The sequence below is a fragment of the Coloeus monedula genome, assembly GCF_965178545.1.
Source record: "Coloeus monedula genome assembly, chromosome: 4".
In the NCBI taxonomy this organism is placed as follows: Eukaryota; Metazoa; Chordata; class Aves; order Passeriformes; family Corvidae; genus Coloeus; species Coloeus monedula.
The window spans coordinates 18,731,828-18,803,916 of NC_138784.1; the positions used below are offsets into that span (position 1 = coordinate 18,731,828).

The 72,089-nt window shown below is 40.0% G+C and overlaps 1 protein-coding gene across 1 annotated transcript; it reads right to left on the reverse strand.

Moving 5' to 3' along the window:
* Positions 1 to 5,004: 5,004 nt before the first annotated feature.
* Positions 5,005 to 39,930, reverse strand: FGD4 (FYVE, RhoGEF and PH domain containing 4; the record flags this gene model as incomplete). The annotated part of the gene is made up of 16 exons (XM_082280036.1): positions 39,786 to 39,930; positions 30,851 to 31,022; positions 27,393 to 27,879; positions 21,798 to 21,887; positions 19,699 to 19,844; positions 16,286 to 16,442; positions 15,041 to 15,179; positions 14,053 to 14,111; positions 13,283 to 13,429; positions 11,855 to 12,027; positions 9,661 to 9,691; positions 9,395 to 9,490; positions 8,864 to 8,989; positions 6,735 to 6,875; positions 5,441 to 5,581; positions 5,005 to 5,262 (listed from the first exon to the last, which is right to left on the reverse strand). Exons 2-16 carry the CDS (start codon positions 30,940 to 30,942, stop codon positions 5,005 to 5,007), a joined length of 2,283 nt encoding a protein of 760 aa, XP_082136162.1. The 5' UTR covers positions 30,943 to 31,022; positions 39,786 to 39,930.
* Between the last annotated feature and the right edge of the window lie 32,159 nt (positions 39,931 to 72,089).

Below are 72,089 nucleotides of genomic sequence, written 5' to 3' on the forward strand. Positions count from 1 at the left end.
CAGCTATATGGAGAAAGACCTTTTTTTATTGCTTAGGATTATTTCTACATGGAATATTTATTTCTTTCCTGAAAGTCTTTCCTTCAGTATAAGAAATAACTACCCTCTGTGAATTTTATTTAGTCTTTCCTTGACATTAAAAGCTGATGATTTTTTAATACTAGCTATGTGGTGATGAACCCAAACAACCTGTCAAGTGTTTCCACATCTTTCCCACTTGTTGTCTTTTTAAAATATATGTATTTTTTTTTCCCTATGACTCCACTTGGAAGTCTCTAGAGCATACTTCTATAATCTCACCTAAATTTTACTTAGGTGGTAGTGTATTTACTCTATATTTAATCAGTGCCTTGTCTTCATCCATAATTTGAAAACATGAAGAATAAAAATCCTCTTTTCTATGAAAGGAAGTTAGAATCTTTGAGATTTGTAAAGCACTTTGAGATGGTTTTGCATAAAAAGGTGCTACTATATATACATGCAATTAAAGTGGTTTAATATTCTACTCCAAATAGAAGAGAATGTTTTGTACTCTCAATATATATTTTGCACATATAAGTTAAATACATTTTGGAATAAACAAAACTACTCAGCATAAAGCGATTTGAAAATACTACATGATACAGGTTTTATAGCAGCTCTTCAACCAAGCAGGAGTACCTGATACCAAAAGAGAATTTTTAGAGGGTCTGGAGGAATGGTGCAGACATGCAGATATTATGATATACTATTTTCCCATGTTAGGGGGAAAAATAAGTAATTTCAAAAAATATATTACTATGATCCAAAAATATTAATGATAAAATTAAGTCTTGTTCTGGTTGAACACAGATAAAACCACTAAAATAACTTTTGATCTGCTTTAAATCGCACAGAAGACTGATCACTTTTAAAGTGAGAAACAAGTGTTTCTTGAACACAAGAGTTGCAAAATTTAAATAATTCAGCAGAGCCATTCACATGCATTCATGCATTATGAATGAATGCTTAGTTACAGTTTATTCCTTACACACAGAGCTTTATGCTCACAAATTTAATGCCTTTTTTCTTTTCCTTGAAGAATTTAAGAATTTAGTTCAAATAGGAACAGCTTCTACCTTGTTAGAATGACGGTTTTAATTTCACTGCTTTGGTCATAGTTCTTAAGCCACAGCAGCTATGACTTTGCATTTGTTCCTCTGCAGTCCTAATTTAAAATTTAAAGTTTGGGATGCTGTAGGAGGGTTTGTCTGTGAAGAATGAAGACAACGGGGTGGTTAAATTTAGAAGCAATTTCTCCATATTCTGATGTGCTTGAATATTGGTAATACATACTTTTCCCACAAAATACACACAGAACCATATATTTGAGTGCCAACACATTCTGACTCAGAGGGAACAATCCTAACCAAGCAATTGATTATGAGAACATAAAAGGGGTTTCACTAGGGTAAATAAAATATCCTGTACTATATAAAATTTAGTGGCTGAAAGCAAACATGAGGCTAACATCCAAACAAACAACTCCCAGTGCTAACTTCATTTCAAGTTGCTTATGCCCAAATGCAGGGCTTCATCTGAGAGATGCTGCAACCATTCAAGTAGCTTCAACTACTCAATACCATTATAACAATAAAGCAGCACAGAAATTCCTACTTCTAATCACTAAACTGGAATGGGGCTTCCTACCTGGCTTAGAATTAAGTTTGCAGGAGCTTAGAAGACAGACTGTACTACACAGCACCAAGTTGGATAGGATGTTGACCCGCTGGAGGGCAGGAAGGCTCTGCAGTGAGATCCATGGGTTAAGCCAGCTCCACGAGGTTCAACAAGGCCAGTTGCTGGGTCCTGCATCTGGGTCACAACAACCCCCTGCAGCGCTACAGGCTTGGGGAAGAAAGGCTGAAAAGCTGCCTGGTGGAAAAGGACCTGGGATTGCTGGTTGACAGCAGCTGAGAATGAGCCAGTGTGTGCCCAGATGGGCAAGACACACTATTATATCAGCAATAATGTGGCCAGCAGGACCAGGGCAATGACCATTGCCCTGTACTTGGCATGGGCAAAGCTGCACCTCAAGTGCCGTGTCCAGTTCTGGGACGTGAAAGACATGGTAAGAAGGACATGGAAGTGCTGCAGTGGGCCCAGAGAAGGGCAACAGAGCTGGTGAAGGGTCTGGAGCACAAGTCCTGTGAGAAGTGGCTGAGGGAGCTGGGGGTGTTCAGCCTGGAGAAAGGAAGGCTCAGGAGGGACCTTATCGCTCTCTACAACTCCCTGAAAGGAGATGATGGCGAGGAGGGGATCAGTCTCTGCTCCCGAGAAACAAGCAATAGGACAAGAGGAAGTGGCCTCAAGTTGTGCCAGGGGAGTTTTAGACTGGATTTTAGAAAATATTTTGTCACCAAAGGGGAGGTCAAGCATTGGACCAGGCTGCCTAGGGAAAGGGTTGAGTCACCATCCCTGAAGGTATTTAAAAGATGTGGCACTTAGGGACACGGTTTAGTGGTGGACTTGGCAGTGCTGGGCAGTGGTTGGACCCAGTGATCTAAGAGGCCTTTTCCAATCTAATTAATTCTCTTACTACAGTCATACCATCATATGTTCAGTACAGCTCAGTCCTTCCTATCTGAGAACTCCTTTAAAGCAACTTCTTCCTTTACGCTCAACAACTCGACCATGGGAAACTGTTTTGATATGCTGGGATGTGGCAAGACAACTCTCCATATCCCACAATTGCACTTGAGGCTCTTGTAGAAGATAGCCACTTTTGGGAGATGGCCATGAAGGAAAGATTGCCACCAAGAGTTCTGCTAGCTTACCTGAATGTTCCCCCACCCCTTGCCAAGGTATATGCAAGATGTATTAGATAAGGAGAGCTTGGCAAAGACCTGATGGTACTCACCAACATGAACCAAAACAGGCTTGAGCTGCCCCTTGCTAAAGGTAAACACAGCTGCCAGTAGAAGTAACTTAAAATCTCTAAGAGAATTACAGAAGAGCTTGCACATCAGATAAAATTAATACTAGGGTTATATCCAGAATTATCTGGACACAGGGAGCACCCAAGGAAGAGAATTCAGAACTGACATGCACCAAGTCAGCTGGAGAGTTAGTACTCTACCATACCATGTCCTGATTGCTATTAACACCAGTGTAAAGCTGTGGAATCTAAAGGCTATTGTAGATCTTGGACCTCTGCAGGTGAGAGCAAAATCCATCCCACTGACATTAACTTACACAACATTCTTATGAAGGAATGATGGACACTGCATGCTCACGTATGCTTGACACTACAAACATATTAATCTCTTGCTAAATGCAAAATGTGTTGGGTTTTGTTCCCTGTAGTGTTGCAGAAAGAGTAAAGCAGGTATAGGAGTTCAGTGAATAGTTTGTTTGACAAACTCATTATAAAACCCCAACAATTTAAATCTGTTGTCATGCTAGTAACAAAATTGAACCTGAGCTCTTCAGCTTGACATGATTTAAAACACAGATTGCAGATTTATTAAGTGAGACTCCTGAATGTTCTTATGACAAGTTGATTGTAGAAGTTACATATTTTCCTTCCTTTAAGGGTTTAAAAAAGGAAAGACAGCAATGATTTTAGCTGATAGTCAATCACTACCTCTGAGTTTGCCATATTTCATTCAAGGATATTACAGTAAAAATTTTAGGGAGGTCATTTGCCTCTATGTATAAAAACCCTAATAGGAATGGAAGTTCATAAGGAACTTAATATTGTAAAGCCAGTGAGTCCTTATACCCAGAAGCAGAAAACAAATAGTTAATAAAATTTCAAATTTGCAAGCTCAGACTTCATACTGAATTTTTATAAAGCAGGCTCCACTTTAAGACAATAATCCTTGAAGACTGTTGTCATAAATAAGCATTACCATACCTAATCTTCTACAAAAATTAAAAAACTTAAGTTCAAAATGTTTTGTTCCAATAACCATAATAGCAAAAATACACGTTCCCAGAAGGTTGCTAGAATCGGTTGCTTTTCTCAAACCACATACTGCATTTGAGCAACAAACTACTGCACTCTTAAAAGCTAACAGTGATAGGACACTGAAGAAAAGCCACTACTTGTTTAAACACAACTGGAACTCATTTGTTCATTGCATGCCACTTACATTACTGCTAATTTTTTAATGCATAAAAGTATCAAGATCATTAAGTGTCAGCTATTAAAACAAATCACTGAACAGTATTTTCCAATTTAGGACTGTGTTTAATTTCAAATAGAAAACATGCTTTTTTTAAAAAATAAATTATTCACTAATAAGAACCCAGTATCATGAAATCAAAGCAATAATCAAGTATTGTACATTTTTAATACTGTACATATATTATATATAGTTTTCTCATATTTTAGGTATTTATTCCTAGATTGGAAATCATTAGATTGATTCCTTGATAAATTGAAACCTTAAAAGCCAATATACCTGTGAAAGCAATTTGCATTACTTTAATTAAAAAGATACAAGTGAATACAACATATGTACAGAACTGTGGAAATCAACCTATATACTACATACATTAAACCAAACTGTCCCTGCATATTTAAGTACAGATCTATTTTGGCAATGTGGAGGTATATCTTTTATCCTGTTGCAAGTCCTAACATGTAAGTAGGAAGCTTCAAATATTTGCATTCTTAATGAAGGTAGCAAATGTTAACTGAAGAGCAACTGGATTAAAAAAAAAAAAATTGCATTACAACAAACAAGTAGTACAGTAAAGTTAGTAAGTATTTTTAATAGCATTCACATTTTTTAAAAAAGTCTCTGAAATGGACCTGTACACCACTTTTATTGACAGAACATAAATATAAGAAAAAGATCCCTAAAAAGACCAGAATTTTTTCCCAAACATAAAGTGCCAAGATGTGTATGGTAGGAAGAAGCTTCTTTTTATTTTTTTTTTCCTTTTTTTTTCCTTGATTGAGCAGAGAAAGGTTAACACAAAGGTTAACCACAATTTCAATTGAAATCTTTTCAAAATGCCATGTGTTCTTGAGCTTCAGCATTCAGATTTTTTAGAAGATTCAGGCTGCTCTTCTAAATTCACTTGCAGTTCATTTTGACATTCTGGTGTCTCACCTTTGACAGCTAAATGAATAACTTTTAGCCACTTCTGTTTCAGTTCCTCATTGTCTGCAGCAAAGCTGTGCACAGACTTGGACTGGGTCAGTTTGAAGCTGTGGGGGAGGTCAGCACTTTTTGGAGTGTCATCCACTGTATAGCCCAGAAGAGGAATTGTAGCCAGAGCTTTAACATCCTGAGAAGAAGAAGTTCTTTATTAAGAACAGCCAACTAATTGCCCATTACCTCTCATTTGCTATACAGGCTGGTGAAAACACTTGGATCTTTCCTCCATTCCCAAGCTATTTGACATCTCTTCCTCAAGTATCAGTGGCAATAATTGCTAAAATCGTTTCCATTTCCCCTCTACATACCTGTGGAGCACCGTACATGTAGAGCACAAGGGCCTCCTGTTTGGGTATGACACACCATGCTTTCTGCCAGGGCTTGGACTTCTCCATGTACTGAAGAAAGCTACATATGACACTATTTCCAGAGACTTCTGCAGATTCAATCTAGGAGATAGTAAAAAGCATAAAAAGGAAAATAAACTTTCCTTCAATAAAGAGCAAAAACAGAACAGAAAAGCAATAAGTTTATCACCATTCCTATCAAATCTTGGATAGTATCTGCAAAAGAGCTTCAGGAAATATCCAAGAAAGATCATGAAGGAGTGGATTCAGGGAGAAAATATGTATATATATAAAAATATATATAAAAAACACATACAATCACAAAACATATTCCCTTAGCATGTGTAATCTGTTCCTTTTTTCATCAGTTAATTTTGGATTATAGACTTCTATATCACTCCAATTTTCATTTTGCCACCACAGCCAGCCTTTCTCTGTATCTGAGCACCTACAACAACGTCTGATTTCCAAAATAACACCGTATTAGGCACTGAAGTGCCACTAACTATTCAACATGACAATTTATCTATTTTGGCAGTCAAAATATTATGATGGAATCAAATTCAAACACATCTCTAAGAATCATATAATCACACAAGCACTAATCCTAGAGAAAAGATTAGATTAATTACTTAAAATCTGTAGATGGAGTAACACACTGCTCAAGTTAAATAGCGAACCTGAGACGATAAGAAAGAACACAAAATGATTATGTGTTAAAATTTCCATCGATCTTGACTTTTCAGATGCCAAAAGCTGAGGGCAACCTGACAACTTAAAGATCCATTTGATTCATGGATCAAAAACAGTATCTTACTACTCAGGCTCTGAAGAGCAAATTTCTTCCCCATTCTCCTTGTTTCTATCCCCAGTTCTTTCAGTCTGGGTGTGTATTTTCAAGAATCACTGCGGTAGCAGTGGGGTTTGTTGCTATTAAAGCTTAAGTGCAGAAGAAGAAAACTGAAATTTTACAAGGAAAGGTTAAATTTTGTCACAGGAGCTGATGTAATTGAAAGAAGCAAACAAGTTCTAAGGTTCATAATTCTCTTAAAAAAATATGAAAAGTTGCAAGAAACAAACCAGTTTTGCAAAGGTGAGTGCTGAAACCCAAATCTATGGAATGGGATGAAATTGAGCCAAACACTTTCTATTTCTCAAAGAGGAAATAAACCCTGCAAGAATGCTACCATTTTTCACCTACTGATGAGCCAAAATGATTGCAGCTATGCATATACAGCATTCTTGAATGGCATACCTCCAAGATGCCCTTCCTCTTCTTTTCTTCACTGTCTGTACAACCAATTATAACATGATAGCAGTCCTTACAGACTTTGTTCAATTTATTGCCATCATATTCCAGATGTGCTTTGTAATCAGAACATTTCCAGCAAACCACCTTAGAAAAAAAAATAAAATTTAAGTACTTATAGAAGTTTATTAAACTATAAATAAAAATTAGTAGTATTCTATTTTGTAGTATATTTTTAAATTATATACAAGGTAATATCTTTATAACATGTCAACAATAACTTACTTGAAAATAATGCTTTTCCAAATTTGTGCCACTACTTCTTAACTAGAAGTGCTTCTTCCTATTTACCTGGTGGAAATTTTGTACTTTGCATGAAATCACATTAGGCTTTTAATGATATCTATAGTTTAAAGTTAGGTATAGAATCAGAATATAGCACAAGCCATGCTGGTAGTTTCTTCACATGCCAATCTGAAAAGGTACATTTACCAACTGGCTTTCTATATAACCTCAGAAATGAGGTCAAGTGAATGAATGAAGCCTACAATTGAGATGACCTTTTAATGATATAAGTATGATAAAATCAGAAATTGCTGGGTTTTAAACTTGCTAATAAATATCAGCATGTTTAAATGTATATATACCTACATATAAAATTCACAATTTCAAAATCCAATCATAAATACACAGAATAAATAAGCCAATATCACACTGATTTTTCCTGACTTCTCTTTTCAGCATATATGTAACTGAAATGCAAGAGAGATCTGAGAGTTGTTTCATTAGAAACGTTTCTCCACAGAATTCTCATTTCACATGAAAAAAGATGCCCTGAATAAAAAATGTCAGTGTAGTTTTTTATAAGAAAGAAAGGTAAATAACTGGACTTGAACCACTAACAAAGCTTTATTGTAGACCAAGGCTTTGCAGTACTAATCTAGATCACCACCTTCAGCTTGGAGCTCTAGACAATGCTAGTTAAGTATTCCCAATTAGTCACTGCTAGGAAGCCACCACTGCTGGCCCAAATTAACTCCCACGAAAAAGTGTTTTAAATTTAAAGTGCAAGGAGAAGGTGTGGCTTTAACATTAACAGAATTTTAAGACAGAAAGATCTGGGGGGAAAACCCTCATATGAAAACGGTACAGTCAGTAATTCACAGCTTCTGAAAAAGTCTCTAGTGTCCTGGGAAGCACAAAAGCAGCGTGATGAATGCAGCAAGCCCTCCTACCACATAAAAACATTCGAAAGAAATCACACAACACACCCTGTACCACAAATGGTAAAACCTGAGCTTGTACCACCATCTGGTGGAGAAAGGCAGAGCTGCTGGGTGGCAAGAGAACGCACAGTCGGTATGTTTGCTCTTCTTCTGTTAACTTCTCACCACTCCCAAGTCATACTACCGCTGTTTGGTGGTTGCTCCCAAGTTGGATATGTTACTGCAGCATCCCACACGGAAAGCAAGCAGCAATACTCTCTCCCCACCCTCACACTCCCTCCTTCCCTGATGCTTTGCACATGTTCACACAGTTACACACTGAACCCAGCTGGGAACAGCTCCAAGTTAACCTAATGAAAAACTGCAGGGTTTCATGGCCTTCTGGTGAAGAGGAGACAGCCAACACTGCCCGAAATAATGCTGGATTATGCCATCTTAACATGGTCTTGAAACTCTTCGTATTAGTAGAGGTGTCTCAAAACTAACAGTATACTATGTGCAGGGCCCTGGGACATTTTACACAAATGTACACTGCTCCTAATGGCTTCCAAATTCACCAGGCCAACTGAAGCAGGCAGAGGGTTCTTGGTGGTATGCAGAGCTGCTTCTTTCAGCTACAAGTGCAGCAACAGACTTCACAGCACTGGAACAGGCTGCCCAGAGAAGCTGTGGATGCCCCATCCCTGAAGGTGTTCAAGGCCAGGGTGGATGTGACACTGAGCAACCTGGTCTAGGGGAAGGTGTCCCTGCCCACAGCAGCAGGGCTGGGACTAGATGATGTTCAAGGTCCCTTCCAACCCAAGCCATTCTATGATTCTGTGATGACAAGGAGCCATGAGAAGTCAAGCAGGTGCTTGGACACATTCCTGGGCCTGCTGAGCAGCTACAGGCGCTGGGGTTTGCACCTACATGTCCACATGCTCGGCAGTGGTGCCTCCTCCTTGTCAGTGCATTGAAGGGTTCCTTGCATTTCATGCACATGGTTACTTCGTTGTCCCGGATCCACCTCGGCGCTCTCTTCCCAAGCTCAGCATTCTGAAGGGTGGTGGGAGGGGGGGGGGCAGGAGGAAGATCAAAGAATAAAAAAAGCTAGTAAAAAGTTGCACAGTACTTGAAATAGGGAAAATAATTATTCTCTTCCTCTGGAAAGGAAATTACAAAACATAGCTCAAAATGCATTTTGAAATCTATAAAAGAAATAACAAAGAACCCATGGTGCGTCACTGAAAGAGTGCTCTGTTACATGTCTCAAGAAAGAAAGAGACTGGTTTACAAGATTTGGCATTATGAAGAAAAACAATTACCAACAAGATGACTGCTTTGTAATTATTCTGCTATAAGAATGGTGAGCTTGAAAGCAAAGTTCCTGCCAAACTTCTTCCACTCATTGAAGAACACAGTGGGTATTAAGAGGGTTACAAAGAAATAACAGCAGCTTACAGAGACTTCAACAGGCATGTCTTCATATTCTTTAGCAATAGCATTTCTGAAGGTTTCATTCCTCTGCTGAAAAGCTTCAATAGTACTCTGAAGTGCCTAAGGAAACAGTGGAGAAATTCCTCAGACATGGTAAAATTTAAAACAGATTCTGCATTCTGACCACTTATTGATCAGCAGAGAAGGTACAGACAGAAAACATGAATATTACTTTTCTGATTGCTTCAGTGAAAAAGTGTTTAGAAAATAAAGAATGTAGATGAATTTACCTTTATCCATTCTTCTTTATCCTGTTCAGAACTAAAAGAAATATTTGACACATTAGTTTGAGACTAGTTCAGGAAACATTATCCCACTATCAACAGCTTCTTGCAAAAGCCAAGTAATTCTGCACTCATTCTCAAAAATTTAAACAATACTAATTGTTAACTGTCCAACTTGAAAAAAAAAAACCAAAAAACTAAACAAACCAAACCAGAAGACAAAAGTTAGAAACATGAGAATTAACAGTTTGGTGTATCTGGCTCTCCAAAAGTGGCCTCCTCCTTGGATAACGTGTTGGGAAAAAAACCCTGCTGCACCATGTAATACCTGTCATACAAAATTTAATTTTTCTGTGGGTTGCTCTGAAGGATGCAAAAGAGAACCTTTGCAACATGTCGATTAAAACAGCTCCCCACGTGTTGTTTTGCAGCATCAGCAAAACTTTTAAGCAAGCAGAATCCTAAAGAACTGTTTGCCCTTCCCACACACCATCTGCATGAGGAAGAAGAAACCTGTCCAAGCAGTCAAAATCATTCTTCCTACCTGCTTACAGTAAAACCCAAAAGCTGAGCTGTTAAGCATAGTACCTGACCAGCAACCTTCCAAAGAAATCATCTACCAGCTGTTTAAAACCAGTAATTGAAAATGTAGTCCAACAGTAGTTTGAAAACATAAATATAAGCCTACTAGTAAAGAATACCCCGAGAGTAAGTGAAAAATTATTACAGTGTTATACAAGCTCATGAATTAAGGATGTTAAGGCATAGGGTACATACACTACTCAGACATTAATGCAGATTTTTCTAATATAATTCAATAAGAGCTTGTTGGTACTTATTCCTTCATAATTTTGTACAGACTTTAATGCATTCTAACAATGATCACAAAACAAAACAAAGGATGAAAATCTGTGCTTCTCACACCTAAAATAAGCTAATGCAATAAACTTTCTCCTACTGGTAATGTAGGAAAGTTAACAAAATAAACTTAGTTTGTTGTATCAATTTTCTCCCAATTAAAACATGCCTCAGAAATGGTATAGCCAGATACCACCTTTCACCATTGAAATGGGTATATGGCATAACAATTTTCATAATACTTAGCAAGATATCATAGAGTAATTTACAGTAGATGTGACTGATAGCCAAAAATACATCCCAGAAGTCTTGCAGATCTTAGTGGAAAGCTTTCCTTGTGTCATTTTTGAAGTAGATATTTGATTTCAAATTGAATGAAAGTGTAGGTAAACAGCTGTTATCTTTGCACATTCACTGCTGTAACTCTGATTCAATATTACAGGTTTTCCATAAAGGAAAGTAGCTTGCAAATTCATTGGCTAGCAAGCTATGGTTTGTCCCCAAATATAATGTGCCAGCACTGAACTGGACCCACCATGGATGTTTTCCTGCTTATTTAGTCCTCTCCTCTCTGCAATGAAATCCTGACTGCTAAGAATGGGACTTTTAAGCAGGCCTAAAAGAAGAGGAGGAGCATCTCTCTTTATTTGAGTCTAGACAGGGAAGATTTAGTCTAGGCAATGCAAAAAGGTAAGGGGAAGGTTACTCAGCAAAAGGAGGATACAAGGACTGATAAGGAAAGCAGAAAAAGTGCCAGTCAGAAGAGTGCAGCTGGAGGAAAAGGACCCAAGAACTAAAAACAGAGCTTGCCTTCCAGGAGCAGGTTGATACTTGGGACTGGAAGAAAACAAGTAGATGGGAAATGGGCCTGAGGAACAGAGGAAAGCAGATGCCCACCTGCTGCTTCAGAAAACTCTGTTCTGTGGAGATAAACCCACCAGGGGGGAGAGCTTTGTTGAGCTCTGTGCCCTGAGGTGAACAGACTCATTGGTACCAAGGCAGCTCAGATCCCAGAGGCACCTCTGTGTCCTAAACACACTCAGTGTCCTAAAACACTTCAGTCAGACAGGCTGCCTTGGCACTGCTCTTGATTTCCCAGCCAGCCCATTCACAGCTATCTTGGGCATTTCTGCAAAGTTAGGCAATGTGCTATGAATCCTAGAGGCATCTTCTACTCAGAGAGGTTCTTGGACTGACAATGCAAGTTTTTTTGGCAGCCTAGGCTATTTTTCAAAACACCAATATTACGATGAGATCCACTGCATCTTTCTTCAAATCTGTTAATCCACTCTTCTGTGTGTATATGTTTGATCTCAAGAAACTGGCTAAAAAGTCTGCTTACCTGGCCTGCAACTCCAGTGTCCTCTCCTTTCCAGACACTTGGAAAGTGTGTGGATATTCTTCATTATGAGTTTCTATAATCTTCATGCCATCTATGCCAACTCTGGTTCGAACAGAGAACTTTGATCCTACCAGGCTGAATTTGGGGACGCAGTAGAGCAACATATTGTTAAACTGGGGAAAAAAATAAACACATGGTTTTTGCACTAAGAAAAACACAGATAAAGCCAGTTTGTCCACTGAGAGCTGGACAATATCACAAAGCTAGACTTGGTGGGTGAGAAAGCAGGTCCTTTCCTGATCAGTTCATACATAACAAGACCAAAGCTCTAATGCAAGACAAGTTTTGTTTCTTATTTCTTTAGAAACGGGATTCAGGGACAGCTTCAGTGAATGTAAGAATAATTGTTCTGTATATGCAGCACTCTTCATAGCATTTATTATCAAACTGTACTCAAACTAGATATTCTCTACCAGTGTAAAGCTTTTTAACAAGACACCCATTCTTGTGCCCCAGTTCTGCAAAACCTGCTGTAAATTGCAGAATAAGGATTCTTTCCTTCAGTGTATACTTTTATATTTCTCCTGTACCAAAGTAATTTGGTTTTGTACTTGTTGCAACCAATGTTATTTGAAGACATTTTTTGTCTTTTCTCCAAGACAAAACAACATTTCGTAAAGTTTTTATTCCCTGAAACCCTCCATATCACAGGGGGAAAAAATAGTACATGAGCAGGACAAAGATACATTCCTTTATTAAAGTTAGAACTTTAAATAATGTTTAAATGTCTAAAGCCCCAGCCTAGAAGCTCAGTTATTAAATCAGATATAAAGTGTTTAATTTTTTCACATTTTTCCCCTCTCATTTTTCTCAAAATTAAATATTAAAAAGAAAAACTCATTTCGGTTAAATCCTATTTCATAGAAACCCCAACTAGACTATTGCCTAGTCTGTATCACAGGCACATTTGAGCTTGTCACCTCTCATATAAGGGAACATCACTTAAAGCAGCTGTCTAGCTCCAACTGAGGTCTTACTATTCAATGATTTCTCCTTTTGTTTGAACCACAGATAAGCAGGAGCTGTGCCTCAACATCCCTTCACTACCCTTTATTAATCAGAGGGCGGGCCGTGCCAGAGGCCCATGAGCAAAAATGTATCAGCAATTTTCAATGCATGGGAAGCAACAACCTACACCAAACCTTTTCCTAGGGAGTTGTAAGGGACCATGGCTGTACTTTTTGAATTCCTGCTGAGAGGATGACCTGCCGCGATAAAAAGCTCCCACAGAACCACGAGAATTACTGGGACCTCAACACACAGTGTATCAGGACAAAGACCCTAAGCTTTTACGTTTCCATTTAATGAGAATTTCAAAATTCTCGTGCTCTAGGGTGTGCATCTGTTATCAGCAGCCACCCTACTCACCAGGAAAAGATACCGCTCTTGAGCAGACGTGTTGCGAGCAGCGAGTTTAAGGATCTGTCCTTCTTTTATCAGCTCATTTGAAGGGTTCACGATGTCCTCCTCTTCTCCCAGCATCTCATATATCTCTAACAACTTCTTTAGATTCTCCTTTACAGTGAAAATATAGTTACAAAACTTATTAATTGAAAGCACAGATCTTTATGCGTGTTTAAATGAAATAATGGGAGCATGCATAAATCTGGGGACTCTTAGCTTTTAAAAACATATTTATACCCAGTATGTGTGGTCTGACTGATTAACTTTGTTGATAAAGAAAGAAGTACTTTTAGAAATGCTATATCCTTGGTAATTTTTAAAACATGATTATATGTACAGTCTGCATAATTTCTTGCCCAAAATATCTCACATTTCAATGAAGTTCTTTCCATCCCAGCCCAATCTGGCAGAGAAACAGTCACTGCTCTTTACAAACATTATCCTGCACTGACAGATACAGATGAACCAAGGTTAAGAGTTCAGTGCAGTGTCAGTGATTTGAGCCAGGAGAAGAACTAAATCTGTCCCATTTCCCACTTGAGAGAATTAGCTGCGATGACAGATTTTGTCTATCATCTCCAGGAGCTGTATAAATACATTAAGTAGGAACAATCTGACCCAATTGAAACCAGTTCTTGCCATTTTAAGGAAGATTTGCAATTCACTCTCCTAGCTTCACCAAATATTGAAATATAATATACTGAAAAGTGATCAGGAAAATAAGGATCATTTACCATCTTTCTTATTGCACTATTCGAGTGACTTGCTGCAGTGGATATAATTTCCAGGGATTCTAGACAGAGGAAAAAGAAAATAAGTAAAACCAGTAAGTTGCATTTTCACATTAAAAAAAAAAGGGGGGGTGGGGGGGGGAGTAATTCTATAAACATGTTTGGTTTTTTATGTAAATTACAAAGTACAATAAATTTCTTCCGTTACCAATAAAAAGAAAGTGGAAAGCATAAAAAAGTCAGCTACCAAATAGAAATTATAATATGGAAAGATCAGAAGAGAATTATTGCAGATTACTGTAGCACTTCAGCACTTAGAATCACATTTTTCTGTGACAAGAACAGTCATGGTTCTCTCCCTCCTTTTCTCAAAGTAATTCAGAAAGTCAAACTATATTTTCCAGTTGAAACAGCTCATCTTACAAGTGTTTACTGTATTGGTACTAAAAATGAAATATTTAAAAGAATTATCTGGCAAGTGATTTTGAAAACTCCAGGCAAATATCTTGAACTGTTCTTGTGTCAATGCAGAGAGGAAGAAATTTAAAAGTGGGCTGTGCTTTTTCCCTGCAGAAGCTTATAAATACAAGGAGTCTAACTTCACTGTTCTACAAATAACAGTCACACATTCCAAATGTGCACAAAGCAAACCAAAATGCCAACAACACACACAAAAAACAAAAACAACAAAAAAAAAAGCCACCACAAGCCCTGATCACCTGCAAAGCAAACAAATCAAAACCTGTGTGCTATTTCAAAACTAAAGCAAAACTTATGTGCTCCAAGAGAATACTAAAGGCGTTATGGTTTTTAAATTAACTTCAATTCAAACAGATTTTTTTTCAAAGAATCTTATGTTTCCACTGAAGAAATCCTATCATTCTTTTCATGGGTAATTCTTCACTTGATCTTTCCTGAAAATGTCTCTAATTTACAGTATGCTCTTACTAATATCTTATTACAGCTCCTTTAATGGCCTGAAGATATTTACTTTCAGCATCTTTCCAGTCTAGGGAATCCTGAGGCAATTTCCTTAGGTAGTCCTTTAGAAGCATCTCGTAGCGTGGAATGCGTTGGACTGGTTCTAGCATGTGATGTTGCAATGTCAAATTTCCACACACTTTTTCCTTCTAAAAAATTGTAAACATATTTCAATGAAGCAGGCAAGAATGTCATTACTCTATCGTAAAATAAAAGTCATGATTGATGAAACGTAAACAATGTATTTTGAAATGTGCATGATAGACCTTCTGAAAGAAAACAGAACTATTTTACCAAACCAGATAATTAGAAAATCTTCCCAAAAAATAACTGTAAAAAAAAGCTTTTCTAAGTATTTGACAGTCTTAGCAAAAAGTCTTACGAAAAAAAATCTTTTAAACTCCAGTGCATTTTAAATGAGGTTTGTGATAACAGACAAGAGAAATACTTCTGAATTAATAAGAACAGTTCATGACCACATATTATAAACAATGACCTAAATGGGCTACAAAGGTATATTTTACCTATCCGAGGAGGGAATGCTTTCTTTGAGTTTCATTTATAATGTCAACTCCCTCAGCAGTGTCCCTCCCTCAAATGTTAAGACGTATATTCATTTCCATAATCTTAGATGCAATTAGATTAGAAAAACAAGAATTACATTAAATTGTTTTCTTCCCTGGCTTACAACCACAAGACCCCACAGAGCAGTAAAATTTAAGTAGAAATACTTTTTCCTATTTGTAAGTGCTCAGACTGCAGTAGGGGATACACCTGCCGATTCCCAGAGACACCCACAGGGAGCACCAGAGGGTGTGAAATGAGCCTTTGGAAAGGACTGGCATCCCGGGGCTCTGAAGCTTTCTGTGCTCAGCATTACTGTGAGCAGACACAGTGTTTAAGGAGGCAGTGCAGGGATCTAGAGATGCACTGCTATGTCACTTTATCCTACAGTGGTGTTTACTTCTGGTATTTACAAAAAAATGAACTATTTTTTTCAGTTTTCAGATGTTTCAGCCTTTACAATTTGCTCCTCCATTTTGCAGGAGAAAAATCTGGATTTTTGTGGGTGGGTTGCACACATATTGCAGGAAGGAGAAGGGAAAAATGCAGTGTGAGGTGGATAAAAACAACAACTTTCATTCTGAGGGATTTGTTATTTAATCTTCTCTTTAATAATTTCTTTATCCACAAACCTTTGTATTGTTATATATTGCTTGTATTACTTGAGGATCTATGTTATTCTCACCATTACCTGAATGTCTTGAATAATGAATTTGAACTGAGGTGACCGTTCAGTCCACGTTTTCACCAATTCCATTGCATTGTCAAAATTCTTCACGTATTCTCCGTACATCTTAAGGAAAGGAGCCAACTTTTGCAGAATATCTCCAATCCTAGGGGTGGTAGTCCTGCAAAGTAAGAGGGTGGAATCTCAGAGCAAACAGGAAGAAAAATAGTCACACAAGGTTATAAAAGGTTTCAAGCGTTTAATAGAAAATCCTTCTGCTTGGGATCACCTCACGTGGAGTTCCACCGTAACCAGTAAATCTGAATTCACGTGGAAAGAGTGTTTGCATCCCCTTTGATGATGTATAAGCACTATAGGTCATGTAGAGGACTAAAATAAGAAAAGCTAGAAATTGAAGACTTGAAAGGTTTTATTTACAAAACATAGCCTAATTTATTTTATCTGCAATTCCTTAAAACTGTATTATCTTCTTTTGACCATAATTTAACCTTTGAAATATCTAACCTGTGGTTTGGTTTGAGGGCTAAACCCATACTGTACATCTTCCCCTCTGTGCCTTCTATAAATATATGTATTAACTTTTTTTTTTTTTTTAATTACTATTTATCTAAAGAAGCATATGAAGGAAAGATAATCCCTTGGATTCCAGTCTTTCGTGAGAACTTTCTGCATTTTTCCCAATTCCTAAAGGTATCTTCAGATAAAACAGAATAGTAAAGTAACAGATGGAGAGGCTGAGAGAAGCTGCACTCCCAAAGCACACAGGCATCTCCAAGAACTACCATAGGAAGCACATTTCATGTCTCATTTTCAAGGCCAGGCTCTCTGAATTTCTCAAAGTCTGAAATCAATGTTCTCATAGCGGTCTAAAGTGAAGAAATCTACTGCAATTACTTCTACAGCCCACTCCAACACACCACTTCTATGAGAGAAAAGCTGTGCAGAAGGGAAAAGTTATACTTGGATACTGAATATTGCAGGAGTGTCAAAAACTGGTCCAGCCCCCAGCTGCCTCTGCGAGCGCAGAGAGTTGCTGTGTAACATCTGGCAGAGGACTGGGGTTGGCAATGAGGGGACAAGGCAGGGTGGGAAGCTGGTCTCTGCAATCATGCTGTGCTCTTATATTACTCCCAAGTATCTGCTACTGGTTGTCCTTGGGTACAGAAGACTCAGGGTACTGTATCCTGTTAATTTGTTTGATAGTCCAGTGGAAGGTATCCCTGCCCATGGAAGGGCAGTTGCAACCAGATGATCTTTAAGGTCTGTTCCAAGCCAAACTGTTCTATGATTCTGTGGCATGGGATCACTGTTATGCTCTGTTACGCTCTGTTACACATTTTCCATGGGAAATACATTGCAACAAGGCTGTTTCCAGTGTTTTCAAGCCATGTGTTGTAAGAGATACTCAGCTCCAGCTGTTGCTCAACTCATTCAAACTGCAGCTAGCAGACAATTTCATTTTCACTTGGTAAGTTTAGATTCACACTGCTTTTTCTTCCAAAAGAGAGGGATTTGCTTTTGATCTGCTTTCCCAGTCACACAATTACGTATTTTTACTCTAAGTTTTCAATTCAAACCACAACTCAAGGAGAGAGTCAGAAATTTTTATCCAGCTTTTTTGTTGGAAGATAAAGAATAATAGAAGCACATAAACCCACCACCAGAACATACTCAATTTGTGTCTAATGAGAGGAGCTGCTGAGAAAAGACTGTATCTGGCAGAAGCTATTGTGCCAGACAATTTCAGAGACCAGTGATGGGGAGAGAAAATTACCCCAGATTTTTCTTTCAGCAATGATCAAAAAGAGCTGTCTTCAACTGCACCCTTTTTTTTTAACTCCTCCCAAAAGAACAATGTTTCAAGGACATTTTTAATAGGCTGTCTCAGGTACAGCACAAAGGTTGTTTTCAAGCAATGTGGAAAAGATAATATCCTTGTGATGCAATTTATTAGCTCTGCACCAAGAGTCACAGCTTATCTACAAAAGCACTTTTCAACCTTTGAAAAAATATAGTTATACACACAGTAGTAGTGAGCAGTTTAGCATTTTGCAAATATGTAAAGTAAGGCAACCCATCTTCTGTGCTCCATAACGTGTCTAGAGCAGAATTTTAAGATTACGTCGTGAATTTAATTTCAAATGATACAGCACTGACAAAATGTAGTGTGAGCTGTTTTTTTAACATCTAAACTCCACTTCTCCTGAACATGCACTCTATTGTAACCCAGGCATTCATATTTCCTATCAGATTTTTTCAACTTTTGTTAAAAGAAACAGGGAGCTTTACCTTACTCATGTCACTCTGCTGGGAACTTAAGGTGTAAGCTTTCTTATATTTCACAGTGCTTACATTTTATTGACTTTCTTGCATTATAAACCACACAGAGGTGATTGTGCATGGTAAGTATTCTATTTTAAAGAATCGTCATTTAAAGGGGTATCATCTTACAGAGTCAGAAGATACATAGCTGCTGGCTAAAGCACTCCTGTATGGTCTAAGATTTTCATATATGTCACCAAAAAAGCATTTTTCTTCTCATTTATGGTGTGTTTTTTGATAATAAAGGGGTTGTATGATAGTGTAACTGGAAATTATGCATGGACAAACACTTGAATTCCTCATAATAAATTCCAGATATCATAGAATATAGGAGCCAAACAAGTGCTGAGGTGTAACAACTGGATGAAGCTGTATTTGTAATTTCTTTTTAAATGAGGTTAACCTTTTTCCCAAAGAAGGTAGGGAAGCAGCAATGTTTTGAGACTTTTTTTTTTCAATTACATAGAAGAGACCAAAAATGCATGACTATGTTTTAATATATCCAGAATCACACACACCAAGGCAGGATAAAGATACTACATCTCTACATTATTATTACAGAGCATATTTACACCTCTTCTATCCTTGCTGGCTCCAAACAGAGGTCAAGAAAAGCTCAGGGGAAAATGGCCCTTAAATATATCTGACATGGATTTTAATTTCAAACAGAAAACCAAAACCTAGAAGAAGAATGTGTCCCACCTTATTAGAGAAAGCAGTAACAACAAAGTTTACTCTACTTCGGCATTGTCATAAACCACGTACATGTTCTTTACCTCAACTTTGTATTCTATACAATGAATTCACCAGGCAGCACATAATTTGAGTCTGAGCCCCTAATTTAGCAAGACATTTGATCATGAGTAATCTCCCTGGCTTCAGTGAGATCCATGTCCTTTATTTTGAGCAAATGATGCAAGTCCTGTGCTGAGTCAGCTCCTGAGGAAGAGTGGAAGAGCAGATGCTCTCTTACTCACAGGAGTTCCTGGGCCTGGAGAGCTTAACTGAGAAGATACTTTCCCTACCTCAAGCCTGCAAGAGAGTTTCTACAGACACAGATTTAGGAGTATATTAACCAGTGAAGTGCCTCTTACCATTCTTGCATTCTTTTTTCAAGCTCCGGAAGTAAGAATTTACTGTGGAAGGCATTTATTGAAGAAATGTTAGAAAAGATCTTATTAATCACTTCAGGTGGAAATGAACCTCTGTTGGCTTCCTCAAGGAGTCTGGAGTAGAATACCTGCAATACAGGAAAAAGAGCCCCAGACCTGTCAGCCTGTTATATTTAACCAAGGCAAGACTAATATTTCAATACCATAGATAGGCAGTGATGAACTCATTCACTGTCTTTCCCACACTAGAAGTGAAAAGCTTCTCCTCCCCTTACACCCCACTTTCTTTCTCATGAGCCAGGAGAGCACTGCAGGCAGAGCTGACATAAGGAAAGCCAAACTGAAGCAGTGCCATTTTGGATCAGCTCCACACATCCTGCCTGTTTTAACAGCCAGAGCATCTCAGCTTTCCCAGCCTTCCAGTTGTATTTTCCACTCTTCAGTTCTTTGCAATTAGCATGATGTCTGATCACCACTAGCCCCACCACTTTCCTTGAATGCCTTATCCCCTTATCCTTTTGAAATCAAAGGAATTTTCAGGCTATGAGCAGTCCCCACATACTATTTAAAGCACAGAGGGAGCCCAGTTCTGATTGGACTACAGTCTCTTTTAAAAATAAATATATTCTTTCTCCATCAGTGGGCTCTACCTGATTACATGCAGCTACAAAATGTGCATTTGTTAATATGCACATCACAAAATAAGTGCTTTTGGAGAGCTATCGTCCCTCTGCCACCTTCTCCCATGCTTGAACAGATTACATGTCCCTAAAAGGCCTTCAGAAATCTGGATAAGGACTTGCAAAAGAAGAAAAGAGTCTGAAGATAGGAACTTTGATCACCCCAACTGAGACAGCAGAAGTGTCTTAAAAGGAAAAAAGCCACATAGTGCCACATAAAACATGCCCAGTTTGCTGCACTGCCAACAGGACAGTTAGTTACTTTGAAGTTACTTTTTTTACTAAAGAGACAGTTACACAACTTTTTAACCAAGTTTAGAAATACAACAGTCCTTTGCCAGTCGTCTGCTTTCCTCTCATTAGCAGCAGTTGAGCAGCTGTGTTTGAAAGTCATTTTTCAGAATTCTCTCCAGTTAGTATTTGGAAAACAGACACAGCACTAATGCACTTATGAAAGCATCAAGGAAAATAATTGTACATTACCCATCAGAAAAATCTGTGAAGGAAGTAAACATTTTTTTTATATTTTTAAACTTCTGTAAATATTTTTTTTTCCTGCAATACTCTGGCTTTTAAAAGTCATCATATATCCATCACAATTTGGATCTGCTGTGTAAATCCACTTTCAGGAGGACAGTTACTGAGCTCCCCAAGCAGCATGAACAATTACTGTATCAGTTGAGACTTTTTACTTTTCATCAAAGCTTTGTACAAAACTTCTGCACTGGACCTGAGCAATTTAAACAGTGGAGTCTGAGAAAAAATATCCTGTAGCAAGGCAACGCAAAGCTAGAGGTACATGTGTTATGTGGAAAGTAAACAAGACTTAGGAAGGAAAATATTCGAGTACAAACTTCTTACATATAGGAATTATCAGTTAGATTCTGCAAAGCATGAGAGTCCAACCCTTTCCTTGCAGAAACACTTATTTCTGCTTCTAAATATGTAATGGGGAAATAGAGGATATACTTTTTGGAATGGGCAACGTCTAGTTCTTTGGAGCTAAAGAAAAATTCCGATTGGGTGGTTCAAATTAGAATGATTTAGTAATTTTCTAATGAGTGGGTGATTGCAGCATTCACTCCAATTCACTGGAAGCCAAGACATGGTTATCCATCCTCCTTGTCAGCTACCAGCATGCAATGCTATTGCTTATAGTGACATCTCCATACCCAGCACATATTGCATTAATAGCCACAAAATTCTAAACCTTATTAAAAACGTAGCATTCTTAAAATAGAAGCATAGGCAAAGCCATGTGGCAACAGAAAATGACTGACTGGAAAATCAGTAAAATGTGAAAAACATACCACATCTCATGTAATTTATATCCACATTTACTCATAGCCATTTGAGTGAATTCAAGGCAACACAATAAAAGCAAATTCAAAAAAACTGTACCCCATCTAGGAGGTCAAGTCGGCTAACATAGGCTTTTTCTGTTTGCAGAAGCTCGTTGGCAATTTTGTGACGTTTCTGCTCATCTGTCTCCTGGAGGAAAATAAGAGCAGCTCTTAGGACAGTGAGGAAAACATAACTTAATAATAATAAAAAACTTCTGAAAATCCTTATGACTGCCTTATGGTCCGAAAAGCAACTGAAATACAAAGTTAACATTGAGTAATAAACACCAACTTTGAAAAATACATGATTTCCCACAGCTTAATTAACATACAAAAAAGTCAGAGAATGTTAAAAATCAGTCAAATTGCAGAGCAAAATTCAGAGCCTAAAAGATTTAGTATTTCCCAGTTTGTATAGGGATCTTTGCCAAAGCACCAACTCCCTACTCAACAGATCAGCTCACATCCTGGTAATCGAGTACCACTGACCTTTCAGAGCTGGAAGAACTGATTTGCAGAGTAAGAGGGAACAGATGGGAGCAGTCAGTGTTCGCCCCCACCCCCTTTCAGAAGTTATTTGAACTGCATGTTCTTTGCACAACAAAATTATTGAAAAATACCATACAGAATGGTTTATGTTCGCCAATACACTCATTGCTGAACAATTGTTGACTGCAATTAGAGGGCTCCTTCATTAAGTCTTTATGGAAGTCATTTTTGCATTTTAAGGGATGTTTTCATTTTAAAGTATTTTATTCCACAAAATATATTCTTCTGCTGAACAGAAACTTAAAACATTCACTCAATTTTCAATATTAAACTAAATATGTTAGAACATATAATTACAAGTTGCTGGGCAAAATTATTTCAAAACAAACAATGAAATCACAGCCTTCTACAATATCAAAACATTAGGGAACTGCCTCAGGCTTGCAAGTGTCAGGCTCAACAAACTGACACTTCCACTACAAGATTCTTTCTCCAGATCTATAGACAGTCTGTTCACATCTAATGACATCAGAGTCTTCCCTAAAAAAATGGCAGTATTATCACAGTGCTTATGGGAAACTGGTAATTGCTAGACAAACCATTAAAATTCTTCATAAAAACAAAGAGGAGAGCTTGAGAGAGTAGTTTCTGATTTCAAACTGCACGCTGCTTTCCACAAGAGTAGGATAAACATTTGCAAGTACTTTTACAAAAATGGTTTGAAGGATACCGAACATTAAAATACAGTCTTATATTTAAGGGACTTCAGTGGGTTTTTTTCCCCATTTTGGTATTCAATAAGTATTCCAGTTTTCAACGTATTTCAGTTCTAATCTCCAGTGTTCACAGTTGCACTGCTACATGGCAAACCTCCTCCCTAAAAACAGGCTTTCAATAGTGACTTCAAAGCTGTTGATTAAATCTGTTTAAATCAGCATAGCAACCACAGTAACCTACAGAACTGCGTTTTAAGTGCTGTCAAGAGACATTGCAGGGAGCTGGAGGATTAGCTGTTACAGCTACAGCTTGCTGCTTAGTGCAGCCATTTACAAAGGATCTCACATGTGGACTTGAGACACAAAACCACGGAGGTTGCTGGCTCCTCAGCAATTTAATTTTATTTTTTTCTCACCCCAGAATCCCACTTACTCCCTGAAGCAGTGCTATAGAACCAAGCCACAGTTTTTAGAAGATTATTTGAACTAATTAAGAGAGGGAAAATCACACATAACAAACACAAAAATATCATATAAAATGAGCTGAGCCCAGCTTTCCAACCCTCTCAGTATCAACCTTACACATTTTCTTAATTCTCAAACCTGCATCTCCTTTCTACATCAATTGCATGACCTGACAGAGGGATCTTCTACGTGGGGGAAAAATGCACACCATGGATGAGTTATCTTTTAATCACTGTGGCATGTTCTCATTCCAGCATAAGAACACCCACCTACAGGGTTAGATCAGTGCAAAAAGAACAGAAAACTGTACTGCTGCTTTTCCTTCAGCACATCCTCAGGGGGAAGCAGGGGGTGTTGTTGAGGGGATCGGAAGGTAACTTCAGGGAACATGTATTTCAGGGAACATTTCAAACTTCTGTGACAATCCATAACACATGGCAACTCAACATATAAAACCAAGCAGAAATGGCTGATGTGCTACATAGAGAACACTTATGTTACACAGGTACATTATTTCACCTGCTGACCAAAATATCAGGAGTGTGAGAGACCAGGAGTTCCACCAGGATGGACTGCAAACCTGAAGCTCTATTCCAATGCTTACAGTAAATGTTTCAGCTGGATCTAGTTCATTAGTACAAATCTGCTCATCCTTAGAATAATTACATTGCTATGGATGCTTAGGAAATTAAAATAAGTAATTTTTAACTCTGAAGTTTAGAAGAGGTATGAAAAATGCTGGTGAAAGTATGAATTTTCTTATCCAAAGCCAACAGGAGCCATATCCTGTCAAGAAAACATACCTGCCAACATGACAGTGATGGTGTATATGATTCACTCTTACTCAGGCATAGCCATTGCCCCAAGGGCTTGAAGGAATACATTAAACAACACAGACAGGGTGAGAGAAGTAGAGTATGAACAAATATAATTTAAATTGCTCTGTGCTTGTTGCTTGCACCGCAAGCAAGAAAGCAGTAAAGATCCTGGTATCCCCGAAGAAGTGACTATTCACAAGAAGATTTATGCATTTATATATTGGTAGCTGAAGATACACAGCTTTATTCCCATTGCTGTTCCTAAAGAAAACCAAAAAATTGTAGCATCGAGAAGATGGCAGAACCTCTCAAGTGTTTCAACAGTAAAACGTTTCTTGGCAGAAAATTAACTTTGCAAAACCAAAAATTTTACCATGGTTAAATTGAAATGTTGCCCTACATTTAGAAATCCAGTATCTCCACCAGGCTTGCATCTAGAACATCAGAGCCCTCAGCACTGTCATTAAAAGAAGACATCATATAAGGACTTTATTAAAGATGTTCCATGGATTCGTCCCCATCTGTGGCATGCAGGCAGTCTATATCCCCATCTCCTGCCAGTCTCACAACAAACACTGACACATTTGTCCTCTTGTCTTCACTTAGCTGTAGCAGCAGATTCCCCACATGATGTTATTCAGGAAGTTAATTGATTGAGATGTTCTTGTACTATTCAGCCTCTGCAGTTTAGACAAACTAAGTTTTATGACAGGAGGTGTTGCTGCTGCAAGGCAGGAAACTTTTCATTTTTAATTGTTTTTTTGCTTGTTATGATTCTGTTTCATTACTTTCAAACTAAGTTCAGTAAATAAGAGAAATAAAGGATACTCTGCTCTGGTTGTTTGGGGAAATTGTTTCAGATCACTGCCAAATTTAGTAAGTTTTGCTCAATTTTTCCAGAACCTGCAATAATCTCTCTTTAGTCATATCTACAGTGATCGGGGGGGTGGGGGGAGGAAGGGACATAATGGTAAGAGCAACACTATTTCAAAACAAGCCTTCCTTTCCAAGCCCAAAAAGTAATTTTTGCACCAGTCCCCAGTTTAATTCACTCCTTCCAGCAGTGGACTTAGGATTACTTCTGCTGTACAGGTACACATCTACAAAGAAAGAGAGCATCACTTTCTGCTCTTTCCTGATCTAAGAAACATGGCATGCAAGAGACAAGATACTTTGCATCAACATCAAAATACACATATCAGATGCATAATATAAAGTTTTACTATGACTCACATGGATCTGCTCCTTTTGCTTTTATTCAATTGTACCTACATTTTAAATCAAAAGGGCAGGAGAGTGCTGTTATCCTGTGCTATGCAACTTAAACTGGAATGCATCCCAGTTTTAATATTCTATAATGACTAAGTAGGCATTTAGCAAAATCACAGATTGTCTAATGCTCTTACTTCTTACCAGTGCCTGCCTGAACACAGAAAGAGCTTAAAGCTCCACCAGAACTTTCCTGTTGCTCATCATCCTTCCCCTAATCCAGACAGCATGGCAGCAGCTACTCAGACCACCACAGGGCTGATTTCCATCTCCAGGTTGCATTAATCCAAACTAAATCACTGTTTCATTCCACAAAGGGTGGACGCACTTCTTAACCTCACGAGACTAAAGGGGAAGTCCTGGTTGCACAAAATATCTCAGGAAGGGCTGTTGTGACCCAGTTCAGTTTTACAGATTCAGTTCTACACCAATGCAAGCTTAAAAGTCATTCTGCATGGGTTTGGTTTGGTTTTTTACCCTCCAAGCACCAGTGAATAATATACATCTAGTTACAGTCACATTACACCTTACAAGCTGACTCATTGTGAATATAAGACAGACCACACGTGCTGGTTCCAGCAGCTCAGACAGATTTTAATGAGATTGCTGCCATTACCATTTGCCCAGTTCCTTCCTGAACTTTAAAAGAGAACTGCTTCCCTTTTCAGCTTTTTCCTGAAAATGCTGCCAGTACCTTACTGCGTGACTTGGATTCAAGATTAACATCATTGCCCACTGAGAATTCAGCACTTTATAGGCACAGAGAGGGGAAACAGGCATTACCCAACAGGAGACAGAAATATAATGACAGGTGTGGCAGGCCAAAGTGCCTTAGACTGTGCCCAGGCTTACGTTTAGATGGGGATCATAACATCTATTCATTCCTGGGGAAAAAAACCAAAACAACCCCTAAAACAAACAAGAAAACCCACACAAGCCAACACTTTCTTGTCCTTACCTAGAATATTTCATCCTCTATTACATGAGAACTTGAGAGCCACCTTTCCCACTCACAGAATTTACCTCCAAGTGTGTGTATATATGTGACTCCCAGCTAACCAAACTCAAGGTCTGCAGTGAACTGGTGTGGGTGCACTCATGACCAGCAGTGAAGAGCTTTTTCAGCATCAGTTGTTTGTCTCTGTGGTGAAGAGGAAGGCTGGGAGGGTCTGCCAAGCTCCCCCTGCCACACAGGGGACTGCTGGACCAGAACTGTTAATCAGATTTACTTCTTTGGTACAAGGAGGCAAACTGCATAAGTAAACTTTTACAAGTGAAAAATATGCACTATTTTTCAGCAATTAATTTCCCAAGACAGATTTTCTTTCACCCACTTACTTTGCTTAAATATTTAAAACCTTCCTTGCAAGGGAGCTCAAGTTCATCATGATATAAGTCCTCCTTGCTAAAAAGGCACATATTTAGGATACCCTGAACATTGTGTCTATCTGATCACTAGCAGACTGCCACTGCCTTTCCCACTTTGACTTGACAACTACATCCAAGCTAGGGATTCACACAACACTTCTCCCTGAAGCCCTGTCATTACAGTTTCCTACACATAGAATGTTATTTCACATACACCACTAACATGTGTCCCTTGTAGTCTGGCACAGCTGAGGCATGGTGCTAAAGAGGCACACATATTTGAGCTTCACTTTTTTTTAAACCTCAGATAACTGATGGGGAAAGAGCCAAAGGGATGAGGAGAAGAGCAGAGGAGGAGAGGGTAGGAAGAGGCAAGCAGAATTTTTTTCTCATCTTTTTTCGGAGGAAAAACAACCACAATATTTTCAATTTCTGACCTGCTCCTGGAAGCCTATTTTTGTAAATAAAAACCTAGAGAAAATACAAAAAGTAGTGATATACCAGGAATGAAACAATTTCTCTCTTTACCTTTGTTTCTACAGGTTGATCTTGCTTACTGCTTTCCTCAGCTCGTTCTTCCTTCACATTAGTATTAATGTCTAGAGTTTCATTTTCAGCTGGGAGCAGCGTGTCGCTGCTCGGAGTCCTGTGGCAGCTGTTGAGCATCTGCTCCTCACAGGCAGTCACACTGTGTAGTGACTCTCTGCGAGTGCTTTCTCCTTCCCCGTTTATCAAGCTGCTGTCGATGGCATCGTCTGGGACTGGGGTGGACACGGCAGAGCCGCGGTCCGGCAATCTCCGGTCCTCATCTTCTGGCTGGTCTTGTGCTACCACTCCATTGGCCGTGTGCAGCTGTGCAACCTGAGTTTTGTCAGTGTCACTGGTTCCCTGTTTCTGTAGTGAGTGCTGGGAGGGGAGTTTTGGCTGAGGTGATGGTGTGGACCCATATCTTCCTTGAGATTTAGTAATGTGGAGAACGGAGGAATCTTTCTTCAGATCGCTAGGATTCAGTGAGCTAAAAACACCAAGCAAACAAAACATTGATGAGAGAAGAGTTAACATGGGCTTACAGAAAATCCTGATATGGGAAATAAAAGAGTTACACCATATAACCAACTCCTCCCAAACCATTTCTTTCCTGTGTTAATATTAGGAAGTTCAGGACATTGAAACCTGGAATGCATTAAAACACTTACAAACATGTTTCTCTTACTAGAAACTCAGAGCTCTGTCTATATGGAGCCATTGCATCCCTATGTGTCTCAAATCTCATGTGTATGGGAGATTTAAATTGGACATTAGGAAAAATTTCTCCACTGAAAGCATCATCAGGCATTGGAACAGGGTGCCCAGGAAAGACTTTGAGCCACCATCCTTGGAGGTATTTAAAAGATGTGAAGATGTGGCACTTGAGGACGTGGTTTAGTAGTGGATTTGACAGTGCTGAGTTAACAGTTGGATTCAATGACCTTTTGCAACCTAAATTCTTCTATTCTTAGCTCCATGTAACAGAGCCAAGAAACAGAAACCAAGAAACTGGTAGATGAAGCAACTTGCCCAAAGGGTCACAGAAGATTATTGGCAGAAATGGAGCAAGACTCATGGCTTCCCAAGTCCTAGTCCACTGCTTAAGCTAACAAGTAGCCTATTCCCTAACAGCTCTTTAATTATAAAAAAATTAATCAAACATATCCAAGAACATTTAGCATCCCTTTCCTTAGTTCAGAATATTACAGGAAGACCTTTAAATTTTTATCCCATTTCTTCTCCTGTTCCCTTATTTAGCAATGTCCCTTTGTCATGCTGCATCTTTTCTGAAGATCTTTTTCCTCCAAAATTTATCTCTGCTTTAAACACATATCTCCTGTTCCTGACTGTCCTCTAACTGTTCCTAGTATGGACCTCCATCTTCTGAAAGGATGAAAACTGCTTACAAAGTGTATTTTTACTCCTTATTGATAGGATACTTTACACAAATATTGCAAACATATTCTGCACTTTTGTGCACACAGATCAAAAATAACTTACACTAGCTTTATCTTCTTCCATCATAGAACAAAAAAAAAATTTAGTCACTTTTTCTTTAGTCATGTAAAGATTATACCTTTTTTTTATTAAATAAGCTTAACTCCAGGATAAAATTAATATACATTTTTTCAATTGCCTGCACAGAGTAAATAGGTTTAATTAACTTTCTGCCATGCCTACATGCTTGTGGGCTGTACAGACTAATGAAAATAAGTTATTTTAGTTAACAATCACAGTTTGCATTTCATGAACATGCTACCTAGCCATTTCAAGATCACTAATTAAAAGTGAAGTTCAGGTTCACAGAAGACACATTTTGTGAGTTGAGCTCATTCAAAACACAGGAATTACCTCCACTGCCAAAGCAGGATAATCCAGAACGCAGCATGCTAATCATGGAAGGTTCTCATAAGCAGACATCATAGACTTGAGTATAATTTAGTCATTGGACAGATATTACTGGGTGTACCTAATGAATGATGTTGCCCAAAAGCAACTCAGCTTCCCATAGTCCACAAAATGTCCCTACTTTTAAAGGTCTGTGAACAAGAAAGTTTTCTTTCTTTCATTATAGTTTCCTTTGATTGCGTAATATGGAAGAAGCTCCTGCACAATGCAGCAGGCAGGTCTAGGAGGAAGAAACATAGGGCTCAGTGGTGTAAGTCACAATGAACCTGAGGAGTTTTCTTTCAGAAAGAAAATTTTTTCAGAAATAAAGAAATTTTATTTCAGAATTTTTTTTTTTTTTTTCCTAAGGATACTGCACTGTTTAATAGATGGGTGATGCTTTGGAGGAAGACTGGGAAATAAAGTGATAACAGGATTAGAAACTTGTACTAAAAGAATTCACAGGACCTCCAGTGCTGCAGTAATCTCTTTTCCTGATCTCTGAGCAGCTGTCATGACCAAGTGCAATTAAGTCTCTGCCTAATGACAGAAGTTTCTTGCAGATGAAGCTCTGAAATTATTCCTGTTCCACTAGACAAACACACTTTTGCAATGCTCAGCTGCTTCCATATAAAGGATTACATTTCACTCATCTTGAGGGGAAATTCTTTCAATGAAAGCCTGAATACTCTGGCTCCATGGAAGGTCATGCTCTGTAGTACATCATGCATTCATTCCCACAGGGGGCATCCCTTCAGAACTCCAGTGTCCCAAGGAAATATGAAAAAACCATGTCCTAAACTTGCAATGCTCAACTGTTTCTTGAGCTGTTCCTCTCCCATGGGCTTTCAGGAAAGTCGCTCTCTTTGTACAGAGCAGATATATTTGAAACTTCTGTTTCAGAGCTTATAATGCATCTACTTAGAGATGCATCATGTGCATCTAATTAAAGACACACAAGTAACACCATTTTGTGAAAGCAGTGTTCACTGTGGTTCGTTTTCCCCAAAGTTCCAAATGTTTCCCATAAACCACAGAATCAAAACTCAAGAACACTGAGCTTTTCTACTAAAATCACCAAGCACTATAAAGCAGACCATTTAGGGAGTGTATCCCATACCATTACAAATAACTTGTAGAGTTCACCCTCTTCACATGAATGATTTAAGAAGTTAAGATAGTATAAGATGAAAACCAGTATTTCAGGTTTTTCTATTTGCTTATAAAAGTATTTTTTCTTCTGCAAGAACAAAAGTATTTAATATTAGCTTCAATATTAAATTTATTTCAAATCGCTGACATTTTTCAGGATGTTCTTAAAATCCTACAAGTTTCTTATTCTAAAAAACGGAAAATTAGGACTAACACCTTATGAGAAAGCACACCTTGTAAAGCCAAATATACAATTTGCTCCCACAATTTCAAAACACATGCAGTTTTGCCACCAAGCCCTCTGGCAGAGACAGGAGTGAGCCCTACCACAGTACCAACATTCTTCCTCACAGCTTCAAGTTCCAACAATTCCCACAGAACAAACGGAGTTACAAACCAGTTCAACTTCTGTTACATACCTGCCTCCCTCAAACCGGTTGATGAGATCTGACACTTTGCTAGACTTTTCCTTTGTGACACTAGAAACAGCAGCGGGTGTCTCTTCCTCCATTCTTGGTTTCTGATTTTTTAAAGCTTTATGCCTAGGGGTTTGGTATGTTGCCTTCTGCAGATGAATTGGCTTTGGAGGCACTGCAAACGACAGCAACAACAACAACAAAAATCAATCACTCGTATTTCTTTAAGCTGCCAGACTACAGAATCATAAAATGGTTTAGGTTGGAAGGGACTTCATTGCAGGGGCTCTGATGCTGGTCAGCACCGGTGTGCCACAACCTTCCTGGAGAGAGCATCCTGCACAGAACAACTCTTCCAGGGGTGGTGGCAGGCCTCCCTGGGCAGCAGGGGATTCCAGCAAGTGCAGCAACTTCTCTGCTACAAGTGATTTCAGTTCTCCTGATTCAGCCCTTTGTGAAATCACCCAAGGTGAACTCGGGGACTGAGAGACAGGAGCCTTGTATGGTAATTCCAGAGGTAGCCTTTGCTGTCCAGCAGCCCCTGTGAAGGGAAGGCCAGGGACAAAGGCTCCCTCCTCAGGGGCAGAAACAGGGGCTTTCTATGGGAAAGGCAGGGGATGGGGTAGAAACCAACTAGCTAACTGGGTACAGGCTATTACCATATAGAAACAAGGCATGCTGGGGGTGGTTCACTTCATCACCATGACCCAAGGAAGGCTGCTTATCTCTGGGGAGAGTCTTTTTTGGCCTCAGGCCTCTCTGCTCCAAGGGAGTGCAGAGGGCTCTTGTACTAAGAGCTCACAGACCTCCAAAGGACCTTAAAGATCATCTAGCTCCAAACCCCCTGCCACGAGCAGAGACACCTTCTACTAGACCAGGTTACACTCACAAATGGGATTTTTGCATAAAGAACTTATTGTAGCAATGAAAAATACATACTCTTGGCTTTAATTAACCTTAAAGCTGCTTTACAAATACAGGGACTTCATATAGTTCTTCATGCACTGTTTGGTATTAAGGATCTTCTTACATTACTTGACTAAAAGCTGAACCATATGCTACCTCAGCAAGCTAGAAAATTAGGGAGTTTTCTTGCCTGTTCATTTGTTTTTATAGTGTTCTGTAAAAAATACATACGTGAGGTTTATACTTGCAGGTTTTGTAATAAAAAAGTTAAGCACAAAGGAAAGAGCCATACTGTGGAGCTCAAGAGAGAGAGATTTAAATTGCTGCCCAAAACTCTGGTGCTCTCATTCTTTACCTTATCCCTTGCGACCTCAATAATAATCATCAGCAGAAAAGGTATTTGCCTTCAGCTTTAAACTTCCCTTACTCACTGAAGCTTTTTCTAATTATACTGCTGAAAACCTTCCCCCCAAAAATATTTTTTATTGTTGCTTTTTCTCCATCCTTACCATAAGTCCTTCTAATTAGATTGTTAATGGTCAGCCACTGCTTAATACAGCAATGACTAGAACACAAAAGACCAGGTGACACATAAAGCAACCAAAGTCACAGCACTAAAATCTTTAAGTAGCCATGCAGCATTTGTGGGCAGCAAAAGCAGGTCACAGACTGGGCCCAAATGCATTCCACATTGGAGCAATGAACGTCCAGCCCCATCAAAAGGAGAGACTTAATGGAAAAGGACCTTAATTCTGGAAAACACAACTCTGTTCATTCCCACAACATATTGTGGGAGAAGAGAAAGCATTTGATATGAAATTGGAAAAAAGAGTTCTTGAAATGCAGGCATAAATTGGCAGGAGTAAGCAATGCCCTGCCAGTGGAACCAGTGGCCCAGGGGCTCAGGCACTGCTCCACAGGCACCACCACATTCCAGTGGGGTACAGGCACTGGCCCTCCAGCAACTAAAGAGACCAGCCAGTGAGCAACCATGAAGGGAAGGAGGACAAGAATGGGCTTCAGGAATCACATGCCACTCTTGTAGTAGGGAAAAAAAGCTCTAGTGCAGGATACACAACAGATGGATGGAAAACCCATGTTCTTCATAATGCTGACTTTAGAATATCATCCTAACTTACCCTGGAAAACCTATGCACAAATGATCTTAAATCTTATCAACTGCCATTTCAAAGGGGTGTTGAAAAAATTCCTGCAAATATACTAATCATAGACGGTGATAAACTTGAAGAAACACTCAATTAAGGGCAATTTTCCATTTCTTCCCTACATTAAATTTATAGGTAATACAGGAGGTAATATTTGTCAGTGTTTCCAATAACCTAATTGCACTAAAGTGGGATTGCAGTGATCGCTGCAGTCTGAAAAGTACCGTGAGAGACTGTGCAGAAATGAATTTACCACAAAAAGCTTTAGACTTCAATCATATCAACTACAAAGGCTGGTAAATGAAATAATCAGAGGGAGAAGGAAGACAGTTACTGTAGAGCAGATGCTTTTACTGTATATATGTGCACCCTTGGTCCTTGGAAGCTTTACATTTATTAACACATGCAAAAAAGCAAGTTTGGGGAAGGACGCAGTACAGAAATATGACTCAGAATGCTGCTCTATTGAAATAGTTGCTTTGCAACCCTGAAACGAGCAGATTTTTAAAGTGTGCAACTGCTTCAGAGTCTGCAGTAACTGCAGTCCCTCCCGAGAAGCGCCGTGCAGCTGCTCGGCTGCAGCTGCAGTGCAGTGGAACGGCTTTCCCTGTATTCCCTTTTTCTCAGGGAGTTCAGGGAAGGCCTGGCAGAATTAGGCCAGCGAGCATCAGATAATTGTCCAAGCTCTGAATAGCTCGCTGTGCTGACAAAGCCACGGGACAGCTGAAAAAAGGCGACACAAGCAGGCTGGGGAAAAGCAGGACACATAATTGATCGCAAGCACCGCCATCCCCTCGGGGAGGAGATGGACAGCAAAGGGGACACGGAGTGGATTTGCTGACCAGCACCCCAGTAGTTTGTAGAAACATTTCTTGCTCTTGCAATGGACTTTGTATAACCCCCAGTCCTGTGAATTCTCATATGTAATGGACTTGTACATCTCTTCAAGTCTTCTGTACATCTCATGAAATGTTAATATGCTCACAAGGATATACTAGAACTACTAAACTTGAGGGAATTAATGTCTACTGATAAAGCAGAAGGAATTAGTTGGTAGCTATTTTTATACTGGATCCACTGGGACAAAAATCAAATTCTAGGACATTCTGTGGAAGTGTCACACACTTTTGCAGCTGTTACTGAAAAACCACAGCTAAGCAGCATTTATGTACGACAAGCAGTGAGGAACCTCTGGTCAAACAGGACAACCCCCATTAACTGAAAATCCCTGTAGTATCTCCAGAAGAGAACCAAACAGCCAATCCACTTATGCAAAATATTTTATTCCTTACTCCCTATCAGCATCTAGCAGACAGCACTTCCCCTACCAGCTGCTGCTGTAGCTACTGTGTGGTTCAAAAACAATGCAATGAAAAAAGAATAGTCACAAGATCAATGGAAAGAAAAGAATCAGTAGTGTAAAAAAAAAAAAAAAACAACCCACAACCCTCAAAACCTTCCTGTAAGGTCAGCCTTGTTAACAGGGATTATTGAGAGCAAATTCCATTAATTCTCTTCTCAATGTACTTCTGTAGTGTTTTGTTTTAATCAGATTATTTTTCAGTGTGCACAGAGCAAGGATCTTAAGGGGGGAAAAAAAGAGAAAAGACTGGCCTATTGTAGTAACCTGCATAATACAGAGCTCTGTTGGAGTCTATAAATACTCTTGTCTCTGTACTATAGAATTTTGAGCTCATTAGGACATATGAACTGCTTATTCTGCCCAAAGAAAACCCTTCCATATACTCAGGTACCTCATACCGTACACCACTAGCCAAAATCAAGATTTATGCTGCAGTGCCTAGTTGCGCATTCAGCTTTGCATATATACATAAGGAAATGTCAGCTAACACTATATAAGTGGCTCAAAAGGTGCAAGCACCTTGCAGACTCCAAAGCATATCAGCTAAGGTCATTTATCTCTTGTCCTAGAAAGTATAATGTGTTCAATGGTTAAAAATGCTGCTATGCCTTGACTCGATGAAAATGAAGTTAAAAGTTCCTGTGGTAAGCAACTACAGCTCTGCTGGCTGAGTCATCCATCATCACCTCCCTGCATGCTCCATCACCTCCAGGAATATCAAATGAGCACTGCTGAATAGATGCTAACAATTGATACTCTTAAGAACAATATGAAATAACCAGTAACCTAAACTCAGCAGAAAGAGAGAAAAAGTCATCTTCTCTTTGAGATGCGCGTTTCCATATTTTTACTTCACACCACAAGAAGAATCTTTCAATAGTATATTAGGAGAGAAGACCAACAATAATCAGATGTGATTTGTTGTCTCTTTTGTCTTCTTCACAGAGATAATTTGGGGATTTGTCAGTTTTGTTGATAAAAGAGACACTGTAGCAGATTTTTTGAAGTACCACCAAGACTGGAGAAGCCTACCTAGCACAGCTGTCAGTTTTAGTTCCATTCACCTTTAACTGTACAAGTTTCACTTGCCAGAGAAGTACAATCTACATCTCAGACCATTAAGAGGTCTCAGGTTTTTTTAGGCCCAGGCCACTGAAAACTTTTAACCACAGACTATATAACTAACTGAGAAAGGAAGAATCATGCTAAACAGCAGACAGACAGCTAAAATAGATTGCTGAAGTCTAAATGTTGAATCTGTCACATCCTTATCATTTCACAGTAGCACAAACCAGGCCATCTTTTGGAGTTGAATTTCATCTCCAACCCAAACAAAAATGCCTCTTCAGCCTCAGCAGGAGATTCATAAGTACTCCTAGGCTCTCATTAGAAAAATTTAAATGAGCAACTGATGCACAGTCTTGAACTGACAAGGCACTTCACTGCTTTGAAGAAGTGTTGGCATTTCCACATATTTTGCATCCTACAATAAAACTGCCTGGTCCAGACAGCAGTTCCAGTGCCCAGCATTTAGCAATTTGGCATCGTAAAAAAACTCATCCAAGAGGGTCAAAGAGCAAGGAATAGAAGGAACTAGAAAAAGTCAATTTTTACATGTCACTCTACATTAATTCTGCTATTGCCAGGTTCAGATCACTGCCCAAATATTTGTAGGTAAGGGCAAATTTCAAATCATTTGACAATTTTCTTCCTCTCTTATGGATCATATTCGTATTGGGAACTTGGTAGCACGTTTTGCTATTTCCCCTGACTGCCTCCAGTCTGGATTAGTGCACTTTATCAGGGAATGCCCTGCATTGGTGCAAAGGCAAAGCACCACATCTCACAGCAGGACAGACCTACAGACTGCAACTGCTTTGCTCCGCAGCCCCAATTCCTTTGCTTAACTCCTTCATTGGCTTTCAGCCAGTTTCAGGCTTTGTTCCAAATTTGCAAAGATTTTCATGAATCAAAATCTGCTCCAGACAGAGATCTGACACATGAATTGCTAAATTGTTGATAGAAGGAATTACTGGGGAACGAAAATTGATGGAAGGAATTACTGGAGAACAAAAATTTTGCTTTTACTGACAGTGTATCAGACAGATTTTTTCCTCCTTGAAAGGCCAGGGGGGAAAAGTGAAAATGAAAAGAAAGAATTTTATATTGGATTGCATGCAGAAATTTATTCACTTGACCTAGCTACCCTGAGTGAACTGTTTCCAAATACTTAAACTACTTCTCAGAGACCAAGTACAGACAAAAGTACAGGGTTCACTTGAAGTGCAAGATTTTGGACATTTTTCCTCTATATTAAAGCTCTATTTCCCTTAGTAAAGCAGAATTTACTGGAAATGGCTGTACCACACTTGCAAAGCAATCTCAAAGTCATGTTTATGTCTCTCATTTTAATTATTTTGGTAGGTTAGATGATGGTCATTTTACAGTAGACTCCTCCACAACCAAATACATCAGCATTGCAATCTGACAAAGGTGTGTCATCTTGTTTCCTTTCACTATGAAAGGACACTAGTGTTTGCATGACTAGAACAACCATTTGGAAAAATGTTTCCTGCTGCTATAAACCAAAAACATTTCTGTACCTCTACATGAAAAGCTCTTTAAAAAAATAGTGGCCACTTTTAAACCAATAAATTAGGGCAATCTAGTGTGCTTAGAACATTTAGACTCCCAAATGCTTCTCTCATTAATTCTGGTTTGTTTTGCTTCAATTCAACAAAAAGCCAAACAAAAGATATACTATAAAACTTCAATCTGATGCACATATTTAATAGAAATAAACGGAGAGGGACCCATGAACAAAGGAGACACAAAATACTATTTACAACAGTATTATTGAATTTCATCTACACAGCTGCATTTCTTAGACTAATGCTATTCCTGGCTCTGGCACATTTTGGAGCACACAATATTGACAAACAAAAGGAAACATGGCTAGGAAAGAGCAACAACAGCTGTGTAACTACTTGAATGAATGAGGTCCAATAACATACAACTCCTAATTTATCTAATAGCTAAAATTTTATAATAAGCGTGTTGGCTTTGTTTTTGAAAGGCTTAAAATCTTTTTATTGATAGCACATTTTTCTTTATCCATTAACGATTTCTAAAATTTTTGTTTTAGGAAGAACACATGTTCTCTTTTCAACTTTGCTGTAGAGAATTCATTCCAAAGACCTAGGAAATGGTGCAGAAAGGCTGAGATAAGTAATGTTTACATATGACTGGCAAAAACTTAGTTTAGTTAACAATATTGGCAAAACTTCTATAAAAAGTAACCATACAAAAAAAGCAAACCAAACCAAACAAAATAAAACCAACTGCTTTATTTTGCTCTCATTCTCCAGAAGTAAATAAAACTTTCTTGACACCCCAAAAAATTTCTTCCTGCCCTTAACTCTGAGGTGAACTCAGGACTGATGCAAAATCCTTCAAGATGCATTTTCCCATTAAGTGATACAGAGATTGTTGACTCCACAACATGATGACTCTGTGTGATTCTAGTTTCCACACTTGATTCAGATGTGCTCTAGTGTATTGGGCTTGTCTGGCCAGGTTTTGGTAGCTGGGGGGACTACAGGAGTGGCTTCTGCAAGAAGCTGCCAGAAGCTTCCTCCATGTCCAACAGAGCCAATACCAGCCAGCTCCAGGACGGACCCACCACTGGCCTAAGCTGAGCCGGTCAGAGAAGGGAGTAACACCTCTGATAACATATTTGAGAAGGAAAAATAAATTACTGCACAGACATGGTCGTGCTCAGAGAAGAGAGGAGTGAGAATATGTGAGAGGAACAATTCTGCAGACACCAAGGTCAGTGGAGAAGAAGGGGCAGGAGGTGCTCCAGGCACCAACGCTGGGATTCCCCTGCAGCCCCTGGTGCAGCCCATGGTGAGGCAGCTGTGCCCCTGCAGCCCAGGGAGGATCACGGGGACACAGAGATCCATCCACAGCCCGTGGAGGAGCCTCACACCAGAGCAGGGGGATGCCTGAGAGGAACCCACAGGAAGCCTGCACTGGAGCAGGGTCCCGGCAGGGACTTGCAGAGCCAGAGAGAGAGAAGCCCACTCTGGAGCAGGTTTGCTGGCAGGATTTGTGACCTTGCGGGGGACCCACACTGGAGCAGGATGTGCCTGAAGGACTGCACCCTGTGGAAGGGGACCCATGTTAGAGCAGTTCATGAAGAACTGTAGCACTTAGAAGGACACATCTTGGAGAATCTCATGGAGAACTGCCTCCTGTGGGAGGGAATCCACACTGGAGCAAGGGAAGGACTCCTCTGCCTGAGCAGTGGAAGAAGCAACCTGTGCTGAACTGACCATGACACCCATTCCCATCTCCCTCCACCACTGGGGGAAGGACACAGAGCCTGGGAATGAGGATGGGGCAGACGAAGGTGTTTTAAGATTTTACTTATCATTATCCTGTTCTGATTTTGGTTAATAATAAATTAAACCTTTTTTCCCATGACAGTAATCAGTTTGTGATCTCCCTATGTCCCTAACTCAGGAGTCTTTTGTTACATTTTCTCTCCCCTGTCCATTTGCAGAGGGGAGTGATAGAGCAGCTTTGGTGGGTACCTGGCATCCATCCAGGGTCAGCCCTCCACATCTAGTTTTCTGTAAGTAATTCTCATTTCTGTCTTGTCAGCACTGTCTCAGAATCCAGTACATTAAGCAGTATCATGATGTGTGTCTTCTAAACTCACTCATTTTTTTTTAACTTTTAAAATTATCTGCACGTCAGATCATTTATCTGCATAAAAGTTCCTACTCAATGTCACCTCTAAAAGACCTCAGTCCAGATTTGATTTGAATTCAAGATTTCTGGAATGTAGCAACTCTTTGCTGTGATCAACTACAGCAGAATCAAAAATATTACTGAGAATACCACAAAAAAAGATGGTTTGAGTCAATATATATATTGATTTTATGGATGTATAAATTATACATACGTATTTATACATATATACATACAAAGTGTGTATATATAAACTGTATGTATATATATACACACACATTTGATCTATTTAGCTTTTAAAAGTGAAGATATTATTTATGGACAGAGACAGACAGAAGGGAAGTCTAAATTCTAGTCTGTGTGCATTACTGGTCAGCTTTTAGGGCACAAATATGAAGTTCCCATCTTTCCACACACTCCTGCAGGAGGGCTCCCCTCGATCTCTGCTAGAACTCCAAAGGCCCTGCTATCTTCCCCACCACCCCTGCCTTGAAGCCAGAATGTCAAAAAACTCCAGTTCAAAAATAGTGTCCAAACCTCCCAGCTCAAATACAGCAATACTGTTGAAAAGTAAGTCAGAAATTACAGAATCATAAGGCATTTACAGAACATTTGTATTCCAGTAGCAAGCTTATGCCCCTTGGGTTTCTCTCTTCCAAACACAGGTCTCTCAAGGTGCTCTATTTCTCTCAGAAGTCTGAGATGAAGAACAGCTTCCCTAAGAACAATATTTGAGAGTATTTACCTTGTGGCTTTGGACTTGCAGCTGAACGTGGGGACTGTTTGAGTGGCACACTTCCATTTATTCCCTGAGCCGCTTCATTGCGTACATTCTGCTCCACAAGCCTGCCGGTGGCACTCGCTGTACAAGCTCTAGACAGTATTAAGGGCTTTGGACAGATGCTACTGCCTGAAAAATAAATGCATACAAGAGTAAGAAACAGGATTAAATGTAAGGTAGAAGGACTGCAAGCACATTTATTAGAGGGCTAACAATTCTCTACAGAGAATATTAGAATATTTAAGAGTGTCTCATCCTAAAAACACTCTTTGCCTCTCACTGAAATTTATTGTGTTGTTTAGACCTTGAAGAGTTGGATACTAAAAATATACTTCCACCATGAGTAGGCTAAGCTTTTCTATAGGAGCATGACAATTTCCAACAGACTTTTTTCCTATTTGAATTGTTGCTTGTTCAACAGGACTGCACAAAAACCAGCAATTTTGTACAGCTGTTCTATTTCTGTATTCAAAGTGTGTACAAAACGCTATATATACAGAACATTTACTTCATTGCTGATGGTAGGGTGCCAGAGTCAGCTAAATTATTTGTGTCTTTTTTGGTAGGAATGGGCCCTATTAGAAGTATTAAAAAAAAAAAAAAAAGAGCACAGCACAAAGCCAGCTGACTCTTTCTTAGCAGAATGGAATTTATGCTCATTAATAGGATCAATATGCTGCTACTGATAAGAAATCTGGAAGAAAATATAAAGTAAAACATATTCAAACAATGGCAACTGTAAAAAAACACTTAGCAGACTGTGATTACAGAAGCCAAAACCATGCACTCTTGTTTTGGGGTGCGAAAGCACTTGGTTCCCTAAACACAATAAAAAACTTGAAAGAATAATATGAAGGACTTTGAGATGTCACTAAGGCCAATATTCATTTACCTCTGAATCAAAAAAATCCACAACATTTTTGTGGGAGGAGCAAGGAAAAGGAGGAAATCCCATTTATCACTTATTGCACTGTTGTCATAATTATTTTCATTTAAAAAAAATATTAGGGTAGAGTTTCTACACCTCTATTTATTGTTATTGTTTGCCACCCTTTTCCTTTTGCTTGCCTTTCCTGGGTCTTTCCTTGCATGTTTCCATAAAAAGCAAATCCAAATCCCACTCAATCATTTCATAAGGTGATCTTTTCATGTCTTCTGAACAACAGCTGGCCTGCAGAGTTTGGACTCTCTGCTCTGATCCACCACCCTCTCCCACTGCAAAATCCACCACATCAAGCCACTCCAGCAACAGCCAAGCCTGCTCTTAGAACAGCAATGGAAAGGGATGCTACAACTATTGCTCTATGCTGCTTAATGATTCTTCAGCATTTTCTGTATTCCAACAACACTTTCAAGTATTTATTCTTTATTTCCTAGAAGCCTGTTTTTCCTATTAAACACTGAGTTAGCCTTACACCCCGAGGCTGCCTCTACAAACACGGATTCCTGCAGAGGTCCATGGTGAGATCAACAATCTGTGCTACCAAACTCCCAGTACTCAGGTGACAATGCATGCACAACACCCACAGCAGCATCTTTCCCTCTTCCAGTTCATCCAAGTAGCAAGGGATCTCCCAAGAACATAAAGGTGGCTGTTCCAGAGTGATGAGGATAATCTAACAAGGCCCACAACCTAAGAAGCTTCTCAGACACCTGCAATCCCAGGCAGAAATTCCTTGACTCTGTTTCCTTTGGTATCACTTCCATCCACAAAAAGTTGTGTTGTACTACAGCAGTGGGAGCTCTGTCCCACATCATTCCATAGCCTAACAAGGTACTTTAAGTGCCATCTCTGTCTCTCCCATGGGGGTGTGAGTACTGAAACCTCTTTGAAAGACCAAGCTGATGGTACAGGGAGTTGTAACAGCAAGTTTTCCTTGTCTCCACCAAAAGAGTCGACAGGCTGAATTTCCCTTTCCTACAGAGTCCCATACAATACTGTAGCAGTTTACACACTAATTGGGCAATCCTAAATTCAGAAACAAATTTAGGAAGAGTAACTCCTATGGGATCAGTAGGTTGCACAAATTGGGTAGGCAATTGCACACAATTTATAAATCTGTATTCAGATCACTTATAAGTTTGCAATGTGGCTCGAAGTGTGAAGCTTCAAACCTTTCTGAAAACTAATTAGCTTGCAGATCTGTCGGCCAGTGTGCTACAAAATCCACAGCTCCCAGAGTGCAGCTCAGTAAGGGGCATTGCTGTGTCAACTGTTCAGGTCAAGGCTAAAAATCTCCATCGAAATGGTACCTTATTCATTAAAAGGATTTCCTGAGAAAACAAGGTTCTGCTGTGGTCAGACTAGGAACTTATTCTGCACACGCAGCTTTATCAAGGCGCTCACGCCTGTTGAAGGTTATCGCTCACAATCACATAAAGCTGAGCCAAATACAGACTGCTGCTGAGAATAGAGCTGCTCTGTGGTTGGCCATGGTCGCCCCTCCTCGTCACCTTCGGCTCCAGCTTCTGCTTCTGGCTGCTCCTTCCCCTGGGCCAGCACCAGCTCTTGTTGCACTGCACCGTGAGATGAGCAGCAGAAACATGGCAGGCGGAAGCTGGAGTATATTTTGGATTAGTGTGACCTCATGGCCACCCCAGCACTGCTGCTTGCACAAAGGAACAGCTGGGAATAGGGCTGGAAGGGGACAGGACAGCTCCTCTCAGCAGCAGCAGCCCTTCCTTAGACCTGCCTGATGAGATCATTCAAACACAACCCCAGTTCCTCAGGCAGCTGTTCAGACTTTCATTCTATTTGGTTTACACATGCACACACACAGCCTTAATACAAAGTCTAGCAAAACCAGCAACAGCTGAAAACAAATCTTTAATGCAGGAACATTAGGTGGCCTTAAGAATCAATTTTATTGTCAGCATCACATGCCCCTCACTACATCGGCAAATATTAGTTGTATTCAGTGGACAAAAGCCATCCACTGTAATACACAACAGTAACACAAGCAACAGAAAAGAGTGCTTCTCTATAATGGGATTTTTGCAACTGCTTACATGAAACAAAAGCTCCAAGAGGTATTCTGGCTTCACACCAACAACTCAGCACATGGGGGTGTGGGGAAACAGAACAACTTCAAATTCGTTGTTGTTGTACAAGCCATTAAACAAATTCTCCATCCTCTCTGGAAGCTGTATTTGCCTGAGATGGACGTGCTGCAGACATTTAACCTGTATTTCGAACTAGTGATTCTGTTAATCATGTCACATCCTCAAGCCATGTAAAGCTGGAATGGTAAAAGGTAACAGAAACATAGCCACAGCATACTTCTGTACAAAACTGAGTAGCCAAATTCTCTGGGAAAAAGCATCTAATATCTGTGGAAATCTGAGCCCCAGTGAACAATACCACCTTCCAGGTGATGCAGACAAGAAAATTGTGGCAGAAACACAAACTTGTGGTGAAAATTTCTGTATCTAGTGTATTGCATGCAAGTGTATTGCAATATAATAATACATTTTGTTATAACAAAAGCCCAAAACACACAATATTCAGCCCAAATACTTGCTCCACAATCAGCAGCATGTATTTCAGTAGGACTGCTCAATTCCTAGGTTTTTTTTAAGTAAGCAGTAACATAGTCTGCCTTTTCAAAATGCAGTTGTTGCCCTGTAGATACAACATACAATCTCATTAGACATGCAAAAAGGCAGACATGCTTCAAAAACCTGCAGCTTTTACGGGGCTGAAGTAGAACCCCATCATGATTATTTCTGACCTGATTAAAGAAACACTTGCACACTTCTGTTGCTCCTATGCTTTATAAAAACTGAGAAATTTTACCTGAAGTCAGAAATGCCATGCACAACAAAATACTACCAGCCAGTTACTGCGTTTACTGGCACATGATTAATATCCCCTCTTATAATCAGGAGTGATTAAATACACTGAAGAGGAGAGGAAGGTGGGGAAAGATTTAAGAAATGTAAGGGAGAAAGAGGTAATAATAACTAGTAGAAAAGAGAAATAAACAGTGAAAAATTGATAAGCATTTAATTATTTTGCTTATCATCTGTAAGGAAATGAGAAGCTAGAATGCTTGCATCTGCAAGTATGTTTGAAGCTAGGTGATGCATTATCTATTTTTTCAGAGCGTTTTAATTAGAAATAACTTGGATCCATGAACATTTAGACAAACAATCAGCCGGCTTGAAAAGCCAGTAAGATTTTTTAAATGGCTTATTTATAGCCACAAAGATTACACTAATGTCTTAGTACTGGATAGGTCCTCCATCAGCAGTTCCATAAGCCAATCTCAACACCATTAAGTGTCCTGTTGTATTCATTTTCATTCCCGCTTGCAAGCCCATAGTCCTTCTCTACTGCTGCAGTGCTGTCTAATTTTTACTGCCACTGTGATCCCACTCTTGTTCATACTTAATGAATGAAAGAAATGCAGTGTTTCTGGATATAAACAAAATCTATGGGAAGAGTATTAGTCTCTTGTGACAAGAGACAAAACTAAAGGATCAAAATTACTTCTCTTAAATTATATAGTCATGAATGTCTCATGTATTAAGTCCCAAGAACACCTACCCACAATGGCTCTGCTCTTGTTGCTCTACTGCAGGATCTTTCCATGTAACATCAATGCAAATCTTCACACTTCCTACCCAGCCCTGCACAGAAGTGGGTGTTCAGCAAGTAGACCCTGCCACAGCACTGGCTCAGGCACAGTAACCAAACCATACATTCTCCTGACCAGCTCAGTGCTAAGTAGCACTGACACTACCAGAGACTACTTCAACCCACCCACTTACTCACCCAACACTACAGGAGCTCTGGCAAGGACAGAACAAGAGCAAGCAGCAGCTTCCTGATCACAACCAAGAAGGCAGAAAAGTGGCTTCTCAGTTACACCACCACATGTTGAGGCCTGAGCCACACATCCAGTACATGAGGTCATAGATTTTGCCCACACTTGTGTCCAAACCTGGCCTCAAAACTGAGTTTCAAGTAACTTTTTACCTCCCCTACACAGATTTATCCTTTTCGCGAGGGGAGCTGACATGCTCCTCAGAGGCTTATACTGCTGATGCATACCCAAACACATGTCAATAACAACTGGCCTAAGCTCAAATTATCTGAGAATTAGGAGTGTGAAGGAGGAGAGTATGAAGTCTGGAAGTCAACGTTTCCCTCACAAGAAAAAAAAAAAAACAAACACTTCCTCCAGTTTCTATTAAAAGCCATCCTTCCAAGTTGATTACACAGTTGTGCTTTGATACATCCTCACCCCTCCCACTGCAGTGGTGATAGAACTGTGAATGTTTTGCAGCTGCAGAATAGTGAAAAAAACTCCATATTGATATTCTGCTCTGTGCAGATGAGTTCTAAAGGTTAAACATCAGGCCAGCCTTTACTGTGGTGAGCCACTGCTGAATGCTGTAAATAGCTGATAACCAAACACTGCAAAAAGAGAAAAAAAATAGCTTTTGCTGAAGTCAGGAGGCCTGTCTCCCCACATAAATTAGTTTTCTTTCTACAAGAAGGTGCTGGCCAGAAAAATAAATAGCAAATAACAGACAGTTTAGAATTATCTTTGAAAAATGGAATCTTGGCAAAGTATAGGAGACAGATCAGGTTCTATTAAAGGATTACTTCAGATGAGTATGCTGACAAAATGCTAACATGTAGGGGTTTTTTTTCTTGCAGAGCTATTCCCCAGACACAGGCAAAAATATTCTAAGTTCAACAGAAGAAGGTAGGCCATTTTCTGGGAGTAATAAAGATGTAAAGTATACAGAACTATTATTTCTCACTGCACATGAATATTACTAGAACTACCAAACTAATATTACCCCCCTTTCATAGCATTTTCTGCATGGAGTAAATAAATCTTCAAGTGAATATGGTAGGTATAAACTGCAGATTGCAAAAAGTAGATAAATACTGCTCTTTCAGTTCAATGACCCATGTGAATGCACTCACAAGATGTGATGGTGAAGTTAAACAGGAGACATTACTGAATTTCAAACTGTCAGGCCAAACACCTGCTACACAATACTTGCCAAGAGCCAGAAAATATTTAACTTCTTGGTAGATAATGGTACCTTGCTTCGTAACAGAGAGCAGAGTTTTCCAGATTGTGGTATGCACAACAGTGTGTGAACCACTGGCAACAAATAGACAGAGCAGCAATACAGAAGGAAAATTGAAAGAAACTTCAGCAAGTTTAACTGTGCACTACACACAAAATATTCTAAAAGAAGAAATTACTTTTGAAATTGTTTCATTTTTAATAAATGAGGCAGGTTATGCAGAGCATCAGTGACAGAATCCAATATTAAATGTTCCCATATCTGCTTGGCCTAAGATGAGACATTACTGCATTGGTTTGGTTTGTAGGTATTCGTGAGACTTGAGCATTCCATGCTGCTTTTCCCTTGTTTTGCCAAGCATTGCAGTTGTTTTGGTTGGAAGAAATCATTCCTCTTTCTGATGGTAACTTTCATTTCTAGACTGAAATACAGCTTTCAGTAATTTCTGTTAAAAAGATGGAGTTGCAATGGAAGCCACCACACTTAAGTAGGATAAATATTTAACGTAACAAATTCAAGATGATAAAGTCCAAGCTTTAACAGAAAGCACCAAAATATTAACTAAGTAAGATTGATCAGTAATCCCCTGATCTCAGTCTCAGCATACAGTAAGTCACGCAAAGGAAGGAACTGAATGGTGAATTACACATCCACTACAAATGTCCTGCCAATGCTGGCTACAGCAGGCAGACTCAGTGTGCTTCATCTGTTGTCCTGTCTGGCTGTGATCTTTGTTCTTTTGGCTCTGATAGTCGTTTCCTTGCAGGCAAACCTGCACATCTGCTGTGACTCTTATTAAAATGAGTCAAAAATTAATGGGATTAGCTTTCAACATTTGTTTCAATTTTGGATTAGCACGATACTTTAACATGCGTTGCTGATGCTGCTCCAATAAAACAAAAAGCACTGTGCAGGACTTCAAATGATTGTAGTTTGAAAGTAGTAGCTTATGACTGAGGTCCTCTGCCAAAACCACAGCATTTCTTCACTACGGTTTCTATCACTCACCTCCACTTGTACGCACTGCGACGATGGCTTTGCTGATGGTGGAATAGCTCATAACTATTTAATGAATAAAGGAGGTTTCTTAAATACACAGAGAAAGGAAATGTTCAAACCACATCTCCAGAAAGACATGACTGAAGGGAGAGCTGCAAGTATGAGTTCTGTTTACAGGAATAAAGTACTCCTCTTCCACATATTTAGTTCCTGTATTACAATATGTTCCCTCAAAGCTTTGTTTTCGTTTTGGTCTTTGAACATGTACATGAACAAGCCCAAAATCTAAAGAGAAAATATGCAAAAGTATTCTTTTACTTGTAGAAACTTTTCATGGCTTGTGTTTCATAAAATAATGTCAAAATCTTTCAGCAGATTTGGACAATATTTTTTCTGTGCTTTTATTACGACTACAAGACTTACAAGTGACTGCAGTTCCTGACCCTACAGCCATGTACCATGAGCTTCATGTAGCTAAGAACCACAGGATTCAAAGCCACAAAACAAGAAACACCAAGAAAGAAAATGGGTACAATAAGAAGCAGCAGCTCCATCGCTCCAGGATTAGGCAGGGCAAGCTGACCCTGTAGCCCAAGTCATCTGCCCTGCTATTACTGTCTCATTTCTGCACCAGGTAACTCCAGGTAACTCCTCCCTCCTTGTCAGCACTGCCTTTTACCAGTGCCATAACTCATGATGGCAACTTTCAGCTCAAGAGCTGCCTCTCACATGACTGCATTTCACAAAGTTGGAGCATCCTGACTACATTGTGGTAATGGGAACACTGGTGAGTTCTGTATCTGGGGGGCATTTCCTCCCCTCCCAATCCCATGGTCTCTTTACAGCTTCCTACTTGTTCGATGAAGGGAGGAGTTGAGAAAGTTTCGTGTGGCTTTCTTGAGTTTCTACTTCATTAACAGTCATTTTGATTACAAGCCCTACCAAAAGAAAAGATTGACAGGATACGCCTCCACCGTGTTTGCCCAAAATTATTTTTTCATTTTAGTTTTCTCCGCAGGGCTGTGTGAGGTGAGCAATGTCCCCTCAACCGTTGTTCTATGCAACACTGAAATTTTTCACTAAGTTTTTAATTGTCACCAGGATATTCTGCACAGATGGCAATCAACACTTTCTAAGGGCCCCAAGCTCCTATTTACTAAACAAGATACCTCATTTGTAAAAACAGATTTACTGATCGCAGAAGAATCTGTCTGGGCAAGGGTTGTTGCATTGAGCCTGGTGTTTCTTTCACTTTATTTGTCAAGTTTTAAGATTATTTATTTTCTTCTTCCTTTTATCATATGTCAGATAAACAATATGACACCATGTTGGGCAGTCCAATTTATTAAGGAAAGCACCTGCAATACTGGGGTCAACTGAAGGAAAAATGCAGCTGACTACCTCGTACAAATCACTGGAATAATTCAAAAGGATTCATTAGCATTTACTTACCAGGCAAATGCAGGGATTACTCAGACAATGACAGAAAGGCCTCCTCTTCTATAATTCATAAGCCATTATAAAATACGAGTGTGCTTAGAGAAATTTTATCTAACTACAAATTTCACAATTTTGCTCAGTATTCATTGCTTCTGAACTTCTCTAACAAGTCACTGGCACTTCAAACTTGCTCTCTGCCCAGTTATCTGTGCAGTTATTTCATCTCAACTCAGAGCTATTTTGGAAACTATCCATATGCTTTGAGACATGAAATCAGCTATTTCTGTAGATAAAAGGACTAAAAGAAAGCATTTTTAGAAACAGGATGCTAAACAACCCAAAGCAAAAAGCCCCTACAGACCCACAGGGGAAAAAAAATAAAGTATCTAATTACAGAAGGTTGAAACTGTAACCGATTTAATATTTCAGAAGATCTGAGCAGAAGCTGTAGTATACATGCACGTTCGAGTTATTTAAAGAAATAAATGCATAATATAGTATATCCAAAATGCAGAACAGCCAAAGATCCAGAAAGAAGTAAATTACTCAATACAAGTCAATAAAATTATCACTGATAGATGGAAACTGTTTCCCTGATCCAACTGCTGAGGCAGTCCATGTGTCCTGCCAGCATCTGACAACTCAGAGCTCATCCAGAAGCCAGCTGTCACAGACACAAGTTGTTCCACCCACTTCCCTCCCTCCTCCTGGCTGCCTGCTCCCACCACTTTGTGTGCACCAGTGTTGGCACCCATCTAGCCTCAGGATGCGATCTGGGAAAGATAAGCCATCAGAAATGTAACCCCACCAAAAAGCAAAGCAGCCATTTTCATGCATTCATTCACCTTAGACACACTGGAGCTTGGGCAAAGATGCAAATTTATTGATAGGGAAAGGAAGACAAGATTCCCTTTCCAGATGTGAGTAGCCACTAGATAATATTGATTTTATTGAATCATATCGCAGTGGGGTTGGAGCAAACAGTAGGAACAGAAAGGGAAAAAATAATAAAAACAAACATTATCTGAAAAGGGATGGCTTGAAATACGTCCTAATTATAGAACAGGCAGCAGGGTATTAACTGCACAATAGCATTACAGCAGGCTGCCAGGCACTGCTTCCTGTTACAAGAAAGGTTACAAGTAAATGTAAACTCGTGAACTTTATGATAAAGAGGAAGGTGGGGATAGAGAGAAACCCTGTCGCCCCTCCAGAGTGGCTCCGGCAGCACAGTTGTGCGGCACCACGGCTGCCCCGTGGCCAGTGCCTTCCTCCCCCAAGGCCGGCGCTCTCAGGCTCCCCAGGCACGTCAGTCTCGCTGCCAAGTAATTAACAACCATCAGCTACGAAACGCTGCGAAACAAGCAGCTCCCTGGGAATGCTCACTGCACCAAACCAGAAATATAAAGAACCCAAAGCTGGACACTTCACAAGAATTCAAGTGCTTCCTGCTTTTGACCTGGTTGCGGAAAAAAAAAAGTGAAGAATAGACACAAAATGCCTCGTTTAAGTGCATTTAGAGCCTTCCTGTGAAATCATTCCGGAAGGACCTTCCTTGTCCAGTTCCTTTAAAGCCCACCACAATTATGTCAGCTTTTACATTGCCTCTTTTCCGTAAGGAACAAGAAACCAATGACCATTTCACACTAACCCACTGGTCCATAATCATCCTTATGTAAGGAAGCCAAATGCCTGGAATCCAAATGGGGAAAAATTCCGTAGCCCTTAATTGCCAGAGATGACCACTCTTTGTGCTGTCCAAAGAATTCACTCCAGGTTAACAGACCTGCACATGAAGGCAGTTGCCTCTTGAACATTATACAGATTGAAACAGCTTTACACTTCATGCTCTGAACAGGCTGAGAGATTCAAATTCAGAAGTATTCTGCTGTTTAGTTCTCTCTGCTTTCTTTTCTAGATCTCCCTTTAAAATCTACTGTTAAAAAAAAAATAAGGAAAATAACTGTATGATGAATTTTGAATGTCATTCCTTAAAACCTATGAAGCTAGAGAATTCAAATATCTTTTTTCTATGCAAACTTGAAAATTTACCATACTGTTCCAAAAAGTTTAATCCTCCTATGAATGTTTATCTTTGAGTGTGCAAATGGATAGGAAATGCTATTTCTAAAAAAAAAAGTAATGTACTGTAAAAATAATTAAACCCAACTACACTTCAAGAAGAGAAATAATTTTGAACTGGCTGAAGTTTTGTCCAACACATACCAAGGGCGTGCAACCTTTCACTTTGCAAAAGTTTTGAAAAGCAAATGTTTGAAGGCCCAAGGACAGACCAAAAAAACGCTGTTCCCACCCAAACTGCAGCTACCCCAGAGTGAGACAGCCCCCACCAAGATGAGAAGTTCCATCCTTTCCATCCCTCCACATCCCTGTAATTCCCACTGCTCACTTCTTACCAGCTCCAGGGCTCACTCGGTTTCTCTCCAGGTCAGCGTAACCCTGCACAGCTCCCGGACAAGTGGACACCCGTTTTACCCCCAGAGTTTTGTGCTGTGGCAGCTGAGCTGGCTCGTGGATGAGCCCAAGAGGCCCAGGGAGGGACCTGGCAGCCTCCTGGCAGCAACTGCCCACTGAATCACTTGAACTGCTCACAAAACTGCAGCCCAACAGAATGTTGCTGACTCCTATGTAATATTTAGAGTTTTCCTCAGAGCCTCAGCTCTTGGCATCAGAAGAAAGAGCACTGAAATATTCACTAAAAAAAGTGGATGGCTTGCATGATGGGGAAGAAAGTTTTCCAAAACAGAGAGCAAATAAACTCTACGAAATTACTCTTAAAAATAACGTTTGTTTAAGGTTAAGCATTTAATTTCTTTTCTAATACAAGGTTTGGCCATACTCCAATCCCTCTCCACCTCACATGACATAAGCCAGCTGTTGCCTCCTCTTCTTTTTGTTTCCTTTTTTATAGTGTCAGGTCATGACTGCAGGGATATTTTCACAAGAAATTTAATCCTTTTTTTTATAATAATTACAAACCCAGGGCAGAAGGGGAGAGATAGAGAAGAGGAGAATTACATAAATATTTTCAATTTTTAGTAAAGACTCAACAAATTCACTGGGTTTACAAGCACTGATGTAAACCAACAGACATTTTCTGTTTACATAGCACCTACCACATAAAAGACTAACATAAGACCCAGTGCTGCAGTCACAAAGAAAGGCATAATGGTGGCACTAATGAAAACACTGGAGTCCCTGTTGACTTCTGGGCCATGGTATCAAAGAGCCTTTGAAAAGACATTGCTTGAAATCAGTTTTTTCCTTTATAGTGAATACTACTACTAAAAGAATATAAATCTATAAAGTTTGAATCTTCAAAAACATCAATGCGCCAGGAAAGATACATTCTATATACTGTGTAGGTGCATTCTACATGTTGTGGGCCTTTAGTACTTGGAAAAACTGCTTTGCTCAGGTAGCTGGACACACGCAACTGCCCATAGTGACAGGGATGAATGAACTGCTATGGGAATTTATACTCCCTATAGGTCCTGTCCCTCCTTTTGCCCTCTCACCCAGTCCCAGCAGTCAGCACTGGAAGGATTTCTTTGTGTTTCAGACTGGAGGCAACCAGAGCTTCAGCAAGAGACTCACTGCTTCTCTGACACTGTTTAGCGGGGTCCAGGGATATCTGTCCACTTGATTTAAAACCCACACAGACTGGAATTACTTGCTGTCACCCTTTCTCTGTGCACTATCTATATCCATAGGTCTCCTACACCTGATAGTATAATCTATGTCACCTTTAGGCATGTACAAATTTATTTGTACATCACATAGTTAATGTCAAAAACCCAATCAAATATCACAGTTTCAGCACTCTATTTGACATTCAGACTGCCACTGTTACATGTAAGAATTCTGCAAAGGCCAAAGCCTACAAACTGAAAGTAAGCCAAGGGGTAAGAGGAAATAGTAGTTATAACACATGATACTTCCTGAAAAATCCATAAGGGTTCACATCACATTTACAGGAAAAGGGCAGGCATTACATATCCTAGAAAACGGCTCTTAAGAGAGAAATCTGTGAATAAAGTTTCCTACATCCACATGTCAGTTCTTCTCAGGATACAACAAAATGGTATGTAAGGAGTGGGAGGAAAGGTGTGATTCCCATCCCTCTGGTTGATTTTTAAAAGCCAGAGGGAAAAGGGCAATTTCAAACTTGCTCATAAAACAGATAAGGAACCAATATAATTTTTTTAAAACAAGTATTCTTTGTACCCCCTCCCCCCCCCCCCCCAAAAAAAAGCAGATGCCCACAAGTACTGAAACCAGGAGAACTGGGTATTTGCATACGTCTACTCAAAGCTTCTCTAGCAAATCTCAAACTCACTCTGCCAGTGACTCCCTTCCCTCTCTTTAGTCTCAGAGGGCTTTCCAGAGAGGGAGACTGGCATAATAACCCAAACCTTCCACGGATCAGCTTCACCCATCTCTCTGTATAAAACCTAATTCAGAATATTTGCTGTCTTACATTAAGTGTTAGGGTTGGGTATGCCTTTTGATTGAACTTATCCCAAGATGACTATTTCTCAGAACTGAAAAATGCACTCACTTAGAAGTAAAGCACTATTTTCAACAGTATTCTTTAAAACTCATTTACAAGCATACAATGGAAAAAATCCAAACCTTTCACTGGAGGGTGCAATAAAAGATTTTTTTTTTTTAATTCTGGAAGGCAATTCTGTACATTAAGTGTAGCATAAGCATCAGTTAAATGGATTATTGCACCATTATACATGAAAAGCTGGGTATAAGTCACAAGCGTACACCTACTTCCTAAACAAGGATATAAATCTTATGCAGGATATAAATCTTCGAGGCAATGCTTTCTCACAGATATGCTCGATAGAAACCTTACAGCTATGAACAGAGCTCAGTGAACCCGGCAAATAAGCCAGGAACTGAAACCACTTACAAACATCACAAAACTAAATTTCCTTTTAAGAAAGTCCAGAGCTGGTGAAAGCAGCAGCAAAACAAGCCAAAAGTGAAGGGGTTATTGGTGTGGCAGACGTAGCAGGCAATCAGTTCAGGAGCTCATTTACTTCAAGCTCATTTACTGAGAATAGGAGGAAAAAGCCACCAGAGCATTCCAGATGTATTGCATCACAAGGCAGCTGATGTTCACCGGTTTATTTGCCTCAGACTAAAAAGTTTTAACTCTTGGTGTCTCTGGACACAAACACACCCCGAGTCTTGAAGAGTTTCAAGTTTAACAGAAGCATCCCGGTCAGCCTTACCTGGTTCAGAAGACATTGTTTGCAAATGTAATCCAGTACCACTGCACGAGGAACTGATTTTGCACTGGTAAAAACCCTATGAGAGGCTCACATTTATCCCATTTACAAGCCCTACAAGTTGCCAGAAAGGATTTCTCCCCAGGTGCTCCGTATGTGCTGACAGTTTATACGCTGGGTCTCTCAGTCACACGATGCTCCTCCTCCTCCTCTTGGAGGGCCAGCCCGTGCTGAGAGAAGCATAAGCTACGCAAACCAGTCTGCTCAGAGAAGAGAGTGAAGTCTGCTCACGAGGAAAGAGGAAAAACAAAGAAATCAGCTTATGTAATGTACAAACTGCTGGAGAAAGAAGGAGGAGGAGGAGAAGGAGGGACTACTGTAAGTTGTTTTGTCGAATACCTCAGCCACTAAGAAAGTTTTGTCACTATTAATTGCGTTGCTGTTCGAAATTAAAGCGGCATCAAGGTTAAAGGACAAGTTAGTACATTTTTTTGTTTGGTGCTTTGTTCTCCCATATTGCATGGTGCTCATTTCAAATCATCTTCTGCATTTCCTAATATCTCTTTAGAGATATGCCAAGAATGAAGCACATATGACACACAGGATACCAGAGCACTGACCAAAAGAGTCCACATTAAAGAATTGTTATGAAAACATTAGTTTATTCAGCATAGATTAAAATTGAATAGAACAATTTAAAATCAAATTTTAAATGACATAAACTACATGTTGTGCTCCAGGGTACAATACAAAGATATTAGAGTGAATTATGAACTGAGGAAATACAGAGTTTCAAAAAGCAAAATGATTAACTGGAAAGGGAAGTAACTTTCTTTTATTGTTCAGAGCTCCCACACCATGTGATCCTTTCATCTCAGCAGGAGAAAAAACTGGGATTTAAATCCAGCCCTGTCAATTCGGATAACATGAATCAGAATATTGCAGGCAGCTGAGGTCATTTTCAAGCACTGCACTGCTCCAAACCACAGCTCCCTGCAGCCCCTTCCATCTCCAGCCTCGCAGTCCCCACACTGACAGCTCTGCAGAGCTGCTTGGAGGGCTGAGCACCAAGGGTTACGGGGAGCACGCTTGCAAAACAATCCGTGAGTAGCTGTTTGTCACTGAGGGGACAGCCTTCTGGAAGGGGCAGCTAATTGTTTCCTTTCTATTACACATGTTGAACGGCAGGGGGATAGTGCCAAGACCAGCAAAAAACCCACCAACTTTCCTCCAGTTTTTTTAACACTTTGGTGCATTTTTCGTGTTGAGATGAGCAGATGCAAGCTCGGTGCGTATGGATTTGACACCTAAATGGAACACATTTTTAGCACCTTGGCCAAGATTTACAAGTTTTCTTTCTGTTTTGAGCATTTATTTTAAACTGCTGAGCTAGGAAGTTGCGTTTCCTCATCCCTGATACTCTAGCAAGTAATCCCAGGCTCCTAAAAGAGACATACAAATTTTATTCACCCAGATCTTCAATGCATCATTAAAATAAAAAATAGCATTAACTGAGTTTCATAATCAAACCAAAAGAACTCCAATGCGTAAGTTGTATTTGTATTTTGGAATTTCATCTCCAGGAGTTCAAAGCTTGCCCTGGTTGCTTGGGCTTGCACATGAAGTACCTTTATAACAGAACACCTCATCTCTCCAGAAAAGCCTTTGTTGAGAAGATAAATTTTCTGCTCAGTTTCCCACATTTGGAACAAACCACTTTCCCCATGAGTCTGGTTTGTCCATCTGCCAGTGAGGGCTTTGCCAGCCTTTCTTCAGCCAGATCTACTCTGTCCAACCCAGGAAAACCACTGATAATGCTGATCATACAAGTACATGCCAGATTTTAAATTCAGATTGGATCAGCAATATAGCTTTCAACTTTCATACAAACAATACAGTAGGTTAGAAAACAATAAGACAAATAGCTAAAAAATAATTATTTTTAGAAGCAAGTATTCTAGATAAGCAGCTACATAAATGGTCACTGACCACTGCAAGCAAAGAGAAGAGAAGGGGTCACACAGGGAAAAGCAGGGGCCAGACAGAAGTCACTGCAGCTCTGCTACCACTCAGGAAGAAGGAATTTTACACACATGAAGGAAACCGGGGATCCTATTTCATTTCAGAAGTAGAAACATTAAAACAGGTATAAAAAAGTCACCAGTGCCCATCTTTGATATACACATTTAACTCCTCCTTTTTTAAAAAAAGGTAATATGTTCATTGTTCCATATCTATTTGATTAGTTAGCAGATAAGGGGATTTGGAAGAGATTAAACTGCTAGAAGGGTAATATCTCATTAACCTATTACCCTGGTTTCACAAGTGTTCTACGCCCAACTTTGCTTACTCGAAAAGCAGAAACATGCAAATTGCACAATGCAAGTATTAGTTGAAAATTCATCACCAAGAAGTGCAGCTGTGTCTTCCCTGTCACCTAAACATGCCTAGGAACTTTAAAGAAAAGTTAATTTAAAAACAAGGTTCATTTTATTAATTTTCTCTAAAAGGCAGATGAGGAGGCATGGAGAACAACTAGTTAAGTACAACATTCTCATAAGTGTGTCATTAAAGTCATACTACCAAGATAAGAAGTTGCTGTCATTTAGTATAACTAGAATAACTACACAGATAAACACAGTATGCATTTCTCAGGCTAAACAACAGCAGCTTTTTCTCAGTTCTTTCCCCATTTTGCAGACAAGGGGACTCAAACTGTGTACATAACTCATTTGAATATTCTTAATGTGATGAAGCTGAGAAGGAAGTCACATGAGTACTGTTAGGAAACCTGGAAAGCTGAACTAAATATTAAAGAGCTACATGAGCAGCGTGTCCCTGTGACATACAGCCCCCAAAACCAAACTGGCTCATGTGACAGTGAATCACAGTCCAGTACTCAACATGGCTGTCTTCTGCTTTTCTCCTCCTTACTGCGGACTCACTTCAGGCACAAAGTGTTTGAAAAGGTTTGCTGAGAATGATGCATCAGAACATGATGCACAGGTTGTGTCAGTCAGTGATGGAGAGGGAGTTTTGTCCCAGCCAAAGGATCCATAACCCACCTGCACCCTGACACAGAATTCAGGAGGAGAACTTCTGAATTTCAATATGGAAACACCTCCCAACTTTCCATGTCAGAGATCTATAGACATCTCAATGAGTCCAAGAGGGAAAGGCCCCTTTCACAGGGCTCCCATAAATAGCTGTGGTTGACTCACACTGACCTCCCCTTTCTCTTCTCAATTACACCCCAGTACTTCAAAATCACAGCATTTGGGGCATGGACAGAAATAAAAGCATGCTTTGTTGTCATCCCCAAATAGTTCCTGAGGTGCTATGAAAAGCCCCTCTCACGAGCTGGGCAGTAGCCTGCAGAGGGGTTCAACTTGGCTCCCAGCTATTCTTAGGGAAATGGGATCAGCTACAGGACACCACACACCCGGGTCCCAAAGTGACCCTCACTTCTGTCAGACCTTCCACATGCTGTCCTTTTTGTGACTCTTGGGATAGTCTAAAATCAGTAACAAGTAATTTTGTGTGGAAGCCTGGATGGCTTAAAAAATATATTGAAAAAAACCCAAAGCACACAACTTATTTAATACTGCTGTCTTGTTCAACTGCATCCTTCAAGCTTTGCCCCACAGGCACGTGAGGAAGGAAGAAACAGCCATATCACAACTCAAGATTTGCAGGCATATAATGAATAAAAAGGATGGGAGGAAATTCTATATTAAGGAAGTGACCTACAGAAACCAGTGATCACCAGGAAAAAGGAGGGAGGAGGGGAAAGTCCACACAGAAGTGGGCTGGGCAAGGAGGAAGTTTAGGAATGGGTATTCAGGACTCCTGCAACAAGGAAAAGCAACAATAGCTTTAAAAAGATGGGTAACTGACCCTCAACAAGGTAAGAAACACTAAGGGATACTGGATCTGCAGCCCAAACAGAAATAAATCCATTTGATGAAAGGACATTTTCCCTTCCCACTTGTGAAAATCAGGAATATCTATCACTCGCCTCCCTAGCTCTCCTGGTTCACAGGCAAGGAGGTGCAAGAAAAGTAATCTCAAGGTAGATGAGATGAACAATTACCATGCCATAATTGGAAAGTAAATATGAGGATTTTTCCATCCTTTTTTTTCTTTTCTTCCAGCTCAGCTGTATTATATGTCCCAAAGGGAAAGCCTGTGGTTTATGATTTAGGAAGCAGAAATTACTATTTATAGTGTTATCCATTCTATTACACTACACAGAGCTAGCAAATAGAAGAGTTAGAAAAGAGAAGACATCCTGAGACTCTGCTTTTTCTCATGGCATATTCATTGCTTTGTCCTTCCCATGCCTTCCTCAGGCCTCCTGTCTCCCACACAGCTGCTGCCTTGTCCCCAGTGACTGCATTACCTCTGATGGTGATGTCCCTGCCTGCCACTGCACCTTCCTGCAGCCAGGACACACAGCCAGACCAGCAGAGTCAGAAGGGCATCTCTGGTACCTTGACAGCTTGAGGTCATGACGTAGCTGGTACCACAGAAACCCATATCCTCCTTTAAGGAAGGGGGATAAGAAAGGGAGAAGGAAAAAGCCTGTGGTCTACCCTAAAATTCTTGTGCCATCCATTTTTACTCACCTTCACAGATGAAACATCATTTAACATATTTGCAGAATAGTATAGACTCATTTTCCAGTTAATGTAGCTTTTGGTCACACACAAACACACAAAGCACACGTGCACCCCAGGAAAAAAGGCTGTGACCCAGGCCAGGAAGACCACCATACAGAATTCTCCTTAGATTCAGCAGTACAGTGAAAGGCTGAATTCATAACTTTAAAATTACCCCTTCCACATTAAAAATCCAAACAACAGACTCACAAATGAAGCAGATCAGATTGCAGTGACCATGATTTCACTTCCATATAAAAATCAAATTAAGGCAGTGCTAGATACTAAAAATAAAGTACAAATTATTCTTAGTTTGAATTAATAAAACCTGCATGGGGGATTCACAACAAACAGCAGAGTGGAATGCATTAATACACTTCTGGGGTAGATAAGAGTACACAAAATATGATCGGGGAAAAAAAAGGATTAAAAAAATAATCAGATATTCTTTTTCTGACAAGAAGCAGTAGCAAATGTTTGGGTAACCCACTGCAGAAGGCATCAAACACACAAGCCCCATGGCTTACAGCATCAGTTTATAGATCACCCATGTCAGCAGATGCATTTGTGCAGCTGTGTTTTACCAGATGCTGAAAGCCATGTTCACCATGAATTTGCTTAGTCTTTCCCTGGTAATCCCATTTGCATTTCTTAAACAGAATATGCAGCAGTACAGGCATTTTTAACCTGCTCCACCTTAGCTCTGACTCCATGCTTTCTGAGGAGGAGAAACTTGAAAGCACAAGACATTTCTCCTTCCACCTTGCTCTGTCCTCCCTGTCACCTTATAGAAAGTATCAGATGAGCTTTGTCCAGAACACATCAGCTCCTAAAAACCACAGAAGCGTGGAATGGTTTGCATGGGAAGGGACCTTTGGAGGCCAGGCAGTCTAGCCCTCCTCCATGGGCAAGGACATCATTCACCAGATTGGTCTGAGGACAAAAAAATGTCACTATCTGTTCACAGCTATTTCCTTCAGCCTCAAATATACGTACAGCTGTAGTCTCCTTACTTTGTCCTGCTAGGGCCAATTTAATCTGGTATTTACAGGACAGTCAGCAAATTGGGCCCTTCTTTGCAGGGTTTTTTCTTCCCTGCCATTAATACATAGTGCTGATTTTTTTTGTAGTCCATCCAGCCTTGTGTACCTCAAGTGTCCAGAGAAAAGTGATCACAAGGAATTCAACAAACCAATTTCATTCAAAAAAGGAAGGTAAAAGTACAGACAGTGGTGACAAAGAAGAGAATGTAGAAGTGTATTTCAGCTTTTAGAGCAGTAAGGGTCAAAGATCAGAGAGAGCTGTGACTGTTTTTATATAGTGAAGTGATGCTGATAGTTAAACATGGCCTTTGAGACCACATCCACACTAATGAAACTGTAATTTCCTTTAAATTATTGCCATCCACACACCAGACCTCATCAGCCAGCCAGTAATAACTTTTCACCATTTATTTCAACACAAAAGCAATCAATAAGCTTTTCCCCACAATTCCTTTACTGCTATCTCTGAACTCTAAAAACCTGGAATCAGAGAAGATGCCAGCTATAAAACAGACACAGTCAGGTTTCATTGTTGTGTTTCTTATGGAAGGAAATTCTAGAACACCACCTGATTTTGTGATAAACAGGATTAAAGCAGTGCAAAGAAAATCTTAATCCATTAAAACATGATGAACAGACTAGAGTATCAAAGAACAGTAAGTAGATCACATCCGACTGAGAGGCTTTTCCCTCTCATCATGACTGTGTCCTGGGCATTGTTTTGAACTGAAAATGTTTAGTATCAGATTGAGGGACTATCACATTTCTGCTCACACAAGCTGAGGACACTCCATGGAAGACACACATACACAAAAAACACCTCCGCTGCCAACTGGAGTTCTGCTCCTGTGTTAAGCAGCAACTAAAAAAGCATTCTACAGTTTTCAGAATATTTCAACAGTGGGAAAATTTTGAAATATTTGAAATATTTTCAGGTAAACCAGGGAAACACTAGGAACAAGACCAGTAAAATCAGTGACAAGTCTGGAAAATTTAATTCAATTGTTTAGAAAGACTATATTTTACAATCAATCAGATCAGCTTTATGAACACACACACACAAATGTTCAGTCTCTTATGGCCTAACCAGGCCACAACTTGCAGGAGAAGTGGTAATATGGGCAAAATTGGTGGGCAAGGCTCTTCATCTACAGTGTTCCAGACTAAGATTTGAAAATGAGCATTTCCCCAAAATAACAAGATGCTAGCAGACAACAGAGGGGTGCAGCATTGCTGACTTCACTGAGGGCAAGCAGAGCTCACACTGCTAGCTCTGAGTATTTCATCATGTTAGATTTTAACTGTTGTGTCTCAGTTCTTAGGCAAAGCTCTAATTCCATCACTGAGCCTTTTGAATTTATTTTGGCTGATAGCAGCTATCTTTAAGAGTGTTTGTAGCAGCTTCCACAGTTGAAACTGACTTACACACAGAAATCTTGACAAGCCAAGGGACTGAAACACTTGCCAGTTACATTATAGTGGGTGGCCAAGTCATAACAGCAACATAAGGCTCCAAGCAATGGCGTGAACAAGAGCTACTGAAGAGAACAGACATCAGAATTCATCTTGGAAACTGCCTTGACACACAGAGCTGCCAGAGAACTATTTCAGCTGTAGAGAAAAGTGTCACAGGATCTTTAAAGAAAGGCAACAGGTAATCTCTTATATAACCTATGAAGCCTTTTGATATTTTAGAGAGCTGAACAATACTCAACCACGCTGAACAAGTAAAATGAGCATGCATTATTTATTCTATGTCTCAATCTCAGTGTAGCTGCTAGAAGCATGGTATGGGAAGCCATAAAACTATTTTGAATCACAAGAAAGACACTTCATGCTTTCACTCATCTTCCTAAGCATCAGTGACCTCCTTAAGAAAGAGAGGAGAATAAAAAAATAAAATAAATATTAGCTTGTGTCCCATTAGTAAATAGGACAGCAGTGTAGGAGAACACAAAGGATGCTGATTCTGAGGAGAAGATACGATGAAGAAAAATTCCAGGTGAGAAGTTCAGGTCCTGCCTTGCAGCAATGACTCATTACAGAATCAAGTTGTTCTTTAAAGTACTATTACAATCTCTTGAGCTAATTTTCCTTCTACTAGTCAAACAGCAGCTATGTTCAACACCTCTCCAGGCAATACACCACACAAGCCATGGCACTACTTAATGCCTTCAAAACAAAACCCTTGGTTGTAGAAAAGTCTGTAATTCAGGTCTTCTGTAGCCTCAATCGCCAGTTCATAAGCCTTTGCTGAAATAATTTGCATAAACCTTTGTTTCAATCTTAGCTAACAAATTTAAAACAGATACTCAGAACTATAACCACAGCAACACCTAATTGGGTAGCTGAATGTGGATTTTGTTTTGTCTTTTGGTAAGTGTTACTACAAGTAGAAGTGGAACAGACAAGTTACAACACTGTTTAATATCAGGGTTAGCTGCAGCTACACCCTCTCCATGAAGGTAAAGTGCATCTGTGGTAGTGGAAAAACCACAGCAAAAAAGTAGAGTCTGAAGAAGGCACAAGCCAGAAAATGTCTACAGATAGTCAAGAAGAGGTACACAAAAACTGCCATGAAGGTTTCTCCAAAGTCAGCAGCTGGAAAAGCAGTTCTACTTGAAAAGCACTTCTGCTAGCCATCTGCCAGGACTGGAAGGCTATTCTTCCCTCCGATTCAAAATCTGGCTGCCCTGGGTTACCATTCTTCTGAAGCACTGGAGGCTGGCTTGAGCCCAGAAAGCATCATCCTGATAGCAGAATTCATTTCTCAAAGTGCCTGCTCGAGTTTTCTACTGACAGGGATCTCATGACACTGGCAATGAGTTCAACCTTTCCTGTTCATTTTCTGAAGCACAGGGTAACACTGGCTACTCATCATTTAGCAGAGTTGAAAGCTCTCTTTAATGTTTGCTTCCTATAGCCAGTAAGAGTCTGTGATTCACAGTATGCCAGAAGAAAAGCCTGCTGAGCATCTAAATGACAGGTAAGTTATATGGCTACCTGTGACTGAGGCTGGCAGCAGGGAAATCCCATACAAAAACCCCTCAGGACCAAATGGCTCCTTCCAGTCCTGATCTCCACATTCCCAAATGCACTCAAGGACTTACTTTGCTGAGATATTCATCAAAAAGTAAACAATTCCCATGGCTCTTATAAGTCCAAGTAGTATTTTTATACTTAAAATGAGCAGCTAATTATATGGTAAGAGCAACTGGATGAACTGCGGGGGAAAAAAAAAGGAATAATTCCACTTCAAGATATTCTGTTGCTGGCATGCAGTCATTTCTTCCCATCCTGTTCTTCTTCCAACTTTGAATAACAATTACCTGGGAGGAATATTTTCTGAAACTATTTGCAGAACAGCTCTGAGTCTTCAGGTCCTTCAATTAGACACCTTAACAAGGTGGAACCTCAAGAAAGGACAAAAGTACTTCTGGACTAAATGCAAGCCCCTCAGGAAAAGACAAAAAAACCCTACCACAATTCACAGACATGTAATTCATCTGCCAGTCTTTCCCATTTAGTTACTCATCATCTCATTGCACAGGTTTAGGATGGTGATCTGCTTTAGAACAAATTCAACCAATTTGATGTTTTCTAAAATCTGGTACAGCGCTTTCCAGCATCGTGGGGAAAAAAAATGTTAATGCCTGCATTTTGACCCCACCCATACAAAGCATAAAAGGCAGCAGCAACTTTACATTACTAAGGCCCAGCAAACAGACCAACAGCAGCAGTGCCTGTGTCAGCAGGTTTATCCTCCCACATCCAGCGTCTGGAGAACTCCATTATTCCATGGGACTTGCAAAGAGAACAGTTTGTAAACAGGCACCAGGACTTTCCAAAACAGCTGGCCCTTCAGAGGGAGCTGCAGGCTTTAACCTTGAAACAGCCGTGCTGCTGTAAGGAGACAGTGAGGAGCCTGGGCTTTTTTGGTTTTTTTGTTTTAATGTTCACCATACCCCAGTAAACAGCAAAAACAAAGTGTATTGAAAACTAAGCGTGTTTAAAACATCCACCAGGCAGCAGCCTGGACACAATGTATAAATAAATGCAAGTCATGTCAAACAGCATTCCACAGTCATGTGTCAAGAGAAAAGCAGAAAGACTTGTCTGTTTGAAGAAAACAATTGTGATCGTTTATGCTCAAGCCACTTTCTTATATATTGACTCAGGATTTTACCATTTAATAGCACGTTTCCTGAAACCTTAGTGAGTACAGACACTATAAACAAGATTATTATGACCCCATTATATACTAGGTTTTATTTCTAGACACTATTTAGTTGAGAGTTCATTCAAAATGCCCTTTTATTGGGAGATAATGTACCTAAGTTTAGCTTACCCTCTTAAAATAACCCAAATTAAATCGCTACTCAGGATGACCCATCATCTCTGCTGGCCCCCAAAGCCCATATTTTAGAATAAATCTCCTGGAAGAGATCATGTAGCAGATTACACTGGCAAACATTTGTTTGCATTAAGCATAAACATCAGAGCCACTTGTAATAATCTACCAAAGATTAAAAAAAAAAAAAGCCTTTAAAAAAAAAAATCATTAGTTTCCAACAGACATTTAACAGTTCCTCTCTTACATGGAAATGGGATGTCTACTATGAAAGGCCAGATGCTCAAATGGATTAAACAGTGTCTAGCCTTTAAATCCTGTATCGACAAATCAACACTGACCTAGTGACCTAAAGTAAAATTTAATAATAAAAAAGTATCCAGCAGACACATATAGACCAATCAAGAGAGAAATTCAAAAAATTTCTTAGCTTGAGACTGTTTGGATGTTTACATGGCGCTCATCAGAGAATATAAGAGCTGGAGAGTGCAGAATGTAAAGTCCCCTATTTATCCTTGACACATGTTTAGCAGAGGCAGTGGGAAAGCAGGCTCCTCAGCACAGCCCCAGTTAGCAATCAGGAGAAATCACCTCCGGAAAGGGTACACAAGCCATTACCTTCCTGCCCACAGGATTGCTGCTCTCCGTGAAGACTTGCCAACGAGACAATAATTCACACGCGGTGACAGTGAATCCTGTGTGCCTTCCTCGAAGCAGAGCAGGGAGCAGAAACACATCCCACAGCAGCATAACCTTGGGAGGGCTGCCCTTCACTCCCGGCAGGTCCACGGTAACACCTGAAGGGTGAAAGTCTAATCTCTTGCCAAGCGCCAAAGCCAATCTGCCCCTTTCCTTCTGACAATGCAATTACAGACCTGTGAGACTCGCACGTGGGAACAAGTCCACTGCAGCCCATTAAGAGCAAGTTTTGCATAAATCACCAACTTCAAAGGCAATGCAATATTTAAATTCTGGGGAAGGAAGGGTTTTTTTTAATTACAAGTTGATGCAGCTTCCATTAAGAGTGCTTACCCAGTTCCACCAACATGAGAGTGTTACATGCTGTCTGAAAGGACTTCAGGCACATATACCAGCCTCCCACAAGCACAAGAAAAGCTCATTCACCACAAACAGTTAAAGTACTCAAAGAAATAAAAACCCTCTCAACCTCCCACACACACTTTTGTTAGGCACCAAGACTTGAAAGGCATCTTGTAGGTTAAAAATTTATCTTAGTCAAATATGTTGCAATCATGACTTATTAACTCTATCAGTAACTTTGCATCCAGACTCCAATGCACTGACATTTTCAGTGGATAAAAGCAGAGGACAGAGAGGTTGAATTAGCACTGACACAGTTTTAATTAAAAGCCTCTAGTAGTGTTCTCCCCTGCACCAAATAAAAATGGCAGTTCTGGCAAGAGGGATGCAGCTTAAGACCTTTATTTGAAAAGGGAAAGCCCATATGCCACTAAGAACATCTGCTGAAGTAACATTTTGCATTTTTGGAGGGCAAAATTTTAATGTCCCTCGTTTAAGTCAGCAATCTGAATTGCACTAAAATGTTCACCATGCATATATTTTGAAAAAATTTAATACTCCTAGCTCCTACAACACAGCAAAAAAAGTATTTTGTAGGACAAGAAAACCTTACAAGGATATACCTCTAAATTTATTTTCCCCTTTAAATGAAAACAGAGAATCCTGAAAACTCATGTTAAGTCTCTGTACAATTAAGCTCTATAGAGAAACAGTCCAAAATGTTTGGTCAGTTGGTGAGTTAGAAAGAGGGACAGAGGGTGGGAACGAGGAGTGGAAAACCTGCTCCTGCATTCTGCCTCCCTTACGCTGCTTCCTCTGGGCAAACTGCATAAAACACCCTAAACATCCATTGTATCAGCAGCTCTGCTCGAACATTTCCGTCTCGTCTCACCCTTCGTGCCAGTACGAAAACCAAACACGTTTCACATCCAAAAAAGAAATCACTCAGACAAAAAGCAATCAGCGTGAAAAGACATGTAAATCAAACAGATCTGGCAGCAAACAGCACTTCATAAGGACAAGAGATATGAATTGCTCCATTTGTGTCAGTTCTGCCAGTTATTGTTCTGACTTACTACTTTAACTACCCCAGATTAAACTGCTTGAACTGCAACAGACAAACAAAGATCCTTAAAATACAATCCCCCCACACCCTCCCAACAATAAGCATTATTTCCGTGGTGCTGCCATCCTCAAATCTTAAAGCCACTACATCAATTAAAAATTACCTACAAACAAAATGCATTTAGCACCGACCTTGCAAAAAGCTTGCTCCTCTTGGCTAGAAATCATTAACAGTTTTGGTAAAATCCTTTTATGTGCTCCTCCAGCTAGCTAATTCCAGCCTTCCATTAACGCACTCCATTGCAGATAATTGCCGACAGCACACGCTCCCCTGCTTTTGCTGGTTCCCAACCCAGCGAGGATAATCACATTCCAGCAGGGAGTGAACAGATGGCAGCCTCCATGGTAACCAGTCCTCCCCAGCTAGTGGTAGCACTGGGAGACTCCCGGGGACCGGGGCAACAAGCGCTCTTTGTGCTCCAGCCTCGCAAAGCCTGAGCGCAGGCACAGCCGGCTCTAGGGCTGACTGGGCATGCCTGGCAGGTGACCTGCCTTCGCAGGCAGGCACGACACCTGAACAAAAGCTGTGACCAGGTTTAACCTTGGCTCTGCCTGCTCCCCGCGGTGTGCGGGGAGTAAAGGGGGTAAAACACCCGCTGAGATGGAGGTGAAGCTAAGCGGGAGTGCTAGTTGCTATTAAAACAGAGCGCTCAGAGAAATTAGCTGGGATCTGTTTTTTCCCTGACAAAATTATTTTCTTTAGGCAGGCTTATTTCCCCTGAATGGGTTTGATTTCAGCACGATGGAAACATTTGCTGCCTGATCTCTATCTCCCGGAGTTTGAAATTGCTCCCCTGAAGATACCGTAATCTATTGCTCAACAAGAACTGCACAGACCCTCTGTTTTGGTCTCAGGGCTTCTGTCAGGCTTATCTGCTCTGCATCTGCCGAGATCAATGCTGATTCAGCAGCAGGCAAAACTGCCCTGTCTCTCTGCTGCACTGCCAGGAGAGGCGTGTCTGGAAAAGCCTTTTTTTTTAATATATCAAAGGTGTGCCTGAAACCTCTGCTCTCACCGGGCCAGACCCTGCACAGCTCCACACCTACAGCAAAGGTGTGTGCACCAGCTCAGAGAATTCCCACTGATGCTGTCTGCAGGGAAAAGGGAAGTGGCTTTTCACATCTAACTGATAACGATCTTCTCTGCAAAATAAACGGGCTTTAAAAGAACATATTAAGGCTTTAAATACTGATGAGTTGCACAGTCTCAAAGTATTTATGGTTTGAAATACTGAATATACAATAGCCTTGACTCACTCAAACTTTCTCTCCCTCACTGTCAAAACCACTCAGCACTTATGACTAATGGCGTGTCAAAAAACCTGTGGGTAATTTTACTTAAAGCTGAACCAAATTTGGACCTCAGGTTCCTGCATGCTAACTTACGTCTAGCAAACTATTCTTTTGAGGAAGGGAAAATGGTTTCCTTTCTCCTTTAATGGCACCATTAGTTTTCTAGCTGGTCCTGCAGAACAGCTTTTTGTTCCTTTAAAAGACTGAAAAACCATGAGCTGGACCCCACCATCACAAAAACACGTCTTCTTCTGCAAGTGGTTTCAGGCACGGAGCTCTTTTCTCTCTCCTCCCACCCAAATTTTCAGTTTTCCTTGTCCTCACTGCACAAGGATGTTTATTTTGTTTCGCTGCAAGCCCAATGAAGTCCACATTGGTAAGAGACACCACTATTAAACTGCTGGTGCATTACCATTGGAAGCCTTTCCATCCCTGCTGACAGTACAAGAGTATCTGTAATCCACACCAAAGTCCCCACCACAGAAAGCTGAAGAGGACCCAGATTTCAGAAGGAACTCACAGAGCTCACAAGGGCACTGTGGATACTGGTGACAGGCGTAGGACCAAACTCAGGTCTGCCAACTTGCCCTCCAGGACTAGTAGATCATTCTGACTCATGCTGCTAATTTCAATCCATTTTCTTCCTCTAAGTAAGTAATCGTTACATCATCAAAAAATTCTTAAGCTTATATGGACACCAAGCCTAATTATCCATCAGCAACAACAGTAAAATAAAGTCAGGAAGAAAGCTAATACCTTATTTGACTTGCCAATTGTTAATAATAAAAAGTTTTCAGCATTAAAGAATCATGGAAGGCACCAGTAGCATTTCCTTTTTCCTCTTAAAAATAAAGACTGTGACTCAGAAATTAGTTTTGATGTATTTATAGATTTTTATGTGTTTATGCATTTCCAGGGTTAAAAAATGGAGCAATTACACTTCTTACCAAATTGACTTCTAAATTATAGGGATTCAACTTCAGTTTCAGTCTTTTTTTCATCATGAAAGGGACACCTCCTACAAAACAATTTTCTAGATTTATGTTAATTCTAACTTTGTATTTAAAAATTAAGTTGTTTACTGAAATATTATAAGCAATCTTGGTATTGGAAAACCTGTTCCATGCACCATAAAAACCCTTAGACCATCTGTTCTTGAACAAGAACTAGCTGTACTCATTATAGGAGGATTGCTAGCAGAATGAAGGGCAACAGCAGTCAGAATCCATTTCATCTTCTTACTTGGAATTTCTTTCATTATTAGGTCTGATTTTACACAGATACAATGGAAAAAAAATAAATTACATGGAGCAGCCATCACACAAAGGAAGGGACAATGTGACACACAACAGTCTTTGGCAGAAGCAGTAGGTACCATATATGGAGCAACACTAAAAAAATTATCCTCCGTACATATGACAAAAGTTTTATTCAAACTACTTGAAAAGGACAGAGGAAAACAGCACATTCAAAATGATTTTGAGGAGGAGTGGACAAAGGAAAGAAAATTTAGTCATCTCCCCTTCTCGTTTGGCTAAGAGAGAGCTGGAAGTTTAGGAATAAACTGGTTTTAGCTGGAAGATATGAATGAAAAATAAAGAACATATAAACATCCTGTGTCCTGAATTGATTTCATTGAAAGGACTGTCTTTCACAACAATGACACCATGTGCTTCAGCTTCTCCAGTCCCAGCTGCTATCTGATGGACCAAGATTTTGGCATTTTATTCAGGTTGATGAAGTCTGAAACTGGGTTTTAGAAATGTTATGTTTTTCAAATTGGGTAAGGGAGAGGTCTTTTTGGTAATGACCACTTAAAAATCTATTCAGCCAAACCAAGTTATGTGAGATCAGAATGAGGCATACAGGCAGCAGTTAGTCACCATTGTCTGCATAAGATTTGAAAGCTGCAACTCAAACCAACTAAGTGACATGTCAGGCCTCAGACACGAATGTTTTCAAGTTGTTGCCCATTTGTCATACCATTTTTTAGAGTTCTACTAAAACAGGCTTGTAATTCCTGACAGTTGCAACATTTACTGCCAGACAAAGTAAAACAATAGAACATTGATCTGCTCTCTATGATAGTGTCACCTTTGTTTCTACAGAGAAATCAACTTCAGTACAAATACAGACTCATAGAATTGTTTAGGTTGGAAAAGACCTCCAAGAGCATGGAGTTCAGCTGTTAACCCAGCATCACTGTATTCAACACAAAACTATGTCCCCAAGTGTCACATCCATACATTTTTTAAACACTTCCAGTGATGCTGATTCCAGCACTTCCCTGGGCAGCCTGTTCCAATGCTTGATAACCCTTTCAGTGAAGCATTTTTTCCTAATATCCAATTTAAACCGCCCCTGGTGCAAACTGAAGCCATTTCCTCTTGTCCAGTCACTCGTTACCAGGGAGAAGATCCCAACTCCCACCTTGCTACACCCTCCTTTCAGGGAGTTGTAAAGAGCAATAAGGTCTCCCCTGAGCCTCCTTTTCTCCAGGCTAGACAGCCCCAGCTCCCTCAGCTGCTCCTCATAGGACTTGTGCTCCAGACCCTTTACCAGCTCCACTGTCCTTCTCTGGACACACTCCAGCTCCCCAATGTCTTTCTTATAGTTGGGAGGCCCCAAACCGAGCACGGGATTCGAGGTGCAGCCTTACCAGTGCCAAACACAGGGGGACAAAATGGTCATGTATTCCATTTAGCTCCAAACCATCTAGTACTGAAGAAGTTCACCTTAAGGGAAGCAGGATGTCTACATTTTTAAGAATTACATTTTTTTTTCTTTTAAGCAAGTATAAAGGCTGAAATTTGCAAAATTCCCTCTTACTTTCCCAAGATCCCAAGATTTAGCATTTTTTGTGATAAGCACAGAAGGGCCAAGGCTTCCACACTTCCACTGCCTCTTCTGCCTTACCTCAACTGGTTGTTTTCCTAAAAACCATGGTGCTTTGCAGAAGGAAAGCAATGAATTGAGCCCTGCAGACAGCAAATGATTCCTCAGCAGCAGCTGAGGAGACCTCAGGCCTGGCAAGCTGCACTCCCGTTACTTCCCCAGCGATTTCAGGCCTCACAGTTTCACACCAGCACGTGCTCCTCAGTGTCACAAGAAACAAGACTATGGCATTTATTTTTCTTTCACAGGGTGTCCTGAGAGGAGATGTGTGCTGGGCATGGAAGAAAGGGCAGCTGTTTTGCTTTTGTTCTTACAGGCAGTGTTTGATTCACATGATGTCAGCGTTTCAAGTGATGAACCTTTCCCTTCCAAACTGCTATTGTTTACAGAAGGGGGATTTGCAGCAGGGAGATGAGCTCTCTCCTTCTCACCAGCTCAATGACACTGTCTCCATCCACTGCAGCAATCCTTCTTCCAATGTTACAACAGCTGTTCCTGTGGACATTTATTTTTGGCAACTATCATTAAAGGACAACAAAGAAACACGGACAGAAGTTGTACTAGGGCATCTTAGTGACCTGCTTGGTGCACAGGCCTGAAAGTTACCCTTCCTTCATAGGCAGTCCTCCAGAATAACTTTCAAGTTATGAAAATGAATGCCTTATAGAAATGTAAGAAACAAGACTTTTACTGTTACTTCTCCAAAGATAGTTATTTTCAGATCAGGCACAGCACCAGCCCAATACACTGGAACACATTCCATAAACCAGAATTGCTTTAGTTTCCGAGCAGTTTATGGCTCCTCTCCCACTGAGCTGTATCAATAGTGCCTTCCAGTTAGTAATGCCTGTAGCAAAGACATCATTTCATCATAAAGCCAATACTAAAGCATGTCTAGAATTATCCAGGCACATTGATGAATATAATGTTCAAATATTATGGAAAGAAAATGATGTAAAATCTAATTTCAAGAAAATCCACCCATCCAAAGGCTCTAGATTTGAGCCCCTTCCTCTAGTAAAGAAAATACTCTTGGAAACGTCTGATAATAAAGACACAGCTAATTAACAGAATTTTATATTGTAAACACAGAATTATTTCTATGTCAGCAGCAAAATGTAGTGCACAGAAGGATTACTTAGGAGAATCTGTCATTGCACAGGCTCCCTCAAGAGCACACTGCAGCTCAGGCCTTGCACATCCGAGGCATGAGAGAGCTCATGCTGGTGGTACCCACCCAGAAGCAAGAGGGATGGATTTGGTTTCGCAAGTTGTGCATGAACAGAGAGAAATGGAAAGCCAACATCAAGAGGCTTGCCTCACAACAACAGAATAAGCTGTCCCACTAATGCATTCAATCAAGAAAAAAAAAAAAAAAAGCAAGAGGGATGACAAAAGTAGAGCAGATTTCAGCTGAAAACTCAGTGTGTCAAGGTAGGACAATTCAGTTCACTGTCTGGAAGCACTCAACAATAGGGCACAGCAACCACCAGACATGCCTGATTATTTCTGCAATCTCACAGAGTGTTTCCATGGAAAAGCAGCAGCCTCTTAGGTTTGACATTCAGCGTCTGACAGCTGAGCCAGCCAAAGCTCAGACTCACAAGGCTCAAAGAGATCACAGACAGCTCTTTGGACGTGGTTCTGAGCAATGCAAGAGTAAATCCAGCTCTGGGGAAGAGCCCAACCCCAGGGGTTCTGTGCTGTGCTTTTTATTTACCAGTTAAGTTCCCAGTGAAAGCAGAACAGACATCAGAGCAGCACATGGGTGGGAACTGTGGCCACGGGGCTTTCCTTTCTCCTTAGGCTTCACTAATGAATTCCGAAAAGTCTGTATAGGAACTGAAGGACTGCTCTTGGGCAGAACTGGCAAAACAAAGATAGAAATGGTATCTCTGGGAGAAGAATGGCCTGTACATTCCCTCCTCTATAAATTATCCCACAGTAAAGACCAACAACAGTAGGAGAGTAAGGAAACACAGAGAAACCGATGCTACCACAATGAAGTAACTCACGACATTACGGGTATTCAGTGTGCTTGTCTCCTCTGTGCAGATACAGGAAGCTCTCATACTTCATCAATCAAACTTGCAAAGACA